This window comes from Eubalaena glacialis, chromosome 13, assembly GCF_028564815.1.
Source record: "Eubalaena glacialis isolate mEubGla1 chromosome 13, mEubGla1.1.hap2.+ XY, whole genome shotgun sequence".
Lineage (NCBI taxonomy): Eukaryota > Metazoa > Chordata > Mammalia > Artiodactyla > Balaenidae > Eubalaena > Eubalaena glacialis.
In genome coordinates, this window is record NC_083728.1 from 91,546,822 (window position 1) to 91,618,523 (window position 71,702).

A 71,702-nucleotide genomic window follows, 5' to 3' on the forward strand; every position below is an offset into this window, starting at 1 on the left:
GGGCCTGGTTGTCCTCTTCCATGTCGTTGGCCACATAGCTGGGGAAAGACATCAGGTGGCTGTCATCAGCACGGGAAGGGCCTCCACTTGAGATCAGCTTCTCAGAAAAGAGGCAGGCTGAGCATCCTGACACGACCCACCCAGCCCTGCCCAGCGTCCCCGAGAGCCGCCCAGTCATCAAGGAGCCACTGCCAGGCAGGACCTTCGGAAGGGTGCCTCTCACACCTTGATGATGAGGACAAAATCCAAACCCCCTGTTCCCTTCAACTTGTTTTACGTGCACACACCTCTCTCCCTGTGTTGTAGGTATATGTACAGTTCCTGAGGGCAGGAGCTGATCTGATCTATTTCTGCATTCATCCCTCTCCTACCAAATGACACATTTAGGGCTTGGTTCATCTTGATGCATTAATTCAACAGCCTTTTGTGAACCTCTGTTCCCATCACCTCAGATTCCCCAGCATGTAGGGTGTACTTTATAAGGTTTCATTAGATGAATGAATGAATGAATGAATGAATGAACATTTTATCTCATAGCCAAATGCAATACTGATTACCTCGAAGACTCACCATAACAAACATTCGCAAAATGAAAAGAATTGTGCTGAGTGTTTCGGGAATGCATTGACATTTTGACAAGACCTGCCTTCCACATTGTGTCTAGTCTAATGGGACTGGGGAAGGGGAAGGGGGGAGATAAGAAATGACTGTAATGCAAAGCATCACATTCTAATACGATTTTAACGAAAGTGCCTCCGGGATGCAGAAATTAGGGAGATCAGGCACTTTAAGGATAGGGTCATTTTCTTCAGGTAAATGTGTGGGAAAGATCCCTGGAGAGAAAGCACAATAGAAGCCTAGAGGGCAGGGTATTTGGAAGGAACAGTGACACAAAGGAATAAAGTATCAGGACAGTGTGATGGAGAGTGCAGAGAGAGTTGAATTCCAACCCAGAACTCTGGCCTTGATTTGGCACGTAATTAGCCAATTGACATTGTGTGAAGCGGTCAGACCTGGGTTTTGGAAGGACATTCAGGCAAATAGAGCCGACTGGCTTGGGAGACGTGGAAGAAACCTCAGTGGGGAGCATTTTCCACCAGGTCCGCGCTATGTGGTAAGGGCCCCGATTGTGGCATTTGTCGTGGGAACGCAGAAACGGAAGATAATCACACTTGGTGCTGATGTGGGAAGAGCCGAGACCGGAGAATCAGAACCGGAAACGTCTCAAGTCTATTCACTTGCGGGCAGGATGGTGTCAGTTCTTTCTTCCTCTCCTCTTAGGAAGGTTTCGTGTTTTGCTTTGTTTCGTTCAGTGTTTTAATTGACATTAGGGTAGTTTGTTTTGACAATGAATGGTATAAAAAACATAACTTCGTTTGAAAAAGAAACCACTCTACCGTAATCTTGTCATTTTCACAGCCAGAGTAAACAGTACAGAGGGGTTTAAAAAAATAGATGAAAGGTCAGAGCCCCAGGTCTCTCCCTCCGCCCTCCCAGGGTGTTGAATATTGATGGAGGGGATGGAGCAAGATACTCACAGAGCTATAAAGAAATGGATTCTCTGGAATTGCCAGGAGAAGAGCCCGGCCCGGCTGAAATAAGCTATCACCATCGACAGGAGATACTGATGGAAAGAGGGAAAAAAACGTAGGAGAGAGGTCACATCGTGGAAGAGGAAAAACAGTGGGATAAGGGAGCAGGGGACGAGGAATGGGTGGTGCCACTTGGAGAAGAGACCCCCGTGTTGGGTGAGCCTGATTATTTGGGGGAGGGGAGAGGGCAGAAGGTCAGAGTTTGCGACGCTCCAAGGATGGGAGGCTGTGGGTTTGAGGGCGTGGACTTAGGGCCGCTGGCACTGGATGGTGTTTGATGAACCGGAGCCAAGGCGAGTCCCCAGGAGCTGAGAGGAGAGGGGACTTAGGCAGCAACCACCAAAGGGGCACACGTGGGGCTCAGATCCCAGAGGGGACCTCGAGGCCCCTGGAGGGAAGTGTTGACAAGGCATCAGGTTGGGAGGGGAGTGGAAACGTGGGTGTAGAAAGCACCCCGCGTGCCCACCCAGGACAGGCGCTGGAGCAGGAATCCATCTCAGTGGGTGACTTACCTTGTCAGATACTTCCAGGTTTTTGTCCCAGACGAGGAATTTCCTAATGACGGGATCCTCTGTGAAAAGAGGGCAGATGTTTGCCAGTGGGAACAGGGCTGTCGTGGGAGCATTCCAGAGCCAAGAGGGAGAACCGCGCCCCCCCTGGGGAAATGCCAAGATGTGGCCCAGGGTGAAGCTGATGGGAAGAGGGGAGGGAAGACCATTCACTGTGGGAGGAAAAGGGGTGACTCCCCTTCTAGGGGGGCCGAGTGACAGGGAGTGATGCCCCTTCATCATGCATTCACGTACCACTGCAGAGGGCATCGAGTTACTCACAGCCAATTTCTCAATTGACAGTCGCGTCAGGGGGCGAAGGTGGCTTGTCAGCCCCTCCCCCTCCCCCCCCCCCGCCCCGCCCCACGCCAGTAAGATTCAAAAGGCCAGTAAGAGCTAGAGTCTCAGGGGTACAGTTGAAACCAAGCGAACCTAATCCTGTATCACTTCTAAATCTAACCTAGTCTTGTATCATTTGTAAGTCTAACCTAATCCTGTGTCATTTATGTGTCCCCTGTGTCCTTTATCCGTAGACAGTCCGCCAGGGACGGAGAGCGCACCAAGTAGCAGGGAATTGTTTTCCGTTGGAAAAGTGTAGTCATTGGAAGTGTTTGTTTGTTCGTTTTTCAAGTATAGGATTGGAGGGTGCTGGGCGGGGGGCTGGTCCCTACCGAGCATCCTGTTGAAGACCTCGTGGTGCTCAGGAAGCACTGAAGACACCCGCTGTCGCTTGAGCTTCATCTTGAGCCCACTCAGCGACTCCACGACCCAGGTGTCCTGGGCCTCAGTGGCCGGCTCGCCCTCCTCCTCCTCCTCTCTGAACGCCACTGACCTCTTCCTCTTGCAGCCAGGGCGCTGAGGCGGGGAGCTGCAGCCGGCCCAGGGGGCTGAGAAAAGACAAGAGACTACAGTAGGACGTTCTCGTCTTGGGAATTCAGCCACTGGTGACCACCCAAGCCCACCCCGACTCCGCCTCCCCCCCGAAACACCCCTACCCTTTCCAGTCCCATAGACCTCTGACCTTGCCCCGAGTCATCTTTCCGTCTTTCTCTGTCCATATCTACCTATCCCTCCCCTGACTCATTTTGTCATTTTTCCAGCTTCCTGTCCTGAAAACTCTTTCTCATGGTAGATAATTTCTCCCACTAGGAAAAAAGAAGAAAAAGAGCCCTCCCCTTGTTTCCTCTCTTCCCTTCTCTCATCCTTGGATCTCATCTCCTAACCCTCTTTCTTGCTTCCCAGGTTTTCCGTGTCCCCAGCTCCTGTCCTCTCCTCCCTCAATCCCTGGCTTTCCGAATGTCTCCCTTCTTTCATAGGCACCTTACGCAGGTGCTCCTTCCCGACCTCTGTACCCTTTCCTCCTTACTGGTCAAGCCTCTGAAGTTCCTTCTCGTGCCAGCTCCCTCACCTGACGGTCCTGGGCTTTCTTCGTTGACAGTCACCTCCAGGGGGTACCCTGAGGAGCTGGGCTGGGAGTCCTGGTCCTCAACCTGGGAACTCGGTTGACGATTGGCCATGGTTTCTCCCAAACTCTTCCCTTCCTCGAAGCCTAGACTCTGCTTTGTCCCAACTCTTCTTCTGGACTTGGGCAAAACACAAGTGGTCGTCCCTTCTCCAAGCTGCGAGGCAACTGGCAGTGGAGAAAAGCTCTGGCGAGATGCTATTGTCCACCTCTGCTGCCGAGCGCCACGGAGTCTGGTCCTTCCAATCAGGAAGGTCGGAAGCCTCTGATGTCATCATCGGTCATTCCAACCTGGCAACCAGTTTGAATGAAAACACAAGTAACTGTCAGACCTATGTGTGCACTTGTCCCAGAGATCAGGGGTAAATGGTGTCTCCTGCCACTGACCCAACCTCTGCCCGTCCTCCAAAACCCCCCTCAAGGTGTCCGGACCCCTCTTTACCGCTTCCCAGCAGGTGCGCTGCCCTCTCCCTGCTGGACTCTCCCCCTCCCTCCCATTCCTTTTCCACGGCCTGGTGGGAGAGTGGGGAGAGGGACAAGGGAACTTAGGGGAAGCAGCAACGGTTAAGCCTTATAAGAGTGAGATAAGTATGTAAAAAAAAGATCCCAGGTGCATTGACTCACTGGATTAAAAAGTGACGTTAAAACACGCAGTTTGGCAAAGCTCTTCTACTCAGTGTTTACTGACGCTGTGTTCAGAATTCTGTACTGGGGGAGCACGCGTCCGCTACCCTCAGGCACCGTTGAGTCCAAGAGCCATTTTGAGAAGCTAAAATCATAGAAAAGTACAGGTGCTCACGCACCCTTCAAAGGGGGTCCACAAACAAACACAAAACAACAAAAAAGGGCACCTTTGGATTTCACAAAGTCCATGGATTGTCCAAAGCCTGCCCCTCGATTCCAATTAAGAAATTCTAGTCTACTTATCAAAATTTTGAGAATGTGGTATCACTGTTGACCCAGAAATTTCACTACCTGAATAAAAATGTCACGTGTACAAAAGACTAAATGGAACAATCTCCAGTTCAAGACAGATTATTTTTCTGAATAAAAATGTCACATGTACAAAAAGAGTAAATGGGAAAACCTCCAATTCAAGACAGGTTATTTTTCTATGATGGTAGGAAGTACACGGTAGCCGAGATGCAGAGAAGAAAATAACCAACTCAGGGTCATGCAGTGTCACTGGAAGCTTCTTCTGAACCTCCCAACTCATACTTCCACTCCTCCCCTGGGTGTCTGAGTCTTGCTTTTCCTTCCTTCCTTCCTTCCTTCCTTCCTTCCTCCCTCCCTCCTTCCCTCCTTCCTCCCTTCTCTCTTTTTTTATTGTGATAAAATATACATTCCATAAAATTTGCCCTTTTTAAGGGTACAGTTGTGTGACATCAAGAATTCACATTGTTGGGTTTCCCTGGTGGCATAGTGGTCAACAATCCGCCTGCCAATGCAGGGGACACGGGGTCGAGCCCTGGTCCGGGAAGATCCCACATGCTGCGGAGCACGTAAGCCCGTGTACCACAACTACTGAGCCCGCAAGCCGTGACTCCTCAGCCCGCGACCCACAACTACTGAGCCGGTGCGCCTAGAGCCCATGCTCTGCCACAAAGAGAAGCCACCGCAACGAGAAGCCCGCGCACCGCGCCGAAGAGTAGCCTCCGCTCGGTGCAACTAGAGAAAGCCTGCGCACAGCAACGAAGACCCAATGCAGCCAAAAATAAATAAACAAAAATCTTAATTAAAAAAAAAAAAATTCACATTGTTGTACCACCATCCCAACCATCCATCTCCAGAATGTTTTCACCCTGTCAAACTGAAACTCTGTCCCCGTTAAACACTGACTCCCCTTCCCCCGCCAGCCCCTGACACCCACCCTTCCACTTTCTGTCTCTATGAATTTGACCCCTCTGGGGATCTCACAGAAGTGGAATCCTATAACATTTGTCCATGTGTATCTGGCTTATCCACTTAGCATAATGTCTTCAAGTGTCATCCGTGTGGTAGCCTGTATGAAAATTTCCTTCCTAGACCCCAAAGCCAGTGTGGACAGTACACAGTGAGTGAGAAGGACATAAAATCCTGGGTCTAAAGAAGTTCAGATGTATGCCAAGTGCAGTGGGAAACCGGTGAATGTGAGGTGTCGTGATCCAGTTTGCAATGAAAGGGAAAAAATTATTTTGGCTGCTGTATAAATGGATGGGGTGGGGTTTCAGCAGGAGTGGAAGTCTGGAGACCCAGATGTGGTTGGGAATTTGTTGTGGTAGTCCAGGAAGACGGTGTCTGAGAAGATGGAGAGAAGCAAACAGGTTCCATGTATTTGGAGGGAGAATCAGCAGGGCTCGTCGGGGGATGAGACGGGGGGAGGTAGCGGGGCGGTATTTCTGTTTACTCTGTGTGCACGTGTGTGCTTACGCCTCTACTGCTGAGACCTAATCGTTTCTACAAAGAAACCCCTTTCCTCTTAAAAGTGGAATTGTTACATTTTCACTGTTGATACAAAGAAATATCAATCATTTAAAAATACATAAATGCTCTTTGTATCAATTAGAAACTTTCCTTCCTTTTTGTGGATGAATAATATCTGTCGTATGAATATACACACTACATTTTCTTTATCCATTCATCTGTCAATGAACACTTGGGTTGTTTCCACATTTTGGCTCTGAATCTTGCTTTTGAATTATTGTTTGGACTTTGATGAGAAGTATCTCTGTTGTTCAGGGTGTGCCCAAAGTTTTATTTTGTCTTTTGATCACTTACATATTTCTAATTAGCCCAAGCAATGCGTACGTAGAGTCAAATCAGTTCATCCAAGGTGCAGGGGCTGAGTGTCCCTTTGGTTTGCACTCGTGGACTTTCTGAGATGTTCTAGGTCTCAGAGGCCATGCAAAGAGCGTCTGAGGTCCTCCAGAGCTGCCACAGCCCGGCTCTCCTCGGGGTCCGCACTGCTGGGAAAAGCACTGCTGCTTGAGGACCTGTGTCCCTCTGCTGTAGACGTTCCATTGTTAGGAGGCCAATGAGTTCAGATTTGCATTCATCATGCTTTCAAGCATCACAGCTGATTGGGTCCTTCTATAACAAAACAGAAGTCACTCTCCCTGTTGGTTAACAGGCTTTCAGATATCAGAAGGTTGGTATTCTGTCCCTGTGAAAATTTCTCTTGTATACTGTGAAATACCCTGATTGCTTTATCTAGTTTTCAGATCTGGATTTGCATAACCCCACCCCACCTCACCTTGTCCAAATGTGCTATAGTCGGGTGGGACCCCTCTTAAGATGTGTTGGTATGTTGTCCAAAACTGGCGTAAAGAGCCCAGATTGAATCTGATGTTGTAACTGAGCAGGACCTTGTGGGGCCTTCCTGGGATGGATTCTCCCCATGTCTTCTGCCTGCTTCTTGTCTTTAGAAAATTTTAGTCTCCTAGCCTTCCCTGAGTTCGAAACAAACAATTTAATCAGAGAAGTGAGAAAGTGCAAAAAGAAAGGAAAACAGTCCCAAAAGACCAAATAATATTAGTGTAGTCGTTAAACAAAGTCAAGGACGTTTAGTTCCTCCTCAAGGGCTGTAGATACTGTTCTGAGCCACGTCCTTGGAGCTGTTTTGCAGAGGCTGAGACCCCCAGCAGGTGGAAGAAGTTAACTGCATGCTGCCCACAAGCACGTAGACCCCAGACCAGCTGGAACCAGAAGGTTGACAATGTTGACCTCACATTACCTCACCACCAACCAATCGGAAGAATGTCCACAAGCTGACCACACACCCCTCAACCTCCCCTCCCTCACCCCACTCTTTTGTAATTCACTTTAAACATTTTTTAAACTTTATATTGGGAGTATGGTTGATTTACAATGTTGTGTTAGTTTCCGGTGTACAGCAAAGTGATTCAGTTATATGTATACGTGTATCTATTCTTTTTCAGATTGTTTTCCCATTTAGGTTATTACAGAATTTTGGGGTTTTTTTCATTGCGCTGTGTGGCTTGCAGGATCTCAGTTCCCTGACCAGGGATTGAACCCGGGCCACGGCCCTGAAAGCCCAGAATCCTAACCTCTGGGCCACCAGGAAACTCCCTAGGTTAATACAGAATATTGAGTAGAGGTCCCTGTGCTATACGGGAGGTCCTTGGTGATTGCCTGTTTTATATATAGTTGTGTGTATCCGTTAGTCCCAACCTCCTGATCTGTCCCTCTCCCCCACCTTTCCCCTTTGGTAACCATAAGTTCGTTTTCTATGTCTGTGAGTCTGTTTCTGTTTTGTAAAGACGTTCATTTGTATCATTGTTTTAGATTCCACATAGAAGTGATACCATATGGTATTTGTCTTTCTCTGTCTGACTTCCTTCACTTAGTACGATAATCTCTAGGTCCATCCATGTAGCTGCAAATGGCATTATCTCATTCTTTTTTATGGCTGAGTAGTATTCCATTGCATATATGTACCACATCTTCCTTATCCATTCCTCTGTCGATGGACATTTAAGTTGCTTCCATGTCTTGGCTGTTGTAAATAGTACTGCTGTACATATTGGGGTGCATGTGTCTTCTTGAATGATGGTTTTCTCTGGGTATATGCCCAGGAGTGGGATTGCTGGGTCATACGGTAGCTCTAGCTTTAGTGTTTTGAGGAATCTCCACACTGTTCTCCATAGTGGCGGCACCAGTGTACATTCCCACCAACAGCCTCACCCCATCTTTAAACACCTTTCCCTGAAAGCCATTGGGGAGTTGGGGCCTTTTGAGCCCTAGATACCTGGACTCCTTGCTTGTTGACCTGCCGTAAACGCTGCACTTTTCCTTCACCGTGACCCGGTGTCAGTAGATTGGCTTTACTGCGTGCGGGCGAGTGAACCCAAGTTTGGTTCAGTAACAGCGTGTTTGGAGACAAGCAAAACTATCACCTCTCCTCCTGTCTTTTCGTCCTGTGGATGCAGTTTAATATAACAACGGCTGTAGCTCTAGTGCAGAAATATCAGTAGAGTGAAGCAGAAGTGCTTTGTCAATACAGTCCTTTTGGCATGAGAGTCACGTGGAGAAAATATTACAACGCAGATGCCTGGACACAGCCTCACAGATTCTAATACCACAGCACTGAGCTAGGGCCTAATTTTAACTTTCTCAATTGACCTGCTTCTGATTTGGAAATCTCTGGGTGGGATGTGCCACCCAGGCTGGTGCAGTAGGGGGTCTTCAAGGCGTCATTGCATGACATAAGCGGGAGGGAGGTGAACCGTGACCTGGATTTAACACAGGCAGCCTCTGGCAGGGCTGTGGCCAGGCCATGGGTCCACAGCTGAGCGGACGTCTGTGTCAGCCTCCAATCCTCCTGCCAACGGGTCCGTGACAACCCCTCCGGCAGCCTGGTGCTGCTGTGGATAAGCAGCCCTGGGATCGGAGTTCAGCCCAGGCACCTACCTAGTACATACATAGTGCCTGTGCTGCTGAGCAAACGGCCCTCTCCACCAGGAAGCCTGGAGCACATGCTCCCGCACAGCCCTCAGAGGGGCCCAACCCTGCTGACACCCGCATCTCAGACTTCCAACCTGCGAACATGTCGGACAGTGCATTTGTGTTGCTTAAGCCCGCCAGTTTGTCGTACTTTGTGACGCAGCCCAAGCAAACTGCTACGGCCTCTATTTTGAAGAAGAAGGAATTCACATGTGATGGTCACTTTCCTGCTTCCCCTGCCTTTATTTTTATTTTTTAAAAATATTTATTTCTCTTAGGCTGTGTCGTGTCTTAGTTGCGGCACGCGGGCTTAATTGCCCCGTGGCGTGTGGGATGTTAGCTCCCGGACCAGGGTTCCCAGGCTTCGAACCCGCGTCCCCTGCATTAGAAGGCGGATTCTTTACCACTGGAACACCGGAAAGTCCCTCCCCTGCCTTTAAATTAAGACGTGTCCCTGAGCTTCAAAGAAGCACCTGTCCTTTTCTGTTAGATGAGAAACTTGAGTTTTCTTCTTAAACGTTGCATTTCCTGGTTGTGGTAGATGTGTTAGTGTTGAAAACAATGGTTGAGAGACTTTAAGAGGAGAATGATTTACAAATCCTGAAGATGGGTGCCAGCTATCTTGATAAAATTGGTATGTTAAGAGACCAAACATAAACAGGAGAAAACACAGGCAACTACTTAGGAAATGAAGGATGGGAAAGGCTTCTTCAAGTACAGTGTCAAAGCAGATGAAAAGTATGAAGTGAAAGTGAAAGATTTGAACACAAAATATTTTTTTAAGTATCTGTATAACAGAATGTGAGAGTAAAAAATAAAGTTAAAAAGATAAAGAACAGGGATTGAAAGATATACACTTGTATATGTAAAATAGATCAACAATAAGGACCTACTGTATAGCACAGGAAACTGTGTTCAATATCTTGTAATAACCCATAATGGAAAAGAACCTGAAAAAGAATATATATATTCTTACATAAATACATGTAACCGAATCACTTTGCTGTACACCTGAAACATTGTAAACCAGCTATACTTCAATAAAAATAGATAACTGACAAAAGAGGGAAAATATGTGTATTTACTAGAAACGCAGATACAAAAAGAGAAAGCTTTATATTGTAAATATCCATATATATGAAGAGATCTTAATGAAACCAAACTAAGGTGGCCATTGCTGCTTCTGGTCAAGGTGAAATCACAGGGTCCAGGTTTACCCTCCTAGCTTAAACAACTTTAAAAAGGGGGAAATGTATGAAGTGACGGTTTTTCGCCTTTTGGAGAGAGGGGTGAGTCGTGAGAGACATCAGCTCCCCGCTGGACATCCTGTTCATTTGGATGACTCCGTACTTACTATTCCCTTTTTTCGAGCATTTCCTCAAGACAACTTGTAATAGAAATACTTCCAGAGAGTGTCCAGGACAAAGTACAGGGCAGGGGGCTGGGGAGCCCCGCATGTCTCTGGGCTGAAGGGATAGAGTGAGGTGTTGAGGTGGGCACAGCAGCTGGGATTCACAGGCCACCCCAGTCTTCTGCTGAGACCCAGTCATTGCACATGGGTGAGGTGAGAACTGGAGGCCTGGTGGCGGGCTGATGGGCGCACTGCCCATCCAAGGTGCTTCCAGGGTACTCAGTGTAGGTGACGTCTTTACCTGGTGAAAATGGAAAATGGGAGAAATGCGCCCTGGAGGTTTGCCAGGCTCAGGCTCAGAGGAGGCGTGGTCGCTGTCATTCCCACACAAGCAGCATTTCATCGGTGAGAATTCAGGCAGAGGCCACAGTCAGCAGCAGCAAGAACCGGAAAAGACCATTCCTGGCTCTGAGCAGCCACTTCCAAGAGCAATTTTGGAGAAGCACACATTTTGTGCAGGATTAATTTAATGTGGCACTTCAGCTGGGGAAATCAGGAATGGGTTATGTGCTTATTCATTTGGATGACTCATCACTTCTTATTTCCGTTTTTAGAGGATTTCCTCAAGACGCTTGTCATGTAAATACTTCCTCTGTCCCTTTCATAAGTATCTAAATCTTCTTCAAAGCTAAATCAGTCTCTTGCCAGCATTACAACCCAGGAATGTTTTTGTGAAGGACCTGAGAGCTATCTTCTTTATGTCTCTGTCACCAGGGGAGTTTAGGCTAGGTGTTAGGCACTTTGCTCTGAGCTGTAACTACCTGCTTGTCATAACAGATAGGAGAAGTTGTCTTTCTCCTTTGGATAAAGGGTATGAACTAGCATGGACAGCCACCGAGATGACCAGGTGAATTTAGGATGTACTCTGAAAGAATGTATGCCATTTTTATGGTGTTGTCAAGTCTTTTCACATGAGACAAGTTCCCGTTTATCTTGAGGACATGTATGCAACAGATTTTATCTGCTGAGCTATTAAAAAAAAAGGTGAGGTTGATTTCATTTGCACAAACATTAGTGGTTCGCCTGTGGTGCACAGCACAGTCTGGTTGAATGGCTATTCAACAGTAAAACCGTTTTCTTTATTTGTGCATTTGTGGAGAGGATTTTCTCTGTTGGCGGGAGATTTTATTTTTATTTTTATTTTTTTTGTTAGTTAATTACTTCATTAATTAATGAGACTGCGCTGCGTAGCATGCAGGATCTTAGTTCCCCAACCAGGAGTCAAACACGTGCCCCCTGCAGTGGAAGCTAGGAGTCTTAACCACTGGACTGCCAGGGAAGTCCCTGGAGATTTTATTTTTAACTTTTCCTCTAGCAGCTTTTAAGAAACAGTTGGCCAAGAACACGGTTATATTATTTCACCCCCAAAATAGTGATAACTCATTACCCTTATGATTCCATTTTTGAAAAATGATGTTTTTACCTAACATAAACAATATCCTCTTTAAGAGGTAAGATCCCAGGTATGTGTTTTCTGTTTTTGGTTTGTGTGTACCTTCTGATTTTTGTACAGTTTTTAATGCGTTGGTTGTGTAATGTAAAAAGCTACAATTTCTATTTTCTTTTCCTTCCGTGGGTAATATTACTTTGTATCATGGCTGGGCATTTATTGTATCCTAGGATTTGAATGAAAGTTGTAGCGTTTCAGTTAAGCGAACATGATACACTCCTTCCCCTCTGCTGGTGGTGGGGAAACTCAGATGTAACCCGAAATGCCTGAGGGCAGGGAAAGGACCAGGGTCTCTGGAGGCCATCCCACAGCCCCCACTTGAGGCCACACCTTTCCTTGATCCCTAACAGGACTGAAGACAAATGGGCCATTGAGTCCCTGGTCCAGGCGGCCCACCCTCGCAGCACTGCAGTTCTTCACCGCCAGATGTGCTGGAGACACTTAAGACGCTCCCTATACATGTCAATCCCAATCGCCCAATTCAGCACACCAGCATCCCCACCCCACCGCAGTTTTCCCAGTGTATACATGACATGACATGTATACACTGATGTGTATAAAATTGATGACTAACAAGAACCTGCAGTATAAAAACAAACAAAACAACTAATACTAAACTTTCATTGGGTTATTTGTATGGAAATATGTTAATAAATGTTTCAGACATTACATGAAATTTCTAAAAATCTTATATGTTCTGGTATAATGTTGTAAGTAAGAATTCTAGTTATTACTTTAAAATGAATATCTCAGAAATAAAAAAAAAAAGATTAACTATGAGTTGAACCTGGATGATGGATACAGAAGAGTTCATTATACTGCTATTTTTGTTTATATTTTATTTTTATTGTTTTCTATAGTAAAATGTTTTTAAAAATTAAAAAAAAAAAGACGCTCCCTAACTTGACGGCGCGGAGACTTCTGGGAAATAGAGTCCTGGTGCTTGTCCCGCTCTCCGGGCGGGCTTTGGCAGGCAGATTTCCGGCGTCCCCCTGCGCAGGCGCGCCTCACGGTTTGTGCGTGTTGGCGCACGCGCACCACCGTTGCCGCGCCGCCCTCGCTTCCAGTGTGTGCCGAGGTCCCCGCTGGTCGTCGTTCTCAGGTCCTGGCGGCTGGCGGGTGAGGATTGCGGGGCGTGCGGGGTGGTCGCCGTCCGGCCGGGCCGGCAGCCAGCGGGCGCGGGCTGTGCGGGCGAGGGTTCGCGTGGGCCGGGCGGAGGCTGGAACGGGGACCCCCGAGCGCGAGCCCCGGAGCCCGCGGGCTGGGCGGAAGGGGCCGGGCGGGCGGCGGCGGCGCAGTGCCCGACCGTTTGCAGCGCGCGGCAGAGCGAGGTCCCGGAGGGACGTGGGCCTGAAGGGAGCTCGTGCCGTAGGCTCAGAGCCGGCTCCTCGGGCCCAGTGGCCTCGGGAGGCGGAGAGGAGGGACCCCGGGAGAGGAGCGCGCCGGAGGAGCAGCCCCCGGCCCGGAGCCTCGGGAGCCCGGTGCCGGTCCGCGAGTCCCGACTGGGTAGGTGGTGCGTCTTCGGGCCTGCAGGCGGTTGTAGACCCTGCGGCCCTTGGAGAGCGGGGCTCGGGTGAGCCCGCCCCGGGCCCCGCGGGAGAGCGACCGGGAGGGTTTGACCGCTTCCCGGAGGAGGAGGGGTCGGGCTGGAGGGCAGGGCCGGCTGCTCCGGATGGGGCTCCCCTGGGACTTGTGAGCTCCGGGTGTGCTGGGGGAGCAGGGGCCACAGGCTCGGCCGGGAGGTGCCGCGTCCACCCCTCCCTGCAACCCCGATCCTCCTCGTCCTCCTGCTGTCGCCGTGTCGGGCTCTCGCACGTGTCTCTCGAGGCCCATCAGCACGTTGTTGTCTAAGCGAAGCGTCCGCTGTCCCCCTGGGTTGTGCCCCGTGGACTCGCACGGTGTAGTTAGTGCGGGATGAGTCTGCAAGGCTTCTGTCCCGCTGCCTCGGTTGAGGAAGGAAGAGATTGGGCCTGAGAAGGGAGGTGACTTGTCCCAGATCCTCACCGGGTGTGCACGTGGGGTCGCTAACAGGACTCAGAACTCCTAGGGCAGGTGTTCTGTCCACTTAAAGTCAGTTTTAAGAAAAGATGTTTTTGAGTGTCGCACTTAAGTTTGTCCAAATAATTGAAAGAGTGAAACGCACCTGAGTGTATCCCTTTATCCTGGGTATCCTGTGGATTTTCTGCTCTGAAGTTGTTAGCAGAGTTGGTGAGAAGAGATAAACTCTAAGCGTTTTTTAATCTCATATTTAACGACAGAGGTTTATTTTAATAGGATTCGGTGTACACTGACTACTGAAAACAAAGTATCCCCTCAGTTACCACAGTCACGTGGGAGTTACAGACCTGAGGGTGGTTGCTCCCTCATCATTCTAACAGGCCCTCCTTAAGGTGAAAGGGCGGGTCTCCCACAGGTGTCTCTTGTGGAGCGCGGGGCGGGTGCTCGTGCACCCCGAGCCGCTTCAGTCGTAGCTTCACTGCCTGCGTTTTTGTCCTTCTCCAGGTCCGCCTCCACTGTCACAGTCCTGCACGTTGTTCCAAGAGCAGCGGAAAATGAATCGGTGCGGTGAGTTTTGCTGTTTACATATTGACTTGCTGCTCTTGTTTTGTAGTAACAGCTTGGGAGGTGAATAGTTCAAAATTTCAAATGGGAAAGTAGGACTAGGTAAAAGATGTGGTTAGACAAAGCGTAGAGGAGCAGGTCAGTACCAAGTGTTTCTGGCAAGTTCTACGCGTAGATCCCACGATCCTCTTATAGCCACAGTACAAGCCTCGGGTTCTTGACATTTGTGGCAAAATGCCATCCCTTGCTTGACTTACATTGTCCTGCCGAAGCACTTTTGTTCTCGGGCGTGAAAAGTTTCTTTGAGGATCCTGCTGTAGGCCGCTAGCCTTCCTGAGTGACAGCCCCTAACGTGTTGACATTGGTGCCTTCCTTGTGCTTCCTGTAAGCCGAGAGCATGCTGTCCAGGGAGCACTCAGTGCATATAACTTTTCTGTTCAGTACAGCACTGTTGTCCCGTAGGTACATTGTTTTCAGTGCTCACTCCAGGGATGCAGCGAGGATCATCTGGAGGAACTGCCTTGTCACCCTTCAAGTAAATTTCCCTCTTTGTCTCTTAGAATTTAACGGGGTCGCGTTACACACCACGTAGTGATGTCTCTGGCAAAGATTCCTTATTTCCCATCTGAATTTTATCGTGCAGCCTGCGGTCTTGGTTCTGCCCCTCCCCGGAACCTGATCCGGTTGAGGTGGCCTGTCATCCAGCATACAAACCAGTGGACATTTGCCAGTCCTCACTTCAGACCACTGTCGCCTTCCCATCTGCAGAGTCTCCTATGTTGGTTTCTGTGACAGATCTCTCCTTGCTCTCTTCCTGACTGATTCTTTCTTCCGCCCTCTTTGTGTGTTGTCTTTTTACTCTTGGTTCATGACTCTTAAACCTGTCTGATCTCACCCTCTGGTGTTTTTCACCTCCAGCTCTGTCAGTTCTCCCACCTGGACCAGATAGATGCCTCTGTCCAGCCACTTGCCAGCATGTCTATGGAGTTTGTCCAAAGGGCACCTCAAATGACTAGATCCAGTAGATCCAAAAATGCTTACTTACATCTCCCCCGCCCCTTGCCCTCTCCTTTTGTCCCTGCCAGCTCATCGTTGCATCATCCAGCCTGTCACCCTACCCAGAAAAATGGGTTCATTGTAGAGTCCTTCTCCATCCTCTGTTAGCACGTTGTAGTATTAGGCTTGTTCACGTCGTATTCTAAACGGTTTTTATTTGTTCCTCTTCATCCCATACTTGCTACCATTAAAATAGCTTATTTTTTCATTTCTGTAGTTACAGAACCTTTTTTTCTGTGCTGCTGCTTCTTTCCTCCACCAGCTCAAGTGTATTTTCCACGCTGAGTATTTCTCCTAAAATACGAATCACAGCAGTTTGTCTCCATGTGGGAAGCACTTTAGAGGTTCCCTGGGTGACTGGACAAACGAGGTTGCCGTTCTGTGGAGCCATTAACCCTCGAGCCCAGCACTGGGGGGAGGTCGTCACTCGCTGCTGATGCGTTTGGATGGGTTTGTGGGGTGAGATCCTGCTCGGAGAGGCTTAGGAGAGAGGAGTGGGAGAGCGGGGTTTGTTCTGTTCCTAGCTTTTTCAAGACGTTTTGCTGTGACGGGGAAAAGAGAAATTGGACAGTAGCTGGAGTAGGAGCTGAGGTCCGGGGGCGGGTGTTGTATTGTGTTGTGTTGTGTTGTGCTGTGTCGTAACGGAAGAAACAACAGCGGGAATGATCCAGTAGACGCGTGTGGGAGCGGGGAGAGCTGCGGCCCGGGGTCCTGGCGTGGGGAGGGGGTGGCAGAGCTGGGGTGCAGGTGGAGAAGCCCTCCGATGGCTTCTCTGTTCTCAGGGAGGCAGCTCCTCAGCTGAGGGTGAGGGTGAGGTTGGGGGCTGGAGGAGAGGGCAGCGCTCTGGGGCCCAGCTCCATCCTGACCATCAGCACACACCGTTCCGCCAGCCGGGAAGACTGTACTTGCCTTCTCTGCCTGAAAAGCCATTTCCTTTCTTAAACGTGGGAGTAGTTACTCTTTGGGGAGCCTGTGTGATTCCACGGGTATTTCTCAGCTCAAAGCGCATTGAGTACCAGTTCTGGCCTCGGACATTTTCTGCTCTGCTGATGGAAGGATCCCCAGAGGAAGTGTCCTGCTTGCCTGGCTCTTGGCTTTGGTGATCCTTCACACCATCTAGTGTTGCGTCTCTTTTCTTAGACGTAAACATCCATTGTCTTCAGGTTCTGCATGTGATCTTAAGAAGCAATTCTCTGCTTCCGGGAGCTTCTGTCCTCCTCAGGAAAGGCACTTCACAGACGTAATTACAGGAGAGGACGGGAATCCTGCCCGTCGATACGTAGGGAACTCCAGAGTGCTGACAAAGCAGAGCCTGCTTTTCTCTCTTTCTTTCTTTCTTTTAATTTTTATTTATTTACGTATTAATTTATTCGTTTTTGGCTGCGTTGGGTCTCTGTTGCCGTGCGCGAGCTTTTTCTCTAGTCGCGGCGAGCGGGGCTACTCTTTGTTGCGGTGCGCGGGCTTCTCATTGCGGTGGCTTCTCTTATTGCGGAGCACGGCTTCTAGGCATGCGGGCTTCAGTAGTTGTGGCTCGCGGGCTCTAGAGCGCGGGCTCAGTAGTTGTGGCTCACAGGCTTAATTGTTCCGCAGCATGTGGGATCTTCCCGGACCGGGGTTCGAACCCGTGTGCCCACCATTGGCAGGCGGATTCTTAACCACTGCGCCACCAGGAAAGTCCGAGAGCCTGGTTTTAAATGCATCGTCAGAGCACGTGGTTCAGTGACTCGGGGAAGGGTGACGGCCCTCAAGTGACCAGGACTTGGGTAGCTGCAGAGGTTGGCGAGGCTCTCAGAGCAGCGTGAGGTGGGCTGGATGAGGCTCCTGAGGTGCTGGTAAGGACCTCCTTCCTTAGGATGTGGGCCTCCTGTCAGGAACAGCGGGACGTGAATGTAGGCGGACCCTGAGGTTGACTGAAGAGCCTCCCCTGTGTGCTGGTTTTGCTTTCATCCTGTGGAGAAAGTGAAACCTTGTAATTGGGACAGTGAGTCATCTGATCAAAAGATGTCCTGTGTAGAGACTGTGGACGGCATGAAACGCGGGGTGGGGTGCGGTGGGTCAAGTCAGGGGGACTCTGGGCTCCAGCGCGATGCCCGACAGGAAGGGGCGAGGCCGCGGCGTGTTCCCGCTGGTCCTAGGGCCCTGTAAACGGTACGGACTGTTCCCTTGGGGTTTTTCCTTAATCGCGAATGTGGTTGAGAGCGTTTTCACGTGCTTAGAAGCTGTTTCTTCTTTTTAACTGATAGACAGTTTTAGAGCGGTTTTAGGGTTACGGGAGAATCGAGCAGACAGCAGTTTCCTATACCCGTCCCTCTGGGTTCCCTCCCTTGATAACATCTCGCGCTTGTGTGGCGCGTCATCTCAGTGATGGATCAGCACTGACACCTAATTCTCCCCTGGAGTCTGTAGTTTATATTAAGGCTCACTCTCTGTGTCCTACTGTTCAGGTTTGGACACGTGTGATGACCTGCAGCCACCACTGCAGTGCCACCCAGAACCATTTCAGTGCCCGAAACATCCCTGGGGGCCACCTGTTCATCCCCCCCAACGCCCCCAAGCCCCCGACAGCTGCTGATCTTGTTACTGTCTGTGTATTTTTGCCCTTTCCAGAATGTCACGTAGTTGGAATCCTTCAGTCTGTGGTCTTTTCAGACCGGTGTATTTCTGTTTTTATATGAAGGGCCTGTTCATGTCCACTGCCCGTCTTCCTGCCCCAATACTGTCTTGTTTGTTTTTTGTTTCGTTCTGTTCTGTTTTGTTTTCCTTATCTTATTGACTTACAGAGTCATCTTAAATGTTTCAAAATTTTTCCAGTTGGGGTCATGTTAGTAAACATTGTTTTCCAAGTTTTATTGTCTTTTTCCTGTATTTTCCAGCATTAGTATGTAATTCATTACTTTTCTTTATTTCGAGAGGTTGAATACTATGCATTTGAAAAGTTTTTCAAAATCAGCACGTTTGTGTGGTTAAGATTCCTAGTTGAACAGCACCCTCCGTGGTCAGTACTGGAGTGCAGCTTCTTCGCGGGGGGAGACGGGGGAGGCGGGAGGAATGCGTCGGTCTCGTGGTTCCCTTTCTGTTGGTTCTTAGTTCCCCTTTCTGGTTGTGGGCACTGCATCAGCCACTCTCCTGGGACAGGCCAGGCAGGTGGGGTCCTCACTTGCTGTCTCTGGAGGCTGTGTGTGTCTGAGAACACCTTTCTTTTTCCCTGACGAGCGAGAGGACTCTTTTGGTTGGGGAGTGGCGTCCTAGGACTGCGGCCCTTGGGCCCCCACTGTTCTGTGTCATTTGGGCCCCAGCCATGCGTGGGAGATCTCTGACACACGGACGCCGCTGTTAAAGTCCTCTTGGGTTTTTGTCGTTTACAATCCTCTGAGGAATACTCCTTTTCTCTAATGGAATTCCAGTGCTTAAGCTTTCTAGCCACTCGTGAAAGGAATCTCAGAAAGCAAAGGAGACCTGTCCTCTCTGCCCCCAAGCAGGGGAGTGAGCCGACACTGTTAGCCTCACGCTGAGAACATGGCTTGTGGGAAATGTGTAACCAGTGCTGCGTTCTGTGATTACAAGGCTGTCTGTGGAATCTTACTGTACCAAGTGGTCTTTTTTTTTTTTTTTTAATTTTATTTATTTATTTATTTATTTATTTATGGCTGTGTTGGGTCTTCGTTTCTGTGCGAGGGCTTTCTCTAGTCGCGGCAAGTGGGGGCCACTCTTCATCGCTGTGCGCGGGCCTCTCACCGTCACGGCCTCTCTTGTTGCGGATCACAGGCTCCAGACGCGCAGGCTCAGTAATTGTGGCTCACGGGCCTAGTTGCTCCGCGGCATGTGGCATCTTCCCAGAGCAGGGCTCGAACCCATGTCCCCTGCATTGGCAGGCAGACTCTCAACCACTGCGCCACCAGGGAAGCCCCCAAGTGGTCTTTTAAGACACATACGTCGTGGGTTGTTCCCTTGTGTTTTGAAACGAACTTAAAACCCCTAAATATTTGCAGTCCTGATTGCTTTCTTAATTTATTATCCAGGTTTTCTGAAATCCGTTTTCTTAAAGTTTAAAATGCAAGAAGAGTGCAATTTTCTAATCTTCCCTTTTCATAAAAGTGAATGTGGGCAAGCCACTTAACCCATCACCAAATAGAAAATCATTTGGAACATTCACAATAATGCTGTTTCCAAGCAACAACAGTGCATGTATTTTTCTGCCCGCTACAAGTGAAAACTACGTTTTCTTATTGTGCTGTTTTTTTCTCATCAGGCAAAAAGTACAAGCAATTAACCACCCCCCCCCCTTACAAATCACACATTTTGTGAACTTACAAATGCAAAACCGGAAAGTAGAATAAGGTGTGCGTGATTCTATTTATGCATTATAATTAGACTAGTTCATGGTCTGATCCCTCACTCTCTTGCATTTGGTAATAACTTCCAGTGTGTGAACGTGTGGGCCCCCAGTCTTCATCCGGGCAGCCACAGGTGTGACCGGTGACGCCTGAATGGAATTTGGGCAGAGCTTCTGGAAGACTTGCTGTCGCTTTCTGAGACAGGCTTCTCGAGGCTGAGCCGAGGCAGTTCTGCACAGACACTCGTCTGCCTTGGGCGGCAGCCACCTCTTCCCCCATCCCGTGTGTCCCGTCAGCAGCTGGGCACCTTCAGCTTTCCCAGGCCAGCAAAGCCTGGGTCCCGGACATCTGTGCATCTGGAGCTGGGGGTCAGGTGACCTGGCATCTCAGGGGACCTTGCTAACAGGACCCATCCTGCCTCTTCGATTGTTCCACGTAAAGAACTTTGATTTTCAGTCAAGGTCAGGAGTTTGTTGCCATCTGAAAGGGCCTCTGAGCTTGGCGTGGTCTTTTCCTTCACCTCCTCCACACCATTCCTTAGTTACCCTGCGGCACGTGGGATCTCAGTCCCCTGACCAGGGATTGAACCCAGGTCCCCTGCATTGTAAGGTGGATTCTTTACCACTGGACCACCAGGGAAGTGCCTACCCTTATGTTTTAACAGTTTTGGAGGTCTTCACAGAGATCCTGGATGGATTCACCTAACAGCACTAGGTAAACTTCGTGTCAAGAGTAGTGCACCTCATTCCTCAAAAATTTTAATGTAGAACTATTATAAGATCCAGAAATTCCACTTGTGTGTATTTTTTCGGAAGAAAACAAAAACACTAGTTCAAAAAGACACATGCACCCCTATGTTCACTGAGCATTGTTTATAATAGCCAGTGTATAGAAGCAACCTAAGTGTCCATCCATAGTTGAATGGATAAAGAAGATGCGTCATATATATATATGTATATATATATATAGCTATACACACACACACAATGGACTATTAGCCATAAAAAAAAAAAAAAAGAATGAGGGGCTTCCCTGGGGGTGCAATGGTTAAGAATCCGCCTGCCAATGCAGGGGAAATGGGTTCAAGCCCTGTTCCCAGAAGATCCCACATTCCACGGAGCAACTAAGCCCGTGTGCCACAACTATTGAGCCATGCTCTAGAGCCTGCGAGCCACAACTACTGAGCCCGCGTACCACAGCTACTGAAGCCTGCTCACCTGGTGCCCATGCTCTGCAACAAGAGAAGCCACCGCAATGAGAAGCCCACGCACTGCAAGGAAGACAAGCCCCCGCTCACCGCAACTAGAAAAGAGGCCTCATGCAGCAACAGAGACCCAACGCAGCCAAAAGTAAAATAAATAAATTTTTTAAAATTAAAAAAAAAAAATGAAATCTTGCCATTTGTGGCAACATGGATGGAGCTAGAGGGTATTATGCTACGTGCAATAAGTCAGACAGAGAAAGACAAATACCGTATGATCTCATTTGTATGTGGAATCTAAAAAACAAAACAAATGAACTAATGTCACTAAACAGAAACAGACTCATAGATACAGAGAACAAACAGGTGGTTGCCAGAAGAGGGTAGGTGGATGAGTGAAATAGGTGAGGGAGATGAAGAGGAACAGATAACCAGTTACAAAATAAATGAGTCATGGGAATGAAATATACAGCACGGGGAATACAGTCAATAACATTATAACTTTGTACGCTGACGGATGGTAACTAGAAGGTAACTAGACCATGATCATTTTCTAACGTATAGAAATATTGATATTATGCACCTGGACCTAACATAGTGTTGTAGGTCAGTTACACTTGAATTAAAATTTTTAATTAGAACGAAAAGAATAGTGTGCCTCATTACCTATAGACACTTAGTCATACAGCAGTTCTCTAGAACATATGCATCCTGTGTAACTGTAACTTTATACCCATGGAACAACTCCCCATTGTCTCCTCCCGCGCCCCTGACAATTTATGTTTGACTCTTTTAGATACCTCGTATAAGTGGAAACACAGTTTTGCCCTTGTGTGACTGACCCATTTCACTTATCATAATGTCTTCTAGTTCTGTCCCCGTTGTCACAACTGGTAGGATTTCCTACTAATAAGTCTGAATATATCCTATGTATATACCACATTTTCTTTGCCCATTTCTCTGTTGATGAAAATTTGCATTGCTTTCCTATCTTGGCTCTTGTGAATAATGCTGTAATGAATGTAGAGGTGCATATATCTCTTCTAGATATTGATTTCCTTTTCTTTGACTATACAGGCTATATTATATTATATTACATTATATTATATCATATTACATTCCATTCTATTATAATTATTGTGCTTCCCGAATCTTGTGTGTTTTACAGATTGAAGGTTTGCGGCAGCTCTTTGTGGAGCAAGTCTGTTGGCACCGTATTTCCAACAGCAGTTGCTCACTTCTTGTCTTTGTGTCATATTTTAGTAATTCTCACACTATTTCAAACCCTCCATCAGCAAAAAGATTACTACTCGCCGAAGGCTCACATGATGGTTAGCATTTTTTAGCAATAAAGTATTTTTAATTTTTTTTTTTGTTTTGGCTGTGCTGCACAGTGCGTGGGATCTCAGTTCCCCGACCGGGGATCAAACCTGTGCCCCCTGTATTGGAAGGCAGATTCTTAACCACTGGACCACCAGGGAAGTCGCTAAAGTATTTTTTTTTAAAACATCTTTATTGGAGTATAATTGCTTTACAGTGTTGTGTTAGTTTCTGCTGTATAACAAAGTGAATCAGCTGTATGTATACATATATCCCCGTATCCCCTCCATCTTACGTCTCCCTCCCACCCTCCCTATCCCACCCCTCTGGGTGGACAGAAAGCACTGAGCTGATCTCCCTGTGCTATGTGGCTGCTTCCCACTAGCTATCTATTTTACATTTGGTAGTGTATATATGTCCATGCCACTCTCTCGGTTCGTCCCAGCTTCCCCTTCCCCCTCCCCGTGTCCTCAAGTGCATTCTCTACGTCTGCGTCTTTATTCCTGCCCTGCCACTAGGTTCATCAGAACCACTTTTTTTTTTCTTTAGATTCCATAAATATGTGTTAGCATACGGTATTTGTTTTTCTCTTTCTGAGTTACTTCACTCTGTTTCACAGACTCTAGGTCCATCCAACCTCACTACAAATAGTTCAGTTTCGTTTCTTTTTATGGCTGAGTCATATTCCATTGTATATATGTGCCACATCTTCTTTATCCATTCATCTCTCAATGGACACTTAAGTTGCTTCCACGTCCTGGCTGTTACAAACAGTGCTGCAGTGAACATTGTGGTACGTGTCTCTCTTTGAGTTATGGTTTTCTCAGCATATGTGCCCAGTAGTGGGATTGGAGGATCATATTGGTAGTTCTATTTTTAGTTGTTTTTTTTAATAAATTTATTTATTTTTATTTATTCATTATTTTTGGCTGTGTTGGGTCTTCGTTGCTGTGCGCGGGCTTTCTCTAGTTGCAGCGAGCTGGCGCTACACTGGTGTGGTGCGCGGGCTTCTCATTGCGGTGGTTTTTCTTGTTGCGGAGCGCGGGCTCTAGGCATGCGGGCTTCAGTAGTTGTGGCACGCGGGCTCAGTGGGTGTGGCTCGCGGGCTCTAGAGCGCAGGCTCAGTAGTTGTGGCACACGGGCTTAGTTGCCCTGCGGCATGTGGGATCTTCCCGGACCACGGCTCGAACCCGTGTCCCATGCGTTGGGAGGAGGATTCTTAACCACTGCGCCACCAGGGAAGCCCTATTTTTAGTTTTTTAAGGAACCTCCATACTGTTCTCCATAGTGGCTGTATCAGTGTGCATTCCCACCAACAGTGCAGGAGGAGGGTTCCCTTTTCTTCACACCCTCTCCAGCATTTATTGTTGTAGATATTTTGATGATGGCCATTCTGAGTGGTGTGAGGTGATACCTCATTGTAGTTTTGATTTGCATTTCTCTAATGATTAGTGTTGTGGAGCATCCTTTCACGTGTTTGTTGGCAATCTTATATCTTCTTTGGAGAAATGTCTATTTAGGTCTTGTGTCCACTTTTGAAATTGAGTTGTTTTTTTGATATTGAGCTGCGTGAGCCGCTTGTATATTTTGGAGACGAATCCTTTGTCAGTTGCTTCGTTTACAAACATTTTCTCCCACCCTGAGGGTTGCTTTTTGTCTTGTTTATGGTTTCCTTTGCTGTGCAAAAGCTTTTAAGTTTCCTTAGGTCCCATTTGTTTATTTTTGTTTTTATTTCCATTTTTCTAAGAGGTGGGTCAAAAAGGATCTTGCTGTGATTTATGTCATAGAGTGTTCTGCCTATGTTTTCCTCTAAGAGTTTTATAGTGTCTGGCCTTACATTTAGGTCTTTAATCCATTTTGAGTTTATTTTTGTGTTATGGTGTTAGGTAGTGTTCTCATTTCATTCTTTGACAGATAGCTGTCCAGTTTTCCCAGCCCCACCTATTGAAGAGGCTGTCTTTTCTCAATTGTATATTCTTGCCTCCTTCATCAAAGATAAGATATGTGCGTGGGTTTATCTCTGGGCTTCCTATCCTGTTCCATTGATGTATTTTCTTTTCCCTAAAGTATATTTCAATAAAGGTGTGTACGTTGTTTTTTTAGACACAAGGCTATCGCACACTTAACAGACTACAGTATAGTGTAAACGTAAGTTTTTCATGCACGGGTACACCAAAAAATTCATGTGACTCGCGTTATGGCGGTATTCGCTTCATTGCAGTGTTCTGGAACTGAAGCTGCAGTGTCTCTGAGCTGGGCCTGTATACCCAGAAGTGGGATTGCTGGATCATATGGAATTCTTATTTAAAAGATTTTGAGAAAACTCCATACTGTTTTCCACAGTGCCCGCACGATGTTACATTCCTGCCTACAATATGCAAGGGTTACGATTTCTCTACAACCTTGACAACTCTATGTTTAAAAAGAAATAAAAAATTGTAGCCATTCTAACAGATGTGAGGTAATATCTCATTATGATTTTGATTTGCATTTCCCGGATGATTAGTGACGTTGAGCACCTTTTCATGTACCTGGTGCTGTGTTAAGTATTCCTAACACACATACACACACACAAAGGGATAGAAGGAGTCTTTTGGAAGTGATGAGTATATTACCGTGATGGTGGTGATGGTATCACAGGTGTGTGCATATGTCCAAACTCATCAAGTTATACAAATTAAACCTGGGCTGGATTTTGTATATCAGTTATACGTAAATAAAGCTGTAAAAGCCCAGCAGCAAGTGGTGTGTTTCATGAGCCGGTGAAGCCCAGGTACATCTTTTCTCCTCTCCCAGGGGTGAACCCACCCAAGCAGCCATTGAACTTGGCTCACTTTCCGTTTCTTTAGTTTCCCCTTCTATTACTTTTGTGTTTCTGCTTTGTTTTCAGATTACAGCTAAGTGCTTCCCCATTTGTAGCAGCAGTGATTCTGAGTTTGGCTCTGTCGTTTGAAGACTTTTGATGGTCTCTCCAAAGCGATTAAGTTTCTACAGAACGAATCTCAGTTAGGTGAGAGGTGACAGAGGATCTGGTTTGTTAGTCTTTTCTTAGTCTTTTCTGTTTGTCTATTTGTCTACTTTGACAAGCTCAAATCAGTTAAGAATCTCTTGCCCAATGGGAGGAGAACGGCTCTTTAATATCTAGACTGGTGAGTGTTTATTCCTGATCCATGTCTAAGACTTTAGAACTGAAGGTAAAAGTTCCATTTCTCTGTATGTCTGTGTGTCTGTAATTCAGAAAGGTCTTTACCTCTGACAGTGTGAGTATGTAATGTTTTCCTACTTCTGGATCTATTAAAGTAGATTGTAGAGTCTCTTAAATTAAAGGATTTCTGTCCTGATTGGCTTACAAAGATACAAATGTGGTTATAAAAATTATGTATCCCTAAAATTCTCAGAGAGAAAGGAATTTGAACTTCTGATACTTTAAATGTGCTAGAAATGTATTCTTATGGAAATCAAGTCAGGGAATTCCCTGGCGGTGCAGTGGTTAGGACTCGGTGCTTTCACTGCCAGGGTCCGGGTTCAGTCCCTGGTCAGGGAACTAAGATCTGGCAAGCCTCTCGGTGCAGCCAAAAAAACAAACAAAAAAATCAACTCAGAAATTTAAAGACTTCAAGTTTACGTAATTTAGGTAAATCTTTGGCAAATGAAGCTAGTTTAATATTTTTGGTTTAACAAAAAGTTATTCCTATCGTTTTTTTTTTTTAAAATTTTGGAGGCTCTGCTATTAGTGGGTCTCCTTGGAGTTTTTATTTATTTATTTATTTATTTATGGCTGTGTTGAGTCTTCGTTTCTGTGCGAGGGCTTTCTCTAGTTGCGGCGAGCGGGGGCCAGTCTTCATTGCGGTGCGCGGGCCTCTCACTATCGCGGCCTCTCTTGTTGCGGAGCACAGGCTCCAGACGCCCAGGCTCAGCAGTTGTGGCTCACGGGCCTAGTTGCTCCGCGGCATGTGGGATCTTCCCAGACCAGGACTCGAACCCGTGTCCCCTGCATTAGCAGGCAGATTCTCAACCACTGCGCCACCAGGGAAGCCCAAGTTATTCCTATCTTATTTATCAGTATTAGGCATACATTGAAAACAATTCTACTTGGGTGTGTTCTTCCTAAATTTATATAGGTGTACCCATCAAATAAGCTAACATTACTTCTACTTAATATTTAAGGTTATGAAAAACGTAAATTTGTGTTTAACCACCTTTAATTATTATTCTGACAAACTTTATTTCAACAGTAACTATGTTTTGTACTGTGTTAGCTTGTCGATACATTCCAAGATCTTTAGTTTACGTAAACCCTTGAACTGATATTAAATTGTGTTACTTACTGGATAATCTTTGGATACCGAGGTCATTTCTAAGCAAGACAGAAACCTGAAACATTGATCACTAAGCATAATCTCAAGTTCTATGCTCTTGCTGCATATTTTTATTGGTTACCTAGAGGCTCTATCTGTGGGTGTGTTAATGAATGTGTTTGTCTCTGGCACCTGGAGAAGTTGTGTAAGGGATGTTTGTGGCTTCGTAAAGTTGTGTTACGTGTGTTCATGAGCTCTGCTAGCCTAAAATGCTGGTGTGTGATGGGCAGTTGTCAGCTATTCACTCCTAGTTTTGTTTGTGCAATGGAAGTAACTTTGGTTCAAAGTTATTATGAATAGAATATGAAAGAGACTTGAGCAATAGTAATGTGATCGGCTGGAACAGAACTCAGATGCAGCTGCTCATCGCTCAGAAGTCAATGTTCCAGAGACAAGGGTTGGTGGAAGAAGAAAGATGCTTTATTCAGGAAGCTGGCAACCTGGGAAGATGGTGGACTAGTGTCCCCCAAAGCATCTCCCAGTTGCCAATTAGAGAGAAAAGGGGTTTATAGGGAAAAGACGGGAAGTCTCTGGGCTGTGCAGGTGGGGGCTACATGCAGAGTAGCACAGTCAGCTCTGACCATCATCTTGACATCGGTCGTGCAGTGGTGTGGTCAGTGTGTCATGTTGATTGTTTCAGGCACAGTTAATCTTCAAGTCCAGTGTTGGTTTGTTCCCATTTCCTTGAGGCCAGTTCCTGGAATTGTGTAAGCCATTGGTTCAGGTCTGCTCAAGACGGAGCAGCTTATGTCATAGCTCCAGTCTGGTCATCATACAGTTAGCTTTCTCCTCTTGTAGCGGTTTTAGTATCTGCAAAACAAGTTAGGAATGTGTCTCTGACACTGTTACTTATGCCCTTGGGGAGGAACTAAAGATTCTGTGACTGCTGTTGTCCTAATCGTGAACTGCTTGAACCCATTCTTTTGTGACTCGGGAGGGCTGGGAGACTGCAGCTGTTTTACAAACAAGAGGCAGGGGACATGGAAGGGCCCTGCAGGGTCCTGCTTGGTTCCAGCAACCGAGAGGTACAACTTTGTATGCAAGATGATGAGATGTAGTTTTGTTTATTAACAGGAACAAAAATAGTTTGGTCCTAAAGTAAAATGACTGATTGTTCCAGCACCAGAAAGAGGATAGTGAAGGACACCACCTGAATGAATCTAGAAAGTTGTAGGAGATTGGTGGAAAGGGAATTGTATTTGTCTCAGCCAAAGGTGGCTCAGTTTTGATGTTTATTGCAGAGATTTTCAAAAAAGAGCTTATGGTTCTCTTAAGTATCAAATATTATATTGATGCAAAGCTGGAGTTTGGTTTTCTCCCTGTAAAAATGATATATTTTTTCGTGGCGTACTGGTCTCCTTAATAAGTGGTTGGAAAAGTTGTTCTCTAAATCTGCCGAAACAGCAGAGATTCTGTATCTCACTGGAAGAGCTTTCTGCACCTAGTTCTGAATTCATCCGGCCGCCTTATTTTCTTGAAAAGAAATGCACAGGGACTTCCCTGGTGGTGCAGCGGTTAAGAATCTGCCTGCCAGTGCAGGGCACACGGGTTTGAGCCCTGGTCCGGGAAGATCCCACATGCTTTTAGAAACTAGAGCACGGAGAGAGTGAGATCATATGAAATTTGAAACACTAAATATTGTCATAGTTTTAAGCAGTTTGAAGATTGCTGGAAGAAATGATTTGTCATTCATTCAAGTAATACACTTTTGATGAATACTTGCAAAAAGTAAACAATAAAAAATCCTCTAGAGCCCGCGAGCCACAACTACTGGAACCCACGTGCCTAGAGCCCATGCTCCGCAACAAGAGAAGCCACCGCATTGAGCAGCCGACGCCCCACAACGAAGAGCAGCCCCCGCTCACCGCAACTAGAGAAAGCCCACGTGCAACAGCGAAGACCCAACGCAGACAAAAATAAATAAATGTATTAAAAAAAAAAAAGAAAGAAAATAAATGTACAACAAAATTTCTGCGTTTCTGAGAAAGTTAAGCTTCCTTAAAACTGTGTTCCTTTTGGTCTGGTTTTTTCTCTTTAAAGTGTACTGTCAGGAATTCCCTGGCATTTTTGAGGTTAGGACTGTGCGCTTCCACTGCTAGAGGCCTGTTTTTGATCCCTGGTCAGGGAACTAAGATCCCGCAAGCTGCGTGGTGCCGCCGAAAAAACAGCAAAGACAAAATAATCATACTTTAGCCGTTAAACAAAGTCAAGGACCTTTAGTTTCTCCTCAAGGGCTATCGGGTAATATTCTGAGCCACGTCCTTAGAGCTGTTTTAGAGAGACTGAGACCCCCAGCAGGTGGAAGAGGTTAACTGCATGCTGCCCACAAGCACGTAGACCCCAGACCAGCTGGAACCAGAAGGTTGACAATGTTGACCTCACATTACCTCACCACCAACCAATCGGAAGAATGTCCACAAGCTGACCACACACCCCTCAACCTCCCCTCCCTCGCCCCACTCTTTTGTAATTCACTTTAAACATTTTTTAAACTTTATATTGGGAGTATGGTTGATTTACAATGTTGTGTTAGTTTCCGGTGTACAGCAAAGTGATTCAGTTATATGTATACGTATATCTATTCTTTTTCAGATTGTTTTCCATTTAGGTTATTACAGAATTTTGGGGTTTTTTTCGTCGCGCTGTGTGGCTTGCAGGATCTCAGTTCCCTGACCAGGGATTGAACCCGGGCCACAGCCGTGAAAGCCCAGAATCCTAACCTCTGGGCCACCAGGGAACTCCCTAGGTTAATACAGAATATTGAGTAGAGGTCCCTGTGCTATACGGGAGGTCCTTGTTGATTGCCTGTTTTATATATAGTTGTGTGTATCCGTTAGTCCCAACCTCCTGATCTGTCCCTCTCCCCCACCTTTCCCCTTTGGTAACCGTAAGTTCGTTTTCTATGTCTGTGAGTCTGTTTCTGTTTTGTAAAGAAGTTCATTTGTATCATTGTTTTAGATTCCACATAGAAGTGATACCATATGGTATTTGTCTTTCTCTGTCTGACTTCCTTCACTTAGTACGATAATCTCTAGGTCCATCCATGGTGCTGCAAATGGCATTATCTCATTCTTTTTTATGGCTGAGTAGTATTCCATTGCATATATGTACCACATCTTCCTTATCCATTCCTCTGTCGATGGACATTTAAGTTGCTTCCATGTCTTGGCTATTGTAAATAGTACTGCTGTACATATTGGGGTGCATGTGTCTTCTTGAATGATGGTTTTCTCTGGGTATATGCCCAGGAGTGGGATTGCTGGGTCATACGGTAGCTCTAGCTTTAGTGTTTTGAGGAATCTCCATCCACACTGTTCTCCATAGTGGCGGCACCAGTGTACATTCCCACCAACAGCCTCACCCCATCTTTAAACACCTTTCCCTGAAAGCCATTGGGGAGTTGGGGCCTTTTGAGCCCTAGATACCTGGACTCCTTGCTTGTTGCCCTGCCGTAAACGCTGCACTTTCCTTCACCGTGACCCGGTGTCAGTAGATTGGCTTTACTGCGTGCGGGCGAGTGGACCCAAGTTTGGTTCAGTAACAGCGTGTTTGGAGACAAGCAAAACTATCACCTCTCCTCCTGTCTTTTCGTCCTGTGGATGCAGTTTAATATAACAACGGCTGTAGCTCTAGTGCAGAAATATCAGTAGAGTGAAGCAGAAGTGCTTTGTCAATACAGTCCTTTTGGCATGAGAGTCACGTGGAGAAAATATTACAACGCAGATGCCTGGACACAGCCTCACAGTTTCTAATACCACAGCACTGAGCTAGGGCCTAATTTTAACTTTCTCAATTGACCTGCTTCTGATTTGGAAATCTCTGGGTGGGATGTGCCACCCAGGCTGGTGCAGTAGGGGGTCTTCAAGGCGTCATTGCATGACATAAGCGGGAGGGAGGTGAACCGTGACCTGGATTTAACACAGGCAGCCTCTGGCAGGGCTGTGGCCAGGCCATGGGTCCACAGCTGAGCGGACGTCTGTGTCAGCCTCCAATCCTCCTGCCAACGGGTCCGTGACAACCCCTCCGGCAGCCTGGTGCTGCTGTGGATAAGCAGCCCTGGGATCGGAGTTCAGCCCAGGCACCTACCTAGTACATACATAGTGCCTGTGCTGCTGAGCAAACGGCCCTCTCCACCAGGAAGCCTGGAGCACATGCTCCCGCACAGCCCTCAGAGGGGCCCAACCCTGCTGACACCCGCATCTCAGACTTCCAACCTGCGAACATGTCGGACAGTGCATTTGTGTTGCTTAAGCCCGCCAGTTTGTCGTACTTTGTGACGCAGCCCAAGCAAACTGCTACGACCTGTATTTTGAAGACGAAGGAATTCACATGTGACGGTCACTTTCCTGCTTCCCCTGCCTTTATTTTTATTTTTTAAAAATATTTATTTCTCTTAGGCTGTGTCGTGTCTTAGTTGCGGCACGCGGGCTTAATTGCCCCGTGGCGTGTGGGATGTTAGCTCCCGGACCAGGGTTCCCAGGCTTCGAACCCGCGTCCCCTGCATTAGAAGGCGGATTCTTTACCACTGGAACACCGGGAAGTCCCTCCCCTGCCTTTAAATTAAGACGTGTCCCTGAGCTTCAAAGAAGCACCTGTCCTTTTCTGTTAGATGAGAAACTTGAGTTTTCTTCTTAAACGTTGCATTTCCTGGTTGTGGTAGATGTGTTAGTGTTGAAAACAATGGTTGAGAGACTTTAAGAGGAGAATGCCTTACAAATCCTGAAGATGGGTGCCAGCTATCTTGATAAAATTGGTATGTTAAGAGACCAAACATAAACAGGAGAAAACACAGGCAACTACTTAGGAAATGAAGGATGGGAAAGGCTTCTTCAAGTACAGTGTCAAAGCAGATGAAAAGTATGAAGTGAAAGTGAAAGATTTGAACACAAAATATGTTTTTAAGTGTCTGTATAACAGAATGTGAGAGTAAAAAATAAAGTTAAAAAGATAAAGAACAGGGATTGAAAGATATACACTTGTATATGTAAAATAGATCAACAATAAGGACCTACTGTATAGCACAGGAAACTATGTTCAATATCTTGTAATAACCCATAATGGAAAAGAACCTGAAAAAGAATATATATTCTTACATAAATACATGTAACCGAATCACTTTGCTGTACACCTGAAACATTGTAAACCAGCTGTACTTCAATAAAAATAGATAACTGACAAAAGAGGGAAAATATGTGTATTTAATAGAAACGCAGATTCAAGAAGAGAAAGCTTTATATTGTAAATATCCATATATATGAAGAGAGCTTAATGAAACCAAAGTAAAAGGTGGCCATTGCTGCTTCTGGTCAAGGTGAAATCACAGGGTCCAGGTTTACCCTCCTAGCTTAAACAACTTTAAAAGGGGGAAATGTATGAAGTGACGGTTTTTCGCCTTTTGGAGAGAGGGGTGAGTCGTGAGAGACATCAGCTCCCCGCTGGACATCCTGTTCATTTGGATGACTCCGTACCTATTATTCCCTTTTTTTGAGCATTTCCTCAAGACAACTTGTAATAGAAATACTTCCAGAGAGTGTCCAGGACAAAGTACAGGGCAGGGGGCTGGGGAGCCCAGCATGTCTCTGGGCTGAAGGGATAGAGTGAGGTGTTGAGGTGGGCACAGCAGCTGGGGTTCACAGGCCACCCCAGTCTTCTGCTGAGACCCGGTCAGTGCACATGGGTGAGGTGAGAACTGGAGGCCTGGTGGCGGGCTGATGGGCGCACTGCCCATCCAAGGTGCTTCCAGGGTACTCAGTGTAGGTGACGTCTTTACCTGGTGAAAATGGAAAATGGGAGAAATGCGCCCTGGAGGTTTGCCAGGCTCAGGCTCAGAGGAGGCGTGGTCGCTGTCATTCCCACACAAGCAGCATTTCATCGGTGAGAATTCAGGCAGAGGCCACAGTCAACAGCAGCAAGAACCGGAAAAGACCATTCCTGGCTCTAAGCAGCCACTTCCAAGAGCAATTTTGGAGAAGCACACATTTTGTGCAGGATTAATTTAATGTGGCACTTCAGCTGGGGAAATCAGGAATGGGTTATGTGCTTATTCATTTGGATGACTCATCACTTCTTATTTCCGTTATTAGAGGATTTCCTCAAGACGCTTGTCATATAAATACTTCCTCTGTCCCTTTCATAAGTATCTAAATCTTCTTCAAAGCTAAATCAGTCTCTTGCCAGCATTACAACCCAGGAATGTTTTTGTTAAGGACCTGAGAGCTATCATCTACTTTATGTCTCTGTCACCAGGGGAGTTTAGGCTAGGTGTTAGGCACTTTGCTCTGAGCTGTAACTACCTGCTTGTCATAACAGATAGGAGAAGTTGTCTTTCTCCTTTGGATAAAGGGTATGAACTAGCATGGACAGCCACCGAGATGACCAGGTGAATTTAGGATGTACTCTGAAAGAATGTATGCCATTTTTATGGTGGTGTCAAGTCCTTTCACATGAGACAAGTTCCCGTTTATCTTGAGGACATGTATGCAACAGATTTTATCTGCTGAGCTATTAAAAAAAAAGGTGAGGTTGATTTCATTTGCACAAACATTAGTGGTTCGCCTGCGGTGCACAGCACAGTCTGGTTGAATGGCTATTCCACAGTAAAACCGTTTTCTTTATTTGTACATTTGTGGAGAGGATTTTCTCGGTTGCCGAGAGATTTAATTTTCATTTTTATTTTTTTTGTTAGTTAATTACTTCATTAATTAATGAGACTGCGTTGCGCAGCATGGGGAATTTTAGTTCCCCAACCAGGAGTGAGACACGTGCCCCCTGCAGTGGAAGCTAGGAGTCTTAACCACTGGACCGCCAGGGAAGTCCCTGGAGATTTTATTTTTAACTTTTCCTCTAGCAGCTTTTAAGAAACAGTTGGCCAAGAACACATATTATTTCACCCCCAAAATAGTGATAACTCATTACCCTTATGATTCCATTTTTGAAAAATGATGTTTTTACCTAACATAAACAATATCCTCTTTAAGAGGTAAGATCCCAGGTATGTGTTTTCTGTTTTTGGTTTGTGTGTACCTTCTGATTTTTGTACAGTTTTTAATGCGTTGGTTGTGTAATGTAAAAAGCTACAATTTCTATTTTCTTTTCCTTCCGTGGGTAATATTACTTTGTATCGTGGCTGTGCATTTATTGTATCCTAGGATTTGAATGAAAGTTGTAGCATTTCAGTTAAGCGAACATGATACACTCCTTCCCCTCTGCTGGTGGTGGGGAAACTCAGATGTAACCCGAAATGCCTGAGGGCAGGGAAAGGACCAGGGTCTCTGGAGGGCATCCCACAGCCCCCACTTGAGGCCACACCTTTCCTTGATCCCTAACAGGAGTGAAGACAAATGGGCCATTGAGTCCCTGGTCCAGGCGGCCCACCCTCGCAGCACTGCAGTTCTTCACCGCCAGGTGTGCTGGAGACACTTATGACGCTCGGTAACTTGACGGCGCGGAGACTTCTGGGAAATAGAGTCCTGGTGCTTGTCCCGCTCTCCGGGCGGGCTTCGGCAGGCGGATTTCCGGCGTCCCCCTGCGCAGGCGCGCGTCACGGTTCGTGCGTGTTGGCGCACGCGCACCGTTGCCGCGCCGCCCTCGCTTCCAGTGTGTGCCGAGGTCCCTGCTGGTCGTCGTCCTCAGGTCCTGGCGGCTGGCGGGTGAGGATTGCGGGGCGTGCGGGGTGGTCGCCGTCCGGCCGGGCCAGCAGCCAGCGTGCGCAGGCTGTGCGGGCGAGGGTTCGCGTGGGCCGGGCGGAGGCTGGAACGGGGACCCTCAAGCGCGAGCCGCGGAGCCCGCGGGCTGGGCGGAAGGGGCCGGGCGGGCGGCGGCGGCGGCGCAGTGCCCGACCGTCTGCATTGCGCGGCAGAGCGAGGTCCCGGGGGGGACGTGGGCCTGAAGGGAGCTTGTCCCGTAGGCTCAGAGCCGGCTCCTCGGGCCCAGTGGCCTCGTGAGGCGGAGAGGAGGGACCCCGGGAGAGGAGCGCGCCGGAGGAGCAGCCCCCGGCCCGGAGCCTCGGGAGCCCTGGGCCGGTCCTCGAGTCCCGACTGGGTAGGTGGTGCGTCTTCAGGCCTGCAGGTGGTTGTAGACCCTGCGGCCCTTGGACAGGGGGGCTCGGGTGACCCGCCCCGGGCCCCACGGGAGAGCGACCGGGAGGGTTTGACCGCTTCCCGGAGGTGGAGGGGTCGGGCTGGAGGGCAGGGCCGGCTGCTCCGGATGGGGCTCCCCTGGGACTTGTGAGTTGCGGGTGTGCTGGGGGAGCAGGGGCCACAGGCTCGGCCGGGACGTGCCGCGTCCACCCCTCCCTGCAACCCGGATCCTCCTTGTCCTCGTCGTCCTGCTGTCGCCGTGTCGGGCTCTCGCACGTGTCTCTCGAGGCCCGTCAGCACGTTGTTGTCTAAGCGAAGCGTCCGCTGCCCCCCTGGGTTGTGCCCCGTGGACTCGCACGGTGTAGTTAGTGCGGGATGAGTCTGCAAGGCTTCTGTCCCGCTGCCTCGGTTGAGGAAGGAAGAGATTGGGCCTGAGAAGGGAGGTGACTTGTCCCAGATCCTCACCGGGTGTGCACGTGGGGTCGCTAACAGGACTCCGAACTCCTAGGGCAGGTGTTCTGTCCACTTCAAATCAGTTTTAAGAAAAGATGTTTTTGAGCATCGCACTTAAGTTTGTCCAAATAATTGAAAGAGTGAAACGCACCTGAGTGTATCCCTTTATCCTGGGAATCCTGTGGATTTTCTGTTTTGAAGTTGTTAGCAGAGTTGGTGAGAAGAGATAAACTCTAAGCGTTTTTTAGTCTCATATTTAACGACGGAGGTTTATTTTAATAGGATTCAGCGTACACTGACTACTGAAAACAAAGTATCCCCTCAGTTACCACAGTCACGTGGGAGTTACAGACCTGAGGGTGGTTGCTCCCTCGTCATTCTAACAGGCCCTCGTTAAGGTGAAAGGGCGGGTCTCCCACAGGTGTCTCTTGTGGAGCGCGGGGCGGGTGCTCGTGCACCCCGAGCCGCTTCAGTCGTAGCTTCACTGCCTGCGTTTTTGTCCTTCTCCAGGTCCGCCTCCACTGTCACAGTCCTGCATGTTGTTCCAAGAGCAGCGGAAAATGAATTGGTCTCCGGTGAGTTTTGCTGTTTACATATTTACCTGCTGCTCTTGTTTTGTAATAACAGCTTGGGAGGCGAATAGTTCAAAATTTCAAATGGGAAAGTAAGACTAGGTAAAAGATGTGGTTAGACAAAGCGTAGAGGAGCAGGTCAGTACCAAGTGTTTCTGGCAAGTTCTACGCGTACATCCCACGATCCTCCTATAGCCACAGTACAAGCCTCGGGTTCTTGACATTTGTGGCAAAATACCATCCCTTGCTTGACTTACATTGTCCTGCCGAAGCACTTTTGTTCTCCGGCGTGAAAGGTTTCCTTGAGGATCCCGCTGTAGGCCGCTAGCCTTCCTGAGTGACAGCCCCTAACGTGTTGACATTGGTGCCTTCCTTGTGCTTCCTGTAAGCCGAGAGCATGCTGTCCAGGGATAAGCATGTGCTTATCCACAGCAGCACCAGGCTGCCGGAGGGGTTGTCACGGACCCGTTGGCAGGAGGATTGGAGGCTGACACAGACGTCCGCTCAGGTGTGGACCCATGGCCTGGCCACAGCCCTGCCAGAGGCTGCCTGTGTTAAATCCAGGTCACGGTTCACCTCCCTCCCGCTTATGTCATGCAATGACGCCTTGAAGACCCCCTACTGCACCAGCCTGGGTGGCACATCCCACCCAGAGATTTCCAAATCAGAAGCAGGTCAATTGAGAAAGTTAAAATTAGGCCCTAGCTCAGTGCTGTGGTATTAGAAACTGTGAGGCTGTGTCCAGGCATCTGCGTTGTAATATTTTCTCCACGTGACTCTCATGCCGAAAGGATTGTATTGACAAAGCACTTCTGCTTCACTCTACTGATATTTCTGCACTAGAGCTACAGCCGTTGTTATATTAAACTGCATCCACAGGACGAAAAGACAGGAGGAGAGGTGATAGTTTTGCTTGTCTCCAAACATGCTGTTACTGAACCAAAATAGTGTGCCTCGTTACCTATAGACACTTAGTCATACAGCAGTTCTCTAGAGCATATGCATCCTGTGTAACTGTAACTTTATACCCATGGAACAACTCCCCATTCTCTCCTCCCCCACCCCTGACAATTTATGTTTGACTCTTTTAGATACCTCGTATAAGTGGAAACACACAGTTTTGTCCTTCTGTGACTGACCCATTTCACTTATCATAATGTCTTCTAGTTCTGTCCCCGTTGTCACAACTGGTAGGATTTCCTACTAATAAGTCTGAATATATCCTATGTATATACCACAGTTTTCTTTATCCATTTCTCTGTTGATGAAAATTTGCATTGCTTTCCTATCTTGGCTCTTGTGAATGATGCTGTAATGAATGTAGAGGTGCATATATCTCTTCTAGATATTGATTTCCTTTTCTTTGACTATACAGGCTATATTATATTATATTACATTGTATTATATCATATTACATTGCATTCTGTTATAATTATTGTGCTTCCCGAATCTTGTGTGTTTTACAGATTGATGGTTTGCGGCAGCTCTTTGTGGAGCAAGTCTGTTGGCACCGTATTTCCAACAGCAGTTGCTCACTTCTTGTCTTTGTGTCATATTTTAGTAATTCTCACACTATTTCAAACCCTCCATCAGCAAAAAGATTACTACTCGCCGAAGGCTCACATGATGGTTAGCATTTTTTAGCAATAAAGTATTTTTAATGTTTTTTTTTTGTTTCAGCTGTGCTGCATAGCGCGTGGGATCTCAGTTCGCCGACCGGGGATCAAACCTGCGCCCCCTGTATTGGAAGGTGGATTCTTAACCAGTGGACCACCAGGGAAGTCCCTAAAGTATTTTTTTTTTTTAACATCTTTATTGGAGTATAATTGCTTTACAGTGTTCTTAGTTTCTGCTGTATAACAAAGTGAATCAGCTGTATGTATACATATATCCCCATATCCCCTCCATCTTGCGTCTCCCTCCCACCCTCCCTATCCCACCCCTCTGGGTGGACAGAAAGCACTGAGCTGATCTCCCTGTGCTATGCGGCTGCTTCCCACTAGCTATCTATTTTACATTTGGTAGTGTATATATGTCCATGCCCCTCTCTCGCTTTTTCCCAGCTTCCCCTTCCCCCTCCCCGTGTCCTCAAGTGCATTCTCTACATCTGCGTCTTTATTCCTGTCCTGCCACTAGGTTCATAAGAAAGAACCACTTTTTTTTCCTTTAGATTCCATAAATATGTGTTAGCATACGGTATTTGTTTTTCTCTTTCTGACTTACTTCACTCTGTTTCACAGACTCTAGGTCCATCCACCTCACTACAAATAGTTCAGTTTCGTTTCTTTTTATGGCTGAGTAATAGTCTTCTGAAGCACGTGTTGTTATTATTTTGACCTTCATGACACAGGAGATCAGAGGCCTAAGATATGGCTGAGCTGGAAGGTGACTGTATGGGCGTCCCAGGGCTGCTGTAAGAAAGCACCACAAACTGGGTGGGTTAAAATAACAGACATCTATTCTTCCACAGTTCTGAAGTCCAAAATCAAGAACTTTGATATATCCATCCAATTTTGTTGAACACCTGCTGCATATCCAGTGCTGTTTCAGATATGTGTTGAAGCTATGAGGGCTAACTAGACAGACGGGGTCCCTGCCCTCGAGGGGCCCACCCACATCCTAGTGGTGAGAGAGACAGCCAACAAGAGGACAAATACAGTAACTACACGGTCACTTAAGAGCCAAGATGGAAATGAACATGGTGCTGAGATGGCAGGTAATGGGGGATCCAATTAGCCCGGAGGGTCAGGGGAGGCCTCTCTGAGGAGGCAGTATTCTGAGCTGAGACATGAAGAATTAGGGGAGGAGCATTCCAGGTGGTGGAAACAGCAAGTGCAAAGGCCCTGAGGCAGGAGAGGTCTTGGCTTTGTCTGACAATAACAGAAGACCATGTGTCTGGAGGGCCACGAGTGAGGCAGGCAGTAAAAGGAGATGAGGCTGGAGGGGTGGGCAGGGACCTCAGGGGCCAGTGGCCAGGAGGCTGACTTTTAATAAGTGCATCTGGAACCCACCGGTGGGTCTTTAGCAGGAGAGCAACACAGGGTGCTTCCCCTGCAGGGGCAGTGGGGAGACTGGCCGGGAGGGGGCAGAGTGGAAGTGGGGGGCTGGCTGGGAGCTGCCCAGGTATTCAGGTGAAAGATTCAGGAAGTGGAGGTGGTTCAGAGCAGACACAGCAGAAATGCATCCTGTGGGAGGAATAGACAGGCCTTGCGGATGGACTGGAGGTGGGGGTGGGAGAGAGGAGCCCAGGGTCCTGGCCTGAGCAGCCTGTCGTCACTCACGGTGCCTTCCCTTCCGGCCTGTGCCGTACATACCTGCTGTGCTTTGGGGACTCAGGTCTGACTCTTTGGGGCTCCATTATGAGAGGTTAAAGCCCCGAAAAGCGGAACAAGAGGCCAGACAGGGGAACTGGATCGCCCACTTCATGCCTTAAAGTGCTTAGTCAGCGGCTTCTCAGTCTCGGTTGGGTAACCTGAGCTCCTCGAGTTCAGTCTTGGCAATTGACTCATCGTTTCCCAAATCCTCCAAGATGATGTCTGGTGTGTAGGGAGGGGAAAGGACTTTTGGGAATATGAATGTGGGCCTCACAGGCCTCCGTGGTCAGGCGTGGGGTTCACTCGAGCTCTGCCCTGGGGCTTCCAGCCTGGAGGGAGGGTCCTCCAGGCTGAAGGGGAGGTGGGACGCTGAGGCTCCTCACTTAGATGTCTCGGTGGGGGAGGAGGCTGCTGGGCAGCGTGAGCCCCGGCTGCACCGAGACGTCTGGAGTGCGGCCCTGCTCGCAGAGCCTAGTGTGCAGAAAGCCCAGGGCGCTCCCTCCCCTGCATGCCCCCAGGAACCTTCTGCTCCAAGTGTGGTGACAGGGGCCCAGAAGTGCCCCCCGAAGGAAGGGATCTGGATTGGTTTGCGAGGACTGCCGTAACCAGTCTTGCCCAAGGTGAGGGTGCCGGAAAGGGCAGAGCCCTCCAGACCCGGGGCCTTAACCGTTCAGCTGCGCCGTTTCCAAACAACCTCATTAGTCCCCCTGCTGGGGTGGATCGCCCAAAGGGCAGGGGGGCTTTGAGGCTAATGTTGGCCCCGTGAGTGTCCTCTCAGGACCCCGCACGCTGCCGAGCACATTGCAGGCCCTCTGCAAGGACAGCTCCTGGCTGTTCGTGAACCACCTGATGGATGCCCGCAGGCACTGCACATCCTTATGCCATCTGGGGATTTCCCAACACCCCCTCTCAGGAGGTGCATCTGAACCTCAAACAAACACTTCTGGGAGGTCAGCAGGGGGTTCTTGTCCAGGCTTCTGTTTGGATCCACAAAGACTTTCTGGGCACCTCTCTGGGTCAGGCATGAGACACTTCCAGTTTGGTGGGGAAGCGTCAAGACCCATGAGCAGACCGATTCAATATGGCGGGAGGTTGGACCCAGTGCTTTAGGAGCAAGAGGCGGAGCACTGAATCCCAGAGGGGTTTGGGAGGAGGTGACACACCTGATCTGGGGATTTAAAAATTTATTTAAAAAAAATCAAATTCATATATGTACATGCTTGAAAAAGTGGAACAGTCCTACATGGTTTACAACAAAATTAGTGGCACCTTGCTCTACCTGACCCACTCCAGTTTTTCCCTCCAGTGTCCATTTTCAACCCATTTAGAAGTTTCTTCTGGTGTTTATAACCGTGTTACTAAATGACACACTTATCCTACTGTTTCCTGATGAGAGTTCAGGTCTCTGACATCCTCCTGGCCTCACACCCACTTCCGGCCTTCCCAAAACATCGAAAGGAAGGATTCCCATTTGGTGTTTGCATCATCATGACCTAAGTTCTTACAATTCACGCTGGAGCCACACACACTTCTATGCTTCCGTTTCTGTTCTTGACATTTTTTCATTTTCTCTGGATTCAATAGTTCCTTTTGTAATTTGATGAGTTCTCTGTGTTCCATTATCTGTTTTCCACCAGCACCCTGGACCTGGGCACCTTCTTCATTTTCTTCCCAGCTTTACTGAAATATAATTTACAAATATTGTGTAGCTTTAAGGTATACGATGTGATGATTTGACACACGTATGTACTGTGAAATGTTTACCTCAGTAAGATTAGTTAACACGTGCTTCACCTCCCATCTTGCAGCTTTCTGAGGGATGATTTTGCATAGGGATATAATTTTTTAAGCTGTGTACACTAGAGTCAGGCTTTCCTGTTGGCAGCACGAGCTCCGGGTAGCCTTTTTTTCCCTTCCTCCTGGATTGATCAGAAATTTCAGTTTCTAAGGCAGCCCGAGTATTCACCATCAGGTAGTTTGCACGCACTTGGATTCTCTTAAGAACTGCTAATGCCTGCAGTTTTTTCCACGATCTACTCCACCACTCGTACCTGTGACATCTTTTGGGATTTGAGAGGTGGAACAAGAGCTTTCTGCTTTGCATCTGTGCCATCAAAGGAGGCACCTAGTGGGTGGTCAGAGCACGAGTGAGTGTAACTGAGGCAAGGTGGTGGTTGTCTATCGACTTCAGATGTTTAACTGCTAAATAAATTGTGTTTTCCTTCTTTAAAAAACAAGGCAGAATCATTTATACGAGACCACTAGAAAGGAGATGATTTGACAAAATTATTAAACATTTAACTGAACGGAATGTACTGGGTGACACTGAATTTGGGCTGAGCCTTTGTGGTTCCTCCAGGGCCTGGCCCCTGAGCTGAAGGTCATGAGCTGCATCCAGATGACCTTGCGAGCAGGCTGCTCTCTGCCTCGGATTTCCTTTCCTGCAGATGTGGAGCTTGTATCTCAGATCCTGATTCTCCCGATGGAGGTCTTCATTGTCTCCTTACTGTCTAAGAACTTCCTGAACTCTCTTCCCTCTGAAGAAGCAATAATTTCCTCTCCACCTTTTCCAGATGAACTCCTTAGTGGATGCACCCCAAGACCCACATTTCTGGGGCTCTCTTTCACAAAGTTAAAGCATCCAATATCACAGCAGCAACTCAGCGACAAGATCTTTTTTTTTTTTAAGTTACAAAAGTGAAAACTCAGGGTAAGTGTTTCCATCTGCACTGTCTTTTGCTGAGCTGTGGCATCTCCCCATCTTTTCGGTGTTGAGCTAGAAAACTAGAAGGGAAGTCCACTCTGTCACTCACTCACTTTCTCACTCACCACACGCCCCTTAGACTTCTTTACATTTGCTAGACAAAAAGAGGTCACTGGTACTTTAACTTCCTAATTAATTCTGCTAGAATTCAACAGAGGGCTCATGAGATAAATGAAAAGGCTGCTTAACTAGGAGATCAAAGTGTGTGCGGGCCACGCTAATTTCCCCTCACACGTCCATGGAGGATTAACTCAGAGGTTAATGAGATTTTAGCGATAACACGAGCACAAGCAAAAACCCTCCAGAAAGACAAGGAGTTACTTAGTATTCATTGCCAAGGGTGAGTGTTTAGTATCTACAATACTCAAAGAAAATTCAAGAGTGATTTTAAATTCTGTTTCAAACATCTCCTTTATTTTCTCTCCTTTCCTCTAAGACATCTCTGAATAAGAGCTTCCCTCCAACTGCCAGGGAAAAATAGTAAGCCTGATCTCACAGGAGTCAAGTCATTTTTGCCCCTAGTAGAGGTAGGGTTCAGGACGTTTAGATTAATCAAATTTTATTTTGTTTCTCTTTGCAGAGTTTTTGGGATTTTTAACAAAAAATGTTTCAAAAAGTATAGAAAAATGGACCTAGAGATTATCATACTAAGTGAAGTAAGTCAGAAAGAGAAAGACAAATACCCTATGATATCGCTTATATATGGAATCTAAAATATGGCACAAATGAACTTATCTGTGAAACAGAAACAGACTCACAGACACAGAGAACAGACTTGTGGTTGTCAAGGGGGAGGTTGGCATTAGTAGATGCAAACTGTTATATACAGGATGGATAAACAACAAGGTCCCACTGTAGAGCACAGGGAACTATATTCACTGTCCTGTGATAAACCATAATGGAAAAGAATATATATATGTATAACTGAATCACTTTGCTGTACACCAGAAATTAACACAACAATGTAAATCAACTATACGTCAATAAAATAAATTTTAAAAAATGTATGGGAACATGTGGGGGGGTCAGTATTCTGGAAGCTTCCATTGCATAGACTTGTTATGATGTGGCGCCCCCTTGTGGTGTGGAGGACAATCTCAGTCCAGAGCTTCTTGAGATGAAGCCACCTATCGTAAAGCTTTGGAGGCTTGTTCTAACAGGGATCCTGGATGTCAGCAGGGATCCAGGTCCACAGCCTGAATCAGGCCTGGAGAGCTGTAGGTCATCACTTTTCTCCAGACTTTGAGGCCCAGGGACCCCTGGCATCACTTTCTGTCCAGTGTCTCAATATTCTCCTTTCTCCATTTTCCTTCCTTAGGGCACCTTTAACTGCATAAAATGCATTATTCCAGAACATTCTAACATGTGGTCATAAATGCCTGCCATTACCCCTTTCCCACATGATTCACTTGTAATGAAAAGCAAAAGTCCTTCTACAGTAATCACAACAGTATGGTAATGGTGCAAAAACAGATATACAGATCAATGGAACAGGATAGAAAGCCCAGAAATAAACCCATGCACCTATGGTCAATTAATCTATGACAAAAGAAGCAAGAATATACAACAAAGACAAACTCTTCAATAAGTGGTGCTGGGAAAACTGGACAGCTACATGTAAAAGAATGAAATTAGAACGTTCTCTAACACCATACACAAAAATAAACTCAATATAGATCAAAGACCTAAATGTAAGGCCAGACACTATAAAACTTCTAGAGGAAGACACAGGCAGAACACTCTTTGACATAAATCACAGCAATATCTTTTTGGATCCACCTCCTAGAGGAATGAAAATAAAAACAAAAATAAACAAATGGGACCTAATGAAACTTAAAAGCTTTTGCACAGCAAAGGAAACCATACACAAAATGAAAACACAACCCACAGAATGGGAGAAAATATTTGCAAACAAAGTGACCAACAAGGGATTAAACTCCAAAATATACAAATAGCTCATGCAGCTCTAGGTCAGAAAACCAAACAACCCAATCAAAAAATGGGCAGAAGATCTACATAGACATTTCTCCAAAGAAGACATACAGACGGCCAAAAAGCACATGAAAAGATGCTCGACATCACTAATTATTAGAGAAATGCAAATCAAAACTACAATGAGGTATCACCTCACATCATCCAAAAGTCTACAAACAATAAATGCTGGAGAGGATGTGGAGAAAAGGGAACCCTCCTACACTGCTGGTGGGAATGTAAATTGGTACAACCATTATGGAGAACAGTACGGAGGTTCCTTAAAAAACTAAAAATAGGGACTCCCTGGTGGTGCAGTGGTTAAGAATCCGCCTGCCAATGCAGGGGACACGGGTTTGAGCCCTGGTCCGGGAAGATCCCACATGCCGCGGAGCAACTAAGCCCGTGCACCACAACTACTGAGCCTGCACGCTAGAGCCCGTAATCCACAACTACTGAGCCCGCTTGCCATAACTACTGAAGCCCGCGCGCCTACAGCCCATGCTCTGCAACAAAAGCCACCGCAATGAGAAGCCTGCGCACCGCAACGAAGAGTAGACCCCGCTCACCGCAACTAGAGAAAGCCCATGCGCAGCCACGAAGACCCAACGCAGCCAAAGATAATTTAAAAAAACAAAAAAGAAAAGAGTTTAAAAAAGACAAAATAAAACCCCCTAAAAATAGAGCTACCATATGATCTAGCAATTCTACTCCTGGGTATATATCCAGACAAAATTATAATTCAAAAAGATACATACACCCCTTTGTTCATAGCAGCACTGTTCACAATAGCCAAGACATGGAAGCAACCTAAATGTCCACTGACAGATGAATGGATAAAGAAGATGTGGTATATATGTACAATGGAAAATTACTCAGCCATAAAAAAGAACAAAATAATGACATTTGCAGCAATATGGATGGACCTAGAGATTATCATACTAAGTGAAGTAAGTCAGACAAAGAAAGACAAATACGATGATATCATTCATATGTGGAATCTAATTTTAAAAAATGATACAAATGAAGTTATTTACAAAACAGAAACAGACTCTCAGATTTTGAAAACAAACTTATGGTTACCAAAGGGGAAATGTTGGGGAGAGGGATAAATTAGAAGTTGGGGATTAACATACACACACTACTATATATAAAACAGATAACCAACAAGGACCTACTGTATAACACAGGGAACTCTACTCAGTATTCTCTAATAACCTGTATGGGTAAAGAATCTGGAAAAGAATGAATATATGTGTATGTATAACTGAATCACTTTGCTGTACACCTAAAACTAACACAACATTGTAAATCAACTATACTCTAATAAAATTTAAAAAAAAAAGCAAAAGTCCTTCATTTAAATTTTGGATTTAAGATGTCCTTTCTAAAGAAGGCCTTGGGGGTTTAGGTAAACAGAAGGGGAAACCATTTCTGCTCAGCTTTTGTAACTTTCTCTGCAAGTGTGGAGTTTGCTTCTTTCAATTTTAAGTGAAGACTTTTCAATAGAAGTATAAACAATTATTGCTTTATCGACTCTGTTCCTCTGACTTTGAACAGATGTGGGATATTTCTAACCCGGAGTGTTTCCGGGCAGCTGACGGCCTTGATGATTTTGTAGGGTGACCTCAGCTGATTGCAGAGGCTGCTCCCTTTCGGAGCTGCTGCAGGTCTGGCGAGCTCAGGGGAGGGGGGTGATGTGGTGCCTGTTTGCTAAAAGCCAGTGGGAGAAGGTTTTACTTCCCTTCACCTTTTCATCTTGCTCAGTGGACAAAGCTGGGAAACTGGATATGTCTAAACAGAACTGAGAATAAAAACATTTCTTTATCTATCCACATCCAGTGATGTAGACAAGCTTGCTCTCTCAAAAAAAAAAAAAAAAAAAAAAAGACCTGATGTATAGCTTATTTCTGTGACATAAATACTCTCATCACTATCAATTTCAAGCTACCAATGGTTTGGCAACCAGCTCACAAAATTCCTGAATATTTAACAATTGGTTCTAGAGAACAGGGATGATAAAATTACAACATACCACTGTGTCTCTCTCGATCTTTCCATTTACATCTATCATCTGTCTATCTATCTATCATTTACTTATCATCCATCTATACCTATCATTCATTCATCTATATCTTCATTCTATCTACCTATTTATCATCTATCTGCATCTACCTATCTATCTTCATCATCTGTGGATCTATCTAGAAAGATAGAAATGTCTCAGGAACCCCAGGCACCCCAGCCCCCAGCTGTTTGAGTCTTTCCAACCCAGACACATGAAAAGAACATTTTTCTTTCTTTTCTTTCTTCCTTTCTTCCTTTCCTTTCCTTCCTTCCTTCCCTTTCTTTCCTTTCTTTCCTTCCTTCCTTCCTTGCTTGCTTGCTTGCTGTGTTGGGTCTTCGTTGCTGCACACGGGCTTTCTCTAGTTGTGGCAAGTGGGGGCTATTCTTCGTTGCAGTGCATGGGATTCTCATTGTGGTGGCTTCTCGTTGCAGAGCACAAGCTGTACAGCACAGGCTCAGTAGTTCTGGCACACGGGCTCAGTAGTTGTGGCTCGTGGGCTCTAGAGCACAGGCTCACTAGTTGTGGTGCATGGGCTTAGTTGCTCCGCGGCATGTGGGATCTTCCCGGACCAGGGCTCGAACCCGTGTCCCCTGCATTGGCAGGCGGATTCTTAACCACTGTGCCACCAGGGAAGTCCTGAAGAGAACATTTGGGATGACCCCAGCTCCAGCCTGTCTGCAACCACATGGCAGACCCCGAGCAAGAGCTGCCCAGCTGAGCCCTGTCAACGCCAGATTCACGAGCAGATCACAGGTCACTGCTCTGGGTGGGTCTGTGTGGCCACAGTAGACAACTGGAAGACTCCTCCTTCACTTCAGAGTAAGACGTGTAGGGCCCAGAAGAGAGAGGAGAACAGAGGGGACTGGAGGAAGTGATAAACCTTCATGTTTATCACTTGATGGAGGCAGCAGTGGGGTAGTGGGTCAGCTTGGAGGAAGGAGTGATAAGGTCTAAGCAGGGATGACCCTTGAGGGTCACATGGTCAGGACGAAAGGGAAAGAGAGGGTACTGACTTTACTGAGTACCTATCATGTGTTAGGGTCCTTGACCCCAAGCCTTCTACCCCTAGCAGGCCTTCCAGTAGGGCAACACTGTGGCTGTAGGCTGTGGCAGCCAGCTTTCAAGAGCACCCCAGGGACTCTCTCCTCCTGGCATTTGTAACAGGGACGAACCTTTGTATTCCATTCCAGGTTAATCACCAAAGGGATGTTGCCTATAAGCTTAAATGATACACAATGGCCCATCTCTGGGAACCCTGCTTCCCAGGTAATGAGCATTAAGCTGAAATACCTTTGTTTAGCTCACGGGAAACAGCCTGACCAGGCCCACCTGTGACCGACTGCAGGGAGGAAGAAATGAACACATCCCCTCCAGAGGGTGATGGGAACCAGGAAGTGTTTGATTTTACTCCCTCTCCCCTTTTAGTATAAAAGGAGCCTGAATTCTACCTTGGGCAAGATGGGTCTTTGGGACATGAGTCCACCATTTTCTCGGTCTGCTGGCTTTCCAGATAAAGTCAGTATCCCTCACCCCAACAGCTTGTATCTTGATTTACTGGTCTGTCGTGTGGTGAGCAGTACAAGCTTGGACTTGGTGACACATTCACACCCTTGTGTGGTCTCCTCCCACATGGTTAGGGCTTAGCTGTGAAGCCACAGGGATCCTGTGGACATGGTGGTCTGTGACCACTGGGGCTAAGTCAGAAGAGACACTGATGCTTCCACCTTGCTCCTCTTGGGGTGAGGATCTCAATATACACATTTTTTGGGGACACAAACATTTAGACCATAGCACCGTCTTACTAAATTTAGAAGGTGGTCTTGTAAAATGGAGATGATTCCTTCATTCCTGATTTCATTCAAAATCACATCGCCTGCTGGGGCACATGCAAGACCCCAGGAATGTAGAAATGAATACACTGTGGTTCCCACCCAGGAGGATCTCACGTTTAAATGAGAGAGGGAAATGTTAATTATTGTACAATTAGTGCGACGAATGTCACCAGAGGTACATTCATGAAATGCCACCAGGAGCTCAGAGGAGGAAGTCAAGAGGGGCTTCCCGGTGAAGGGGACATAAACTGTTCCCCTCTGGTCCCATCCACTTGAGAGGAAAGGACCCACATGGTCATGTGCTAATGGCACTTCTCCACCTGAGTATTTTGGTTTGTGGGATTTGCCAGTGAACAGGGATAGAATTAACAATCTCATGTCATAAAAGATTGTGGCTTGATGTTTTGAAGGAGTTTTTGAAATATCAAAAAAACAAAGAAAAAGGTAACCAGCACTATGCCTTATTTCTCAGAATCCCGAATTTAAACCATTAATACATTGTCATTTTTATTTCAAATCACTAGTTTTTAACATTTAAAGGAGCTAGAATAATATAATAAAGATGAAGTACCCTTTGTATCCATCCCCAGCTTCAATCTCCTTTTTCTCTCCCCAGAGGCAATATTATCATAAATTTGGTATGTATTTGTCTAGTCTATTTAAAATGATTTCATCACGTTTCAATGAATATATATTTCTATACCATATTGCAGGGTAGCATTTTATGCATTTAAAACTTCTACAGAAGTTCTATGTTATGCATCACATAACATCCTAAAGCTTGATTTTTTATTCAACATTATGTTTTAGATATAGCCATCCTGATACATATATTAGCTTATTAATTTTAAATGCTGTAGGGCATTCTTCTACTAAATGACTATTCCATGATTTATTTATACATTTTCCTACTGATGAACATTTAGGTTGTTTCCACTTTTTTGCTCTTTCCAACAATGCTGCAAGAAGCCCTGTGTACACATCTGGTAGAAAACTGCAAACATTTTTGGATTGTAGACTACAAGCATCACCAGATAAAGCCACCTTGCTCACCAAAGCGGATGTACCAATTTTCACTCCCACCACCATTTAATGCATCTTTATATTAAACACTCAGTATCGTCAGGCTTGTTGATTTGCCAATTAGTTGTGTGAAGTGGCATCCCATTGCCAGGCACGTGCTGGAATTGGTTTGGGCTGCTCAGGAGAGCTGATCACATGCATCTCTTCCCAACTCTGGGTTCAGTGACGTCATGACATTAGCTTGAAATTAGCCAGGATGGGAGTATTTACACCATGGAAAGTGGCAAACACGACAAATCAGGATTGTCCCCTGTAGAGCAGGTGTTAAGCATTTACAGGCACACCCCTGCTTACAGCACCCCTGAGGTCCACCTTCCTCCCCTGAATTCATCTCACAGACTCCCCAGGTTACCAGATTGATGCGATTCTTACCGTTTGTGGCTGGAAGTCTCACACAGGATAGCTGAGGCAACTGTTGTTGTCGTGGAATTTAACATGGTCTTAGCTGTTCCAGACTGAAGGGGGCACCAGGCAAGAGGCCCTCCTATAAGCAAATTTAAAAAACATCTGTGAACTTCAATGGTTTCTTTATTGAGAGGGTATGCAAACAGGTATTTAAATACATTAATACATTCTATTTGTATAACTTTTGGGCAAAATGTCTATTCAACTCTTTTACTCATTTTCAGTTGGGTTATAGAAGGTCCTTAAATATTCTGTTATAAGATGTTACAAGTTAATCAGATACATGATTTGCAAATATCTTCTCTCAGTCTGTGGCTTGTCTTTTTGCTTTCTTAATGGTGTCTTTTGAAGAGCAAACGTTTTTAACTTTGATGAAGTGTAATTTATCACTTTTTTTTTTAAGGATTATGCTTTTGTTGTCATATCTAAGAAATTTTTGCCTAATCCAAAGTCACACAAATTTTCTTTAATGTTTTTCTTCTAGATGTTTCATAGATTTAGCTCTTACACTTAGGTCTCTGATCCATTTTGGGTTAATGTTTATATACAGTGTGAGGCAAGGATTAACTTCTTTTTTTTCCCTGTATGGATGTTCAATTGTTCCAACACTATTTATTGAAAAGGCAGTCTCTTTCCCTTTGGGTTGCCTTGGCACCTTTGTAATGAATCAATGAACTGTGCATATGTGGGTCTATTTCTTTCTTTCTTTCTTTCTTTTTTTTTTTTTGGCCACAACCCACAGCATGCAGAACTTCCCTGGCCAGGGATCGAACCTGCACCCCCTGCAGTGGAAGTGCGGAGTCTTAACCACTGGACTGCCAGGGAAGTCCTGTGGGTCTATTTCTGAATTTGTTTCCTCTTTCTATCTATATTTCTATCCTTTCAATAGGTTCTTAAATATTCCTGGGGATATCACTTTAAAAAAAAATTGATTTCTTTGGCTGCTTCCTATAGAATCTCTTTTTCTTGGGAATCTGGCCCAAGTATCTTTAAGGGTTGGGTCAGGTGAGGTGCACAAGGGTGTCCAGGGATGTCCTTTGCAAGTATTTTAATTATTCTCCCCCTCCCCACCCCATCCCAATTTCCCAGGCCTCATGTATATACCAGGAACTCTTTAAGTATGGGTTCCTGCCCCACTGGACACAGTTTACTAGGAATCTTAAACCTGGGCCAGGCCAGGAACCCATTCATCTCCCATGGGTTTCATCTCTCCATGGACCCACCAGAGACCCTGATGGCCCCTAGGGATGCCCAAAATTGCAGTGACACCAGCCTAGGACCTTCTGTTCTGCTCATAATACAGAGATGTAGGAGAGTCGCCACAAAGTCACAAAGTGTGTGTGTTTATGGCCATTATAATCCCATTTAAATTACATTCTATCTCCAAATATTTGGGTCTTCACTCTCAGCCCTGAATGGCTGAGAAAATGCCCAGTTACCCTCATGTCATCAGGCGCCCTCCCCAACACAGCCCACGTCTACTGGGGAGACAGTGTAGACCAGCAAACGCATAGCCAAAATATTATGTGAAAGGACAGCTACAGGAATACAGACATGACAAAGAGCAGGCCCAGAAAGAGACCAGTAACCCTCGGAACAGGCTGTGGGGGGTTGGATGGGGAAAGGCTTCAGCAGGCTGACATTTGAGGTGGGGTCGGTCAAACAACAGGATAAAAGCAGGCAAGAGAATTCCAGGGAGAGGAAACAGAATTGGCAAACCTACCCAGGTGTAGACCAGCAGAGGATCGCCAGCGGGTTAGGAATTAAGGTCAAACTGTGAAGCCTAACATGGGACCAGAGGGAGGCGGAGGCCAGAGGGATTGCATTAGTTCTGTGACTTTGCCCCACTTAAAGCTTTTACAATTGTGGTGAAATACACATACATCTTGACCATTTTTAAGAGTAAGGGTCAGCAGTGTTATGTGTGCATTCACATTATCGTGCAACCATCACCACCATTCTTCTCTAGAAGATTCTGCTCTATCATAGAATCACACAGCACTTGTCTTCTCGTGACTGACAGCTCACTTAGCAGAGCTGCCCTCAGGTTCATCCATGTCATAGCATGTGTTACTGAACCAGCTTTGTTCTGCCCGCTTGCAGCAGGTCAAACCACCAGACACCGAGGTTTGCAGTACTGAGAAGGGTTATTCGCAAGGCAGCCAATCGAAGAGATGGAAAACAAATCTCACATCCGCCTCTCCCAGGGCAGGGGGCTGGGGTGTGTATGGGAGACACTGACAGAGTAGAATACAGAGGTAGGGGGGTCGGAGGCGTGGGGAGAGGTGACGGGGAAAGGTGTGGTCCTGGTCGTTCTGCGCAGGCGTAGCTGATTCCCGGGCCTCGGCACCATCCGAGGGTGGAGTTCTCAGCCCTCCGATGTTACAAGGTCACCTGGCGACACGCGCGCATGCCCAGTTGGAGGGTCGGTGGTCCTATCCAGTCACAACCAGCTCAGCTCAAACTAGACACAGCTGACTGCAAGTTTCTGGAAAATAACTCGGGCAAACACCTTATGGTTTAGGCTCCGTGATGCCTGGAGGATGTGCAAGTCTTAAACCGACCTTGATTAGTGGACGCGGGTGAAATGGATCTAACCTACGGTTTCATTAGAATTTCCTTCCCTTTCAAGGCTGAGTATTATTTTATTGTATGTATATGCTATATTTTCGTATCTATGCATCTGCCAATGAACACTGAATTGCTTCCTTTTACCTTTTGGCTACTGGGAATAATGCTGCTGTGAACATGGGTGTACAAACATCCCTTTGAGACCCTGATTTCAATTTTTGGGGGGTGTAGACCCAGAAGTGGAATTGCTGGATCCTATGGTAATTCTATTTTTAATATTTTGAGGAACCACCATACTGTTTTCCATAGCAGCTGCACCATTTAATTGTATTTTTTTAATAAATTTATTTATTTAGTTTTGGCTGCATTGGGTCTTTATTGCTGTGTGTGGGCTTTCTCTAGTTGTGGTGAGCGGGGGCTACTCTTTGTTGCGGTGCGCGGGCTTCTCATTGCGGTGGCTTCTCTCGTTGTGGAGCCCAGGCTCTAGGCACGTGGGCTTCAGTAGTTGTGGCTCACGGGTTCTAGAGCGCAGGCTCAGTAGTTGTGGCTCACGGGTTCTAGAGCGCAGGCTCAGTAGTTGTGGCTCACGGGTTCTAGAGCGCAGGCTCAGTAGTTGTGGCTCACGGGTTCTAGAGCGCAGGCTCAGTAGTTGTGGCTCGCGGGCTCTAGAGCGCAGGCTCAGTAGTTGTGGTGCACGGGCTTAGTTGCTCAGCAGCATGTGGGATCTTCCCGGACCAGGGCTTGAACCCATGTTCCCTGCATTGGCAGGCGAATTCTTAACCACTGTGCCACTAGGAAAGCCCAGCTGCACCATTTTACATCCTCATCTACAGCACACAAGGTTTCCAATTTCCCCCCATCCTGGCCAACACTTATGCTATTTTCTGCTTTTTTGGGACAGTCGCCATCCTAATGGGTAGATTCACCCCACTTTTGTTAGGAGACTCATTTACCTCTGAGCCACCAGAGTATAAAGACTGGCTCCTGGTAATGATTTTTTTTTTTTTTTTTAATGAGTATGGACTTGACTGACGTCTGTCAGGGTTTGACTCTTTGGCTATCAACAAGTCAGTGAGGATCATCTCTGGATCCTGAACTATCAGGTGGTATTTTCGTTACAGATCTCACCAGATGTGTTCTCTTTCCCTGGCCAGCGTCCTGACTGCTGCCCCTGCCGTGCGCCTCACTGTACGGACCCTCGTCTCCCACCCCCACCCCCTGGTCTCCTGCAACCACAGACCAGGACAGCCTATCAAACAAAGGGAGGATAAGTGGGAGCAGATGAAATTTGGGGAAAATGAACTTGTTTCTGAGGTTTCCACTGAAATCTGGGTCCTGTTCCCTTTCTGTCTCTCCTCTTTCTTCCCGTGAGTGCAATGGTGTGTGTCCTTATCTCCCTCTCATCGGGTTGGAGTGCTGGATGTTCTTGACAAGCTCATGGGCTGTTATAAGGATCAGATGAGATTAGAGATGAGAAAGCACTCAAGTCTGAAGTGCTCCATCAATGTACAGGATTATTATTAATCTCCCATTGATCTCTCAATACAGGAAAAAAAAAAAAAGAACAGAAAAAACAACTAACCCTTCTCCTGTGGGGTTTCCACGGCAAAGAGATGGCTGTGCCTCTCATCTGCCCGGCCCCTCTCCTCCCTTTCTCTGCTGGATCCAAAGTCCTGGCCCTGGAAATTTCATCACCCTTGTGATTTACCACTGATTAGCCCTCTCCGTACATCAGGGGTTGCACGTCTGTTCTGAATCAGGTGCGTATATTACTTTTGCTTGGCTCATAGAAGGTTTAAGAATTATTTTTATTTTGTGGGCAATGTACAGAAATCAGGAAGAACAAGAATTTAGGTTTCTGACTTTTGGGGAAAAGTTAAAAGACTTGGCTACTCTGGGAATACCTTTCTACCTGCTAACAAGGGTCCTTTCCCCACCTGCCTGACTCGCTCTAGGGATGTGAACTGCAGCTCTGATGTGACTGCGTAACCCGGTGTGAGGATGGCAGGAATCAAATGCACCAACGCTCTCCTCTGGGAATTCGTGAGTAACAGTGAACGGATTTGGAGAACGTTGGATTTTGGGGTGTGTTTGTGTGCTTCCCGGGGCCTGTGAAACCATCGTCCCATGAATGTGGTCATCCTCCCCACCTTCTGGTGAATTAAATTCCTCCACAAAGCCAGGCAGGAGAGTCCATGGGTGGATAACAGTATCAAGACAGGGAGACTTGGGCTTCCCTGGTGGCGCAGTGGTTGAGAATCTGCCTGCCAATGCAGGGGACGCGGGTTCGAGCCCTGGTCTGGGAAGATCCCACATGCCGCGGAGCAACTGGGCCCGTGAGCCACAACTACTGAGCCTGCCTGCGCGTCTGGAGCCTGTGCTCCGCAACAAGAGAGGCCGCGATAGTGAGAGGCCCACGCACCGCGATGAAGAGTGGCCCCCGCTCGCTGCAACTAGAGAAAGCCCTCGCACAGAAACGAAGACCCAACACAGCTAAAAATAATAAATAAATAAATAAATTTATTAAAAAAAAAAGACAGGGAGACTTTGAAAAACTGCGATTCTAAGTGTAAGCCTACATGTGTTCTGTTTTAGGATGAAAACACCCGAGACGAACGTGAAGCATAATCAGATAAAAAGATCCAGCATGATGAGAGGATCTAGAACCAATCTATGAAATGAAAAATCCCGGGGTGCCATCAGCAAGATGGCTGAATAAGACGTTCCTCATGTGTATCCTCCCACCTCAACAACAATTTGGGGTCCATCCACCTACAGAAATGCTCTTGTAGGAGCTCTGGGATCCAGGTATGAGATTGTAAAAGCTCAATGCAGTCCTTGACGAAGGAGAGGATTTTGAGAAGGAAGGCTCGCACCCCGGCAGCAGATTTGCTGACCACGGTCCCAGCTAGAGACCCAGAGACAGCTCGGTACCCCCTGAGAACTTGGCTACAGCCCCGTTTGGCTTGGTCCTGTCATCAGCACCACATGCCAAGGGAGGAACCAGGCCCACCCATAGGTCGGGTGTTAGGTGTACAGACCTTGGTCCTGGCTGTGGACCCTGAAGTGGCCCGTGAACTGGCTCCAGCCCCTCTTGGCTGTGGTCCAGGAGCCCGTGGAGGTGAGTCCTCCAAACTAAGTCAGACTGTAGATTCTGAAAGGGCCCTGTAACTGGGCTCCAGAAATAGAAAAAAAAAAAAAAAATCCTAAAATTCATATAGAAGCACGAAAGATCCTGAAGAGCCAAAAAAATCTTGAGAAAGAAGAACAAAGGTGGAGGCCTCACACTTCCTGATTTAAAACTATACTACAAATCTGTAGTAGGTCAAACAGTATGGTACTGGCATAAAAACAGCCATGTAGACTATGGAGCAGAATCAAGAGCTCAGAAATAAACCCACACATATATGGTCAACTAATATTTGATGAGGGAGACAAGAATACTCAATGGGGAAAAGAAAGTATTTTCAATAAACAGTGTTGGGAAACCTGGATATTCACATGCAAAAGAATGAAACTGGACCCCTATCTTACACCACTCACAAAAATTAACTGAAAATGAGTCATAATAATAATAATAAAATAATCATAATGAAAATAATCATAATAATAATAATCACATAATAATAATAAAATAAATATAAGACCTGAAACTGTAAAACTCCTAGAGGAAAACAGAGAAAATAGTCCTTGACATTGGCCTTGGCAATGATTTCTTTGGATATGACACCAGAAGCATAAGCAACAAAAGGAAAAATAAGCAAGTGGGGCCTACAGCAAACTAAAAAGCTTCTGCACGGCAAAAGAAACAATCAACAAAATGAAGAGGCAACCTATGGAATGGGAGAAAATATTTGCAAACCACCTATCTGTTTAGAGGTTAATATGCAAAAAAATATAAAGAACTCAAACAACTCAATAGCAAAAAACCCAAATAATCTGATTAAAAAAGTGGATGAAGGACCTGAATAGACATTTCTCCAAAGAAGACATACAAATGTCCAACAGGTACATGAAAAGGTGCTCAACATCACTAATTATCAGTGAAATACAAATCAAAACCACAATGAGATACCACCTCACACCTGTTAGAAGGGCTTCAAAAGACAAGAGATAACAAGTGTCTACAGAATGTGGAGAAAAGAGAACCCGAAAGCCCTGTGGTGAGAATGTAAATTGGTGCAGCCACTATGGGAAGCAGTATGGCAGTTCCTCAAAAAAATAACAGTAGAACTACCACATGATCCAGCAATCCTACTTCTGGGTATATATCTGAAGGAAATGAAATCACTATCTCAAAGAGATATCTCTACCCTCATGTTCACTGCAGCATTATTCACAATAGCCAAGACATGGAAACAAGTGTCCATCAACGGATAAATGGATAAAGAAGATGCGTATACACACACACCAGAGTATTACTCAGCCTTAAAAAAAACGAAATTTTATCGTTTGCAGAAACATGGATGGACTTGGAAGGCATTATGCTAAGTGAAATAAGTCGGACAGAGAAAGACAAATATTGTATGACCTCACTTATATGTGAAATTAAAAAAAAAAAAGCCAAATTCATAGAAACAGAACGTAGAGTGGTGGTTGTCAGGGGCTGGGGGTGGGAGAAGCAGGGATATGTTGGCCAAAGGGTACAAACTTCCAATTATAAGATGGATAAGTTCTGGGGAATCTAGTATTCAGCATGACAACTGTAGTTAAGAAAACTGTATTACACACTGGAAAGTTGCGAAGAGAGTCAATCTTAAGTATTCTCACCCCAAAATAAAATCATAATTATGCAATTGATGAATGTGTTAACTAACTCTATTGTGGAAATCATTTCACGATAGATACTTCTATAAAACATCACATTGTAGGGCTTCCCTGGTGGCTCAGTAGTTAAGAATCTGCCTGCCAATGCAGGGGACACGGGTTTGATCCCTTGTCCAGGAAGATCCCACATGCTGCGTAGCAACGAAGCCCATGTGCCACAACTACTGAGCCTGCGCTCTAGAGCCCACGAGCCACAACTACTGAGCCCGTGCACCACAACTACTGAAGCCCGCGCGCCTAGAGCCCGTGCTCCGCAACAAAAGAAGCCACTGCAATGAGAAGCCCGCACACCACCACGAAGAGTAGCCCCCGCTCGCCACAACTAGAGAAAGCCTGCATGCAGCAACGAAGACCCAACGCAGTCAAAAATAAATAAATAAAATAAACTAAAAAAAAAAATCACATTGTACAACACCTTAAACTTACATAATGTTATATGTCAATTATGTCAGTAATGCTGGAAAAAATTTTTAAAAATCTTTACCCAGTGTGTTGAATAAAACCTGATTCCAGGGGCTTCCCTGGTGGCGCAGTGGTTGAGAATCTGCCTGCCAATGCAGGGGACATGGGTTCGAGCCCTGGTCTGGGAAGATCCCAAATGCCGTGGAGCAACTACTGAGCCTGCGCGTCTGGAGCCTGTGCTCCGCAACAAGAGAGGCCACGATAGTGAGAGGCCCGCGCACCGCGATGAAGAGTGGTCCCCGCTTGCCGTAACTAGAGAAAGCCCTCGCACAGAAACGAAGACCCAACACAGCCAAAAATAAATAAATAATTAAAAAAAAAAAAAACCTGATTCCAGACAAAAATCAAAACATACCTTTTAAAATTTTTGTTGTTTTGGTAACTTTCCTCTGTCTCCCAGTAAAAATGTGGCTAGCCCATGAGTTTTTGGTTCATTCTTACATGACAGACATTCTTCCCAGGTCAGTTTAAGAAGCAAAAGCAATCTCAGATCAACATATCCGACTTGAGATATTCATCAAAACTCCAAGCCTGTTTTAGCATTAAATCTCCATTCTGGTTTGGACCTGCTTCAGGCTGGAAGCCTGACGTGGAGACCCGATTGGTCTCATCTGTTCCCTGTCCTGCTTCTCACAACAAGCTACCTGTAGCTTGGAGAGAGACGAGGGGAAAAAGGCGAGAGCTGGTGCTATTGTAAGCCAACTCTGTCCTCTGTAAGCCTGTTCTCTAGGTCCACACAGAATGCATGTTTCCTTTGGGTGGCTGTTCCAGTTATCTGTTGTTAGTTAACAAATTAACCCCTAACTTAGCTGCTTACAACCATCATTTTATTTTGCTGGTGATTCTGTGGGTCAGGAATTGAGGGAAGGTTGGGATGGGCGGTATTCCCTGGAGCCTTTCACAGGGTTGCCGTCATATGGTGCTGGGGCTGCATCATCTCCAGGATGGACCAGGATGGACATCCAAGATGGCACACTCACACAGCTGGAGCTCAGCTGGGTCTGTGGATCAGAGCGCCCCCAGGTGACCCTTCAAGGTGCCTGGGCTCAGACTGCACCAGGGCTGGGCTCAGAGAGGGGTGACCAGGAACCAGTGCTCAAGTCCAGAGATCCAGATGACCTAGTTCTTCAGATTCTCCAGCACATAAGTCAACCAGCTGGAGAGTTAGGACACACCATAGTCACGAGAATTGTTGGACTCACCTCCCCCAGGGGATTTCCTCATTTTTAATTTTTTTTCACAAAGACTGTCTTGGCTAATATTGGCCCTCTGCGTTTCCACATAAATTTAGAAACATTGTTAATTTCTACAAAAATTATAATTTTGATTGGAATTTGAATCTGTAGATTTAACTAACATCTTTGTATTGAACAAAGGCGATTGTAGGCGATTGTAACAGCTTTACAATACTGGATTTTCTACTCCATGAACATAGTGTTTAGGTTTTCTTTACTTTTTCTCAGTAATGCTTTTCAGTTTTCTTTAGAGATAACCTGTATAACATTTATAAAGTGCATTTCTAGGTATTTGAATTTTTTGTGTTATTAAAATGTTATCTTTTTACAGGCTTTCTTTTTGTTGCTGGTATGGGTGAATAGATTTTTATGTATTGGCCTTGTTTCCAGCAATCTCGTTAAACTCATTTACTAATTGTAATTATTTTCTGTAGATTCTTCTGGATTTCTACAAACCATTAATCTGTGAATAATGCCCTTTTTATTTCTTCTTTTCTAAGTGTTATGTATTTTGTTTCTTTTTCTTGCCTTATTCTTTTTTTTTTTTTTAATATTATTTATTTATTTATTTATGGCTGTGTTGGGTGTTCGTTTCTGTGCGAGGGCTTTCTCTAGTTGCGGCAAGTGGGGGCTACTCTTCATCGCGGTGCGCGGGCCTCTCACTATCGCGGCCTCTCTTGTTGCGGAGCACAGGCTCCAGATGCGCAGGCTCAGTAATTGTGGCGCACGGGCTTAGTTGCTCCGCGGCATGTGGGATCTTCCCAGACCAGGGCTCGAACCCGTGTCCCCCGCATTGGCAGGCAGATTCTCAACCACTGCACCACCAGGGAAGCCCCTTGCCTTATTCTTATCTCACAGGATCTTCATTACAATGTTGAATTGAAGTGACAGCTGGTATTCTTGTTCCTGTCCTTAAAACTTTTTTTTCAAAATTTCATTAAGTATTTCACGTAGTTTGGTATTGTAATTTTTTAAAGAAATATATCCATTATCATATTGAGGGAGTTCCCTTCTTTTCCTAGTTTGCTAAAAGTTTTTAAAATCACAAATAGATGATAAATTTTATAAAACTTTCTGCATCTGTTGAGCAGATACTATAGTATCATTCATTGATTTTTGAGTAGTAGATCCACATTGCATTCCTGGAATAAACCCAGCTTGGTCATTAACTGTTATTCTTTTTGTTTTTGTTTTTCTTTTTATTTACCACTGGGATCAATTTAGATATTTTGCTTCAGAATTTTGCATTCAGATTCATGAATTGTAATTGGTTTTGTCAGGATCTGGTATACTAACCTCATAAAAGGAGTTTTGGAGTGTTCCTTCTTTATTCTATTCTCTATTAAAGTTTGTATAAGATTTGCATTATTTATTCTCTAAACATTTCATAGAACTCAGTGAAAACAATCTGGGCCTAGAGTTTACTTTGTGGCGAGTTTTTAAATTATAGATTTAATTCATTTAATAGTTATAGAACTATGCAGATTTTTGATCTCTTCTTGTGTCAGTTGTGTTTTTCTAGGTATTTGTAAACATCTAAATTTTGAAGTTTATAACTTTGCTCACATTAGCAAATTTGCTCTTATTTTTATTTTAACATCTAAATATCTGTAGAAATGTTACCTTTTTCATTCCTAATATCTGTTTATTCCTTCTCTTTTTCTTGCCAGAGAACCACTGATTTTATTAGTCTTTTCAAAGATACAACTTTCGGCTTTTTCATCCTGCCTGTTGTGTATTTGTTTTTAAATTTCTGCTCTTTAATATTTCCTTCTTATCTACTTTCTTTAGTTTATTTGCAGTTTAATTTTTTTTAAGTTCTTGAGATGATTAGATGATTTTTGGTCTTCCTTTTTTTTTAAATTTTACACTTTATTTATTTATTTTTGGCTGTGTTGGGTCTTCGTTTCTGTGCGTGGGCTTTCTCTAGTTGTGGCAAGTGGGGGCCACTCTTCATCGCGGTGCGCGGGCCTCTCACCGTCACGGCCTCTTTTGTTGCGGAGCACAGGCTCCAGACGCGCAGGCTCAGCAGTTGTGGCTCACGGGCCCAGTTGCTCCACGGCACGTGGGATCCTCCCAGACCAGGGCTCGAACCCGTGTCCCCTGCATTGGCAGGCAGACTCTCAACCACTGCGCCACCAGGGAAGCCCCTTGGTCTTCCTTTTTAATTTTGGACTAACATGAACAGGTTTTAAAGTTAAGTTATGAATTAGAAATATTTCCATCTTACTCCACATATAGCTTAAATAACACAGTAATTACCTGTTTTCTTAAGGTTAACTAGAAGCCATCTTCTTGTCATCTCTTTATTTTCAAACTTTCTGTGTCATTTGTTTCAGGTGATTTGTTTTAACTATATGTAGCTGACTATTATTTGATACATTCTGAAAATGTTTGTCTCTTAACAGGAGAACTTAACTGGTTTTTTACTTGTTGTGATTACCAATATGTTTTAATATATTCCCCTACCTTATTTTATGTTTTATTTCCTGTCTTTCGAGGATTGATCATATTATTGTTTTATTATTATTCCTCCGGCAGTTTGAAATCAAGCTATACGTATATTTCTATTTTTCTATTAATTGTTCTTAAATTTAAAAAATGTCTAGAGTTAATCAGGATTTTTATTTTCTCCTAAGTAAGGCAAGACCTTTCGTATAATTTTACTCCCCTATTTTCCTACCAGGCTTCCCCCTCTTCTTGCTAACACACCTTTCCCAAGTTGAATTCTTTTGGAATGTTTTCAGCTTAATGTTTTCAATAACACATTTTAAAATATTATGCATCCTGAATTGTCGACAGATAATTTTTTTCTCCCCTCCATTTTCTCAGTTGTCTACACATGAAACTCATGAGATGACTGTTAGAGTGATTTTATTTTTTTTCTCATTTTGGTTACTTGCATCTTATGTCGCCTACTTAAATTCATTATTTTTGTTTGTTTTGGTGGAGCAAATCCTTAACTATTTGTTCAAAAAAGATTTATTGAGTGGTAAATGCTTTGAGTCCTAGTATGTCTGAAAGTGTCTTGATTTTGATCTCACATTTAAATATTAGTTTTGGATGGTGTATAAGATGCTGGATTCAAAGTAATTTTTATCCTTAGAGTTTTGAGGTTGCTGCTCCTTTGTCTTCTAGCATCCACTGTTGCCAACAAGAAGGCAGAGCCCAGTTTCATTTTTGTTCCTTTGTGGGCAATCTGTTTTCTTCTCTCTCTCTCTCTCTTTCCTGCCTGCTTTGTAATCTTTTAGGACTTCCCCCTCCTCCTTTTGGGACTTCCCCTTCCTCCTTTTGGGACTTCCCCTTCCTCCTTTTGGGACTTCCCCTTCCTCCTTTTGGGACTTCCCCTTCCTCCTGTTGTTTTGCTTATCTGTTTCATTCATTCTGATCAACTTTCAGTGAACCTATTCAAACACAATCCTTGTGTCTTTCTTTAACTCTGGATAAGTTTATTATTAAATTTTTTCCTCTCCTCCATTCTTTCATTCTCTCCTTAGGAAATTCATTTTGGAATGGTTCGATTATTCAGGAAATAATCAGTTTTTAGCTCCATCAATCTACTATTCATTTGATCTTCTGAGTTTAAAATTTTCAGTATCATATTCAATATTTCTAAGACTCCTAATTGGTTCTTTAAAAAAAAAAGTCGTGCCCCCCCCCCCCCCCCGATCTGCTGTAATCTCACTAGGCATTGCTTTATCTGGGGAAATAAAATACTTCATGAAAAAACAGAAACCTTGTCAGTGTTACCCAGTATTTCAAATGGCTTGAGAACTATGCATTCATAGTTGACCTTAACCTTGGTCATGTGCAGAAAGATCTGAAGAAAGTAACACATCCAGAAGTCATACTGTTAAAAACAAAATTAACTCCTGTCAAGGGTAAAGTTAAAAATCTTGAGATTCATTTTAAACCAGAGCAACACGGACTTACTGTAGTCCCCAAAGAAGGACAAGCAAGCTGAACAGACACTGTCTGAAGCGCTTTAAGAACTCTGCCACTGCGATTCTAACTTGTCACAGAGCCCGATCTGTGACCCTAAATTTAGACCATTCTTTGTTATGAAACCAGGACGTTCCATCTTTGTTCAAAAAGGAATGAAACAGAAGTCAATTCAGCTGCTTTTAATTCATGAAACAGATTTAAATTCAGCTGAGGAAATAAAGATGTTAATTACAGTATTATTTATAATAGCACAAATTGGAAACAACCCAAAAGGTCAAAAAGAAGGAAAAAAAATAAATCATAATCAAAGTATATTATGTAGACATTGAAAACGATAGCTATGAAGATTCAGTGGCAAGATGGGAAATACGTTATATAAGGTTAAATGAAAAACAGGACAAAATTGTATGTATATTCCTCTTACAATTATGCATATGTAAAATATACTTGAAAATAGGAAAACATAAAAGAAATGATATTTGTGGTAATGAACTGGGATGCTTTTTTTCTTTTTGTTGTAATTTTACTTAGTTTTTATTGTTATTTATTATTATTATTTTCCATTATGGTTTGTTACAGGATATTGAATATAGTTCCCTGTGCTATAGAGTAGGACCTTGTTGTTTATGGGATGCTTTTTTATGGGGCAATTTTTCTGTTTGTTTTTTAAAGCCAAAGTTTTGTAACTTGAGATTACTTTTAAAATATTAAATTATTTAGGATAACATTTGGCAGAGATAGGGAATGTGATGGAGAAATCAGTGGACAGAGCCAGGAGTCCTGGGTTCTAATCACAGCTCTGCTCTGGGCTTGGAGCATCCTTGAACAACATCAGCTTTTCTGTTGCTTTTGGGCTATTATTTTTGTTGTCTTTTCTCCCTCCATAGATCATATCCTGTGTACTTTCCATACTTCAAAAAATCTTCTAGTTGGGGAGGGAAGGATTGGGAGTTTGGGATTAGCAGATGCAAACTATAATATATAGGATGGATAAACAACAAGGTCCTACTGTATAGCACAGGGAACTAGATTCAATATCCTGTGACAAACCATAATGGAAAAGAATATAAAAAAGAATGTATATATGTACTATATAACTGAATCACTTTGCTGTACAGCAGACATTAACACATTATAAATCAACTATACTTAAATAAAATTTAAAAAACTCTCCTACAGTCTAGTACTATTATGTATTTATTCTCATTAAAATTATATTTTCTGCCATTTTACAGGAGTTGCAGTCAGAGGAAAGTGATGCTTAGTCCAGCATTTTGTTACGTCTCTGTTGTTTATCTTTTGTTAACTAATCAATAATTCTAAAGACATGCTTATTCACAATCTTTGTTCTCCTAATGTTACTTCTCCCTTAAATCTTTGTTTGTTAACCAGTAAGTCTCATCCAGTTGTTTCTAGAAACTTAATCCATGAGGCTGGCCCAGAATATCGTATGTTAGTTCTGACTAACCTTTAAGATTTATTTCAGTCTTTAACAATTGCTTGCCTCTTGGAGTTAAATAAACTTCATATTACTCACGGTATTGATTACGGATCTCTCACCTTGCTCTTTGCTCTGTTGAGCTTGGTTGGGAGGAAATGTTTAGCGTTGATTATATAACATCGCATTGAAAGTCACAACTCATGGGCTCTGCTTTCAGCTGAGGCTCCAGGTTATGGACCAACTGAATCTGTTTTATTTTACTTGATACATATTTCATTATGCACCATCGCCTGTGCTGGCCAGCCTGGACCTGTTCATAAAACAGTACCTGTGGGTAGGTATTCCTGGTTGACTAAACTACGAGTTATTAAGATGGCATCCCAATAGCTGCCTGCCTTTTAAAATGTGGCTACTAGAAAATTTAAAATTACACACATAGCTTACACTTATAACTTGTGTTATATTTCTACTGGGCTATGCTGAAATAGAGTCTAGAAATAGATCCATGCATATATGATTAATTTTTGACAAAGATGCTGGAGCAAATCAATGGGGGGAAAAGTCTTTTCAACAAATGATGTTAGACCTACAGACACAGAAAACAAACCTATGATTACCAAAGCAGAAAGCGGGGGAGGGATACATTAGGAGGCTGGGATTAACAGATACACACTACTATATATAAGATAGGTAACCAATAAGGACCTACTGTAAAGCACAGGGAACTATATAGTCAATATTCTGTAAATAACCTATAAGGGAAAAGAATCTGAAAAACAATATGTATGTATACATATATATCTATATCTGAATCACTGTGCCGTACACCTGAACCTAACACGACGTTGTAAATCAACTATACTTCCCAAAAAAAGTTGAAGAAAAAATGGTGCTAGAATAACTGGATATCCATGTGGAAAAAAAATAAGCATCAACCCTTACACCAGACCACACACAATATTAACTCAGAATGGAACATACACCTAAATGTGAAAGCTCAAACAAAGCTCCTAGAAGAATGCACAGGAAAAAAATATTTGCAACTTAGGGCATGCAATGATTTTTTCTTTTTTGAGATGTGCATTATAATTTCCAGTCAGAGAAATAGCAACGCAGTGAGACCTCATGGAGAATGGGGAGTTTTAGATACATAAATTTCATCAAACAGATAAGGAGGCAAATAATATACTGAGAGGCAGCAATGTACCAGGTCCTTTTTTTTTTGGCCATGCTGCGTGGCTTGCGGGATCTTAGTTCCCTGACCAGGGATCGAACCTGCGCCCTCGCAGTGATAGCGCAGAGTCCTAACCACTGGACCACCAGGGAATTTCCCATGCAATGTACCAGGTCCTTGCTGGCTGCACTTTACATCTGTGACATCATCCCAGCCTCACAGCACCCCTGCATGGTGGTAAGGATCGTCTCTGCTTTATAGAGAAGACAGACAAGAAAACGGAGTGACCTGCCCACATCATTTAACCATAAGACGTGAATCTGGAATATAAACCCAGTCTGTAGCCAAGTCCTATCACCATATCATGCTGCCGCCTTTGAGCTACCAACTTTTTTTCATTCAATAGTCAATCATTTATTAGCCAATAAAGGGTCATAAAATGGGAGTGAATTTTAGATGTGAATTTCCTTTTATTTTTTATTTTTTTTCCAAAAAAGACATACAGATGGCCAAGAGGCACGTGAATAGACGCTCAACATCGCTTATTATTAGAGAAATGCAAATCAATAAGGTATCACCTCACACCAGTCAGAGTAGCTATCATCAAAAAGTCTAAAAATAACAAATGCTGGAGAGGGTGTGGAGAAAAGGGAACCCTCCTACACTGGTGGGAATGTAAATTGGTGCAGCCGCTATGGAAAACAGTATGGAGGTTCCTTAAAAAACTAAAAATAGAACCACTATATGATCCAGCAATCTCACTCCTGGACATATATCCGGAAAAGATGAAAGCTCTAATTTGAAAAGATACACGCACCCCAATGTTCACAGCAGCACTATTTACAGTACCCAAGACATGGAAGCAACCTAAGTGTCCATCAAGAAATGACTGGTTTAAGAAGATGTGGTATATATATACAGTGCAATATTACTCAGCCATAAAGAGGAATGAAATAATGCCATTTGCAGTAACATAGATGGACCTAGAGATTATCATACTAAGTGAAATAAGTCAGACAGAGAAAGACAAATATTATATAACTTACATGTGGAATCTAAAAAATAATACAGGGAGTTCCCTGGTGGCCGAATGGTTAGGATTCTGGGCTTTCACTGCTGTGGCCTGGGTTCAATCCTTGGTGGGGGAACTGAGATCCCGCAAGCCAAACAAATTTATTTACAAAACAGAAACAGAGGGACTTCCCTGGTGGCGCAGTGGTTAAGAATCTGCCTGCCAATGCAGGGACATGGGTTCGAGCCCTGGTCCAGGAAGATCCCACATGCCACGGAGCAGCTAAGCCCATGTGCCACAACTACTGAGCCTGAGCCCTAGAGCCCATGAGCCACAACTACTGAGCCTGTGTGCCACAACTACTGAAGCCCGCGCGCCTAGAGCCCGTGTTCCGCAACAAGAGAAGCTACTGCAATGAGAAGCCCGCACACCGCAACGAAAAGTATCCCCCGCTCACCGCAACTAGAGAAAGCCTGTGTGCAGCAACAAAGACCCAACACAGCCAAAAACAAACAATAAATAAAATAAATAAATTAAAAAAAAAAACCAACAAAAACCCCCCCAAAAAACCAGAAACAGACTCACAGACATAGAAAACAAATTTATGGTTACCAAAGGGGAAGGGAGGCGGGTAGGGAAAAAAATTAAGAGTATGGGATTAACATATACACACTATTAAATATAAAATAGATAAGTAACAAGGATTTACTGTATAGCATGGGGAACTGTATTCAATAGCTTATAATAACCTATAATGGAAAGGAATCTGAAAAAATATATATTTAACTGAATCACTTTGCTGTACACCTGAAAGTAACACAATATTGTAAATCAACTATACTTCAATTAAAACACCAAGAATTTCTTAAATAGGATATAAAAAGCAAATTACAAAATTTTTTAAATTGATAAACTGGACTTGACAAGATGTTGAAAACGTCTTACTGAAAACATCATTAAGTAAACAACAGGGCAAGTCACATAATTGGATTTTTTTTGTTTGCAATATCTGTAATACACATATCTTGCAAAGGACTTGTATCATATATATGTAGATAATAAGAAGATGAATGGCCAAATAAAAAATGGGCCAAATATTTGAAAGGACAATTCACAGATGATACTGTTGGAAGACAATTCTCCATGGATTTCTTGTATGCTTGCACGGTACAGGCCTTCTGAGCAAAGAACACATTTCAAGAGCAAGCCTGTATTGAAACCTAGAGCTAGAATATTCCACCAGAGAAATTTAGAGAAGTACCTTCCTAGAGATGTCCCAGGGTCATCAAGATAAAATCTCCTTCCTCTCCTGGAAATACCTGCTTGCATCCCAGGGTAGTAATCTTAATCAATCTTCCTCTCCAGAGGGGAAGGCTAGCAGATATGCCAGAAATCCCATAAGAGTGCAGAATCTCCCCATTTTAGGGTCCTGGGGTGCACCCCACTGCCTGTACAGGTGACATCTGGCCCTTCACACATGGCGCTGTGGGGTTTCGGGTGTGGGAGAACACATGAGATGCCACTCTGTCTACTGTTTGTGCCATGAGTGATACATCAGTCGTGTCTCTGACCCACGTCTACGGATATAAAATGGTATATGAGGGACTTCCCTGGTGGCGCAGTGGTTAAGAATCCACCTGCCAATGCAGGGGACACGGGTTTGAGCCCTGGTCCGGGAAGATCCCACATGCCGCGGAGCAACTAAGCCCGTGCGCCACAACTACTGAGCCTGCAAGCCACAACTACTGAAGCCCACGTGCCACAACTACTGAAGCCCGCGCACCTAGAGCCGGAGCTCTGCAACAAGAGAAGCCACTGCAATGAGAAGCCCGCGCACCTCGACGAAGAGTAGCCCCCGCTCACCACAACTAGAGAAAGCCTGCGCACAGCAACGAAGACCCAACGCAGCCAAAAATAGAAAAACAAAAAAATTTATTAAAAAAAAAAAAAAGGTATATGAAATGGTGGCCAGCTAAGTCCTTAGCGCGCTGGTGGGGAAAAAGCCCAGGCCCTTCCCAGATTCTCATTAACCCTTTTGGTAATGAGGCTGGGGTCCTGACCTGGCCTCCTGGACAAGGCAGACGAGGGGCCCAAAGACCAAGTAATGGGACCTGAGGGAAGGTCATGGGAATCGGTACTTGACATGTTGGCCAAACTCTACGATCAGCCGGGCCGTACGGGGTTCTCCACTCGGTCGCCCGTTAGTGGGGTGGTTTGGGGAGTAGGCTGTACGGTCGAAACAAGTAGCCCAAATGGTGCTTTTGGGTTTTGCTCTCTCCTCCAGCTGGGAGAAGAAAGGGTTCTGAGTCCCCAGAGCTGGCAGAGGGCTTGGGGTGGACTCGTGATGTTGGAATGTCGTTCACTGGACCACGAGGAGAGATTGTCACGCTGCTGAGACCTGCGCGTCAACGTTGACTCACCTGCTGGCACAGACACACGGTCTCTGGGTCCCGCTCTGCAGCTTTCAGGATTCAGGGTGAGGCCGAGTCTCCCTGTCCCAGAGGAGGACTGAGCACCCCGGACGACTGTCTAAATACGTTGGGAGGAAGGACCTCAAACATCGATTTCCCCATTGGATACAGGTACCCAAGTGCCCATCCTACCTGGTCCTGCGGGGGATGGGACGCTGGGCGCAGTGGGGGGAGGGGTAAATGTACTGCGAGGGTTTATTTTGTGTGTCACCTGGGAGGCTGTTTTGGAGTGAGATAAACGTTTAAGTTGGTGAACTCAGAGTTAGCAGATGGCCCTCCACTGTCGGGGCTGCACGCAGAGAGCCGCAGGGGGTGGGCTTCCCTGCCACTTGCTACCACGGATGATGGGTCAGGACTTTGCGTGGGGGCCCAGCACCCTGGCGACCTCTTTAGATACTGGTGTCCGAACAAGCATGAGGGTCTTGCTTAACTGGAGCCTCCGGGCTCCACAGCGAGGCAGCCTCCACCAGGAGGTCCCTTTGGGGTTTTGGATTTGTTTCGACACAGCTGTTAGATAACATGACTTTCAAAAAGCAGGTACTAGCTTGCTACTGGGCTCTTGGTGAAACAGAGGCCTGGGGTCGTCTGCGTGATCTTCCCATTTGGGGGGAGTGGGTGTATTGGACTCTATGACGGACTGGTGAGAAGGGCCCAAGAGCCTTACGTGTCCGGTGGGCCTGGCGTCTTGGGGACTGTAGTTAGCCTGGCCCCGGAGCAGCTCGGCTTTATGGGAGAAAGTGGCAAAGCATGAGTTACTGGCTCTTAAGGGTCCTTCCTTCACAAAAGTTCCCCTAAACGCCTGGGCCCGGCCGAGCTGACACCGGTGCCGTCTGCCCTGGCCGTCCAGCATGCAGGGCTGAGACTGGACAGCCTTCTCGGGGGGAGTGCACACCCTCAGACCAGGGAAGGTCAAGGACACCCCTCTTTGGGGCCATGAAGTGTGGAAACAGATCATGGCTGCTGACTGAACAGACTGGCCACGGTCACGCACGTGGCGTGACAAGGGCGGGGTAAGGCCGTGGGTAACGAGGGCTGCAGTCACTGGATGCCTGCTCTGTCCTCTGAGGGGACCCAGGGGAAGCACGTGGCTGATGGGGCCCGAGACGTGTTTTCAATTTTTCACAAAGTCGCTACGGACATCCAGGCACATCCTTTCTTGTACACGAGACGGGTGGGGGCAGGTGGAGGTCCAGGGAGACAGAACTCTCGCGTCGGAGGGTGTGAGAATTTAAAATGTTTACGGAGGCTGACAGATTGCCTTCCAAAGCAGGATACAAGTGACAAGTGTTCTCATTTCCTTCTGCTTTTAATACAGAGTTTTAAAAAATATTTTACTAAAATACAGGGCATCTGGCTTTGTTTATCATACTGTTTTTGTTTCAGAAGCTCTAGTTTTGTCTAGCACCTGAGGCTTTTCACTGGGAAACACATACGGGGCACCCACTCTCTGTTCTAGGTGTGAAAACACAGCCAGAAGCAAAACAAAGCCCCTTCCCCATGGCTGCAGCTTGGAGTGGAAGAGACCACAGCCCAGCCGACAAGCACACACACAACAGGGTTAACAGGCAGGGGCTGCAGAGCAGGGGGTGGGGAGTGGGCGGGGCCGGATGATAAGGAAAAGCCTCTCCAATGCGATGACATTTGAGCCGAGATCAGAATGAAGCAATCTGTATCAGGGGATCGATAAATGTTGACTAAGTGAATTGATGTTGTATATAAAAAATTTCCACTCACGGCACCGCTTGGCCAGAGCATACAACTGGCCCTAGGCTGCTGCTGCTGATGAAGGACCACGCATGTGGACTGACCCCTGACCCCGACTGGCCCAAACTGAAGATGTTTGCAGGACCAGTGAATGACAGGACTCGTGTTAACCCACTGTGCACACACCTCTGGACTTGTTCTGTTTACAGTGGTAGCTGTCAATCTTTAGTTAGCACAACTACCAGGGTCCCCTCTACCATCTAAACCCTGCATTTCTGCTCAGCACTTTTCTTCAGGGACACATGCCCCTTTGTCTGCATTGGAATGGACTCGGCTTTGCATGTTTTGTCTAAGCTCTGATCATCTTTATTCTTTGACGGCATCCACTCTGATCAAAATTAAATAAGTATATAAAGAGTCAGAGATGTGAAAAGGCCGGTGAGGATAAGTTTAACTTTGGTTTATTTGCCGTCTATGGACTGTTGCTGATACCCCAGAAATGTGGCACCCAGGGACCCTTACACCTTTGGTGCCCTTACCCTGAAATTGTGCCATGAACAATGACAGCAGGTAGAAACTCACTCCCAGAGGCTTTAACGCAGTGGAAGGGCAGGGAAAAAAATCACTTTGAAATTCAGGAAGCAAGACGGAATTTACTTGCCCTAGCAGGTGAATTGCTGGAGATGTCTCCTGCCCTTTTGGCTGTCTAGGTTTCTAAGGAGGGTTATTTTGGCGCTGATCAAGTGTCCAGTGGGCTGCTCTGGACACTCAGTGAATGGAAATGTATGAAGGTAAGAGCTGAGCCATCGCTCAGCAGCTTTTGTTCAGGATGCTGACAATCATGGTTAACAGAATTAATGGTGCAATTCAATAAAGACATAACATGTACAAAAAAAATACTGTCTGATGCCTTGTATTCTTCAAAGTGGAATCCATATACGATACTACACTATAATGTAAATTACTATTGATGTATTATGTCATATATAAATACAATATAGTATAATATAGTATGATATTATTTTGTCATAGGATGACTTGGTTGTCGGATCTCAGTCCTGGATCTCAATCCTTGGAGGTATAGCTTTCGATCACATTAAGCAGAAATTCAATTTGATTGTTGAAAGAGCTGGCATTCAATCCACCACGACTTTCCCTGCTAATTAGGCTGGAACAGTGCTTCTTGAGTTTAATGTGCATATGAATCAGTGGGGATCCTGTTAAAATACCGAGTCCGATTCAGAAATTCCAGGGCGGGACCTGGGAACCTGCATTTCTGACCAGCTCCCAGGGGATGCAGCCGCTGCTGGCCCGGTGGACCCCAGTCTGAGCAGCGGGGGTAGACAGTGGAGACACGGTCTGCCAGGCATGGGTCCCAGGGGTTAAGACGTCGCTCTCTGCAGACGGGTAGGGCCTGGGGCGGCCTGAATCTCTGGACTGGTTCCCTCTAGCCAAGAGCAGCTTCATACTTCTACTCCAGTGGTTTTGGTTTTTTTTTCTACACTTACCAGTATGGGGTACGAACTAGCTTTGACTTTATAGACCCTGAACTATCTGTATCTGTTCAAATTCTTTAGATTTCTG

General features: G+C 45.5%; 1 protein-coding gene, 1 long non-coding RNA gene and 1 other non-coding gene across 4 annotated transcripts in view; 1 reads left to right on the plus strand and 2 right to left on the minus strand.

Moving 5' to 3' along the window:
- Positions 1 to 3,657, minus strand: part of LOC133104262 (speedy protein E4-like) — a 4,008-nt gene extending 351 nt beyond the window's left edge. Inside the window, exons 1-5 of the mRNA XM_061209893.1 lie at positions 3,549 to 3,657; positions 2,812 to 3,027; positions 2,105 to 2,163; positions 1,539 to 1,624; positions 1 to 38 (exon numbers count right to left, since the gene is read on the minus strand). The exon at positions 1 to 38 is cut by the window's left edge and continues 131 nt beyond it. Of these exons, the coding sequence (XP_061065876.1) occupies positions 1 to 38; positions 1,539 to 1,624; positions 2,105 to 2,163; positions 2,812 to 3,027; positions 3,549 to 3,657 (508 nt within the window). The remainder of the gene's footprint in view (positions 39 to 1,538; positions 1,625 to 2,104; positions 2,164 to 2,811; positions 3,028 to 3,548) is intronic.
- A 9,295-nt stretch (positions 3,658 to 12,952) lies between these two features.
- LOC133104403 (uncharacterized) lies at positions 12,953 to 45,198 on the plus strand. Of its 2 annotated transcripts, XR_009703561.1 has the most exons (8): positions 12,985 to 13,007; positions 13,278 to 13,411; positions 14,408 to 14,470; positions 34,065 to 34,385; positions 34,643 to 34,776; positions 35,778 to 35,842; positions 37,520 to 38,555; positions 39,672 to 45,198. It is a non-coding gene; the product is annotated as an uncharacterized LOC133104403 (long non-coding RNA). The 2 variants fall into 2 exon arrangements; XR_009703560.1 differs by lacking the exon at positions 13,278 to 13,411 and having other exon boundaries at positions 12,953 to 13,024.
- A 19,813-nt stretch (positions 45,199 to 65,011) lies between these two features.
- On the minus strand, positions 65,012 to 65,083 carry TRNAD-AUC (transfer RNA aspartic acid (anticodon AUC)). The gene has a single exon. It is a non-coding gene; the product is annotated as a tRNA-Asp (tRNA).
- Between the last annotated feature and the right edge of the window lie 6,619 nt (positions 65,084 to 71,702).